General features: G+C 41.3%; 1 protein-coding gene across 2 annotated transcripts; it reads right to left on the reverse strand.

The window, feature by feature from the left end:
• Nucleotides 1-21436: 21436 nt before the first annotated feature.
• On the reverse strand, nt 21437-45457 carry LOC124169076 (zinc finger protein ush-like). Of its 2 annotated transcripts, XM_046547550.1 has the most exons (9): nt 45116-45457; nt 43677-43883; nt 42905-43066; nt 41717-41908; nt 39681-40588; nt 38451-39095; nt 36532-37065; nt 33927-34945; nt 21437-26075 (listed from the first exon to the last, which is right to left on the reverse strand). In XM_046547550.1, exons 1-8 carry the CDS (start codon nt 45408-45410, stop codon nt 33938-33940), a joined length of 3951 nt encoding a protein of 1316 aa, XP_046403506.1. In that variant the 5' UTR covers nt 45411-45457; the 3' UTR covers nt 21437-26075; nt 33927-33937. The 2 variants fall into 2 exon arrangements, with proteins under 2 accessions (XP_046403506.1, XP_046403507.1); XM_046547551.1 differs by lacking the exon at nt 41717-41908.
• Nucleotides 45458-72089: the final 26632 nt, after the last annotated feature.

The raw sequence follows: 72089 nt of genomic DNA on the forward strand, positions 1-72089 counted from the left end.
CACCAGCATTGCAAAGGACACCGAGGACATCGCAAGGCAACACAGCGGCCACTAGACATCATCTGTTCACCAGCCCTAATGAGAATTCAGCGGTCTATTTGAAGGGGAGGTCACAAGCCATCACGGGAGATTGAGAGTTCAGCATGATTTTGACTTTATTGTGTCTGCTACATGGCCACAAATAAATTTCTCAATTAATAAAATTTTATTGACAAGGTTCGAGGAGGAATATATCCCATAGCGAGGACCTTGATGTATGTATATGTGCATGTATATATGCCTGTATAACTTTTTAAATAAGATACGGCGTTCATGTTCAAGGCTCAATTTTTGAGTCTATACATTTCCTTACCGTATACAGAAATCGTATATTGTTTGCTGTTAAATTATTTAGGTTTAATTGATGTTGATGTTACAATTAGTACCATAAACATATTGAAACTAATCAACAGAGGCACTTACTCGTTTTATGCAGATTTAATTAATATTGTGATGATAACAATATAATAATAAATAAAGACAAAACAACAGCCACGATGAGGAGCAAGAGTCAAGAGGTAACGATAAATTGCACTATTGCGGTAGTGCTCATGGTAAATATACGGCCTGTCATTCAATCTGACGAATGGAGTTCTGTGCCCTCCCAAAAGTTATCTAAAAGGCATCGGACAAATCACCGACTCCACATGTATTTGAATGCGGACCCATAGGGTGAGAGTGATGGAAAGGAAACTGCAAAAAAAACTGCTCCTCTCTCTTCCCTTCTACATCTACATACTATAAACCGCTGGCCGCCTCAAAAGGCATGTGGCAGGGGGTATTAGGACACCAGTCGCGAGCAAATAAAAAGGAAATTCTTCAGCGTATTTCCACCTAGCATTCGATCAAGTCCTTCTTTGCTCAGGGGAAAATGAACGCCCATACCTATCCCGTAGGAATAATAGCTGCTTAAATTTATCGTATCTGTCGAACCTGGAAAATTAGGGACGTTCTGATATGATATTCTCCGCGTTGAAAGCTCTGATTTGTCATGAAAATTTCTCATGTATCTTTCCCAACAAAAGTTTGAAGTTATGGTATCTCCCACATGCATCACTTCATCTGTCGTTTATATACGTACGCCATCCTAAACATAGGGGTAGCTGGACGCACCACGGTAGATATAAACCATCGTGTGTTTGCATTCTAGTATACTTCGTTTCTTGGGAGAACCACCTTGCGACAGTTATAAATTCAAATACAATGCACGTATCAAGTGACTTCCTACGGATTCACGCAGGCTGCAAAATTTACAACTAAGAATAATGTCGCCATGAAAATGTTGTTTGTCTGATGCCATTCTGACAATTTCACAATCATGTAAATATAAAACGTTTGACTAAACTCGGCGATTTCACCAATAACAAAATTGCAGTTCCTCTACTTTACATATTAGCTTTGCTACACCAACAGTATGACCCATTTTCACAGCACCAAGGCTTGGTGGTACAACTAAAATCACTGCAGCCGCCTTTTTCCTGCACGACGAGATAAATAACAAAAACGAAATAAATAACAAGAAATGATAAAAAATATTAAATAACAGAAATAAATTATTCTTAACTTTTTAAATATCATGCATCTACTAGTTTAAAAAATGCTCCGATCCATGTTTTCAAAGTTTAATTTTTAAGCGCCTGCAAACGCAAACAACACTCACACATGCACACGATGGGCGAGTATGAGTCATGGACAGGGGGGGGGGGTGAAGCAAAGAGTCTCCCTCAACCCCTGAGAAGCTCACATTGTCCTCTTTGAAGCGACCACACCTCATTCTCGCAGAAGAAGGCGGGATCATAAATAATAAGAGCAACTCGAGAGCAGAATGAGATCAGATTGAGATTAGCGTGAGTGAGGGAAGGAGCTTAGGCGTAAAGAAGCGAGCGTCAGGAAAAATATGGAGAGATTACGAGATAGACATGCAAATATGGGAGCAGTGGTGGCGCCAGCAAAAGAGGAGCGGCCCTAAGAGGTCGCGGGTTCGAATCCCGGTTTGTCGGACGCCACCAGCGAGTACGTCACAAAGTGACGGATGTTAAAATGGGTCAACTTCTTTTATTTTTCATTAAAGTTATAATCGATATGATATTTGATCCAGAGGAACCAGTTAATTCATACAAAATCGTGTCAGGCTTGACTTTGGTCAAGTTCGCTATATCCATGATAAAAACACAAATGGTAATCGGTGGTTGTAATCCTTGAAAATGACACAATGTGTTGAAACCGTGGTCAGTCGTTGAGTGTTGAATTAAAAAGTGTGGAAATGAAAATTTTTGTTGTATTATGGATATAGTGAATTTATTATGAACCACTTCAAACGGAGAGCGAGAATAGACACAGTTTCACTTATTTTCTCTATAAAAAACAGTGAGGCAATGCAGCAGGCAGCAAGGTGTGAGGGGCACGGAGTTTCTATCAACTCCAGATACTATCATTTTGCCCATCTAAATTATGATTCGAACATTTTCCTCCTAATAAGGGCACCCGTCGTCGTCAGACTCACCTGACGCCAGAAATACTCACTGAGGAAACTGAATGTCATGTGAGCTGCTCCATGTACTGAAACATTCTAAACCAGAACTTCTTATAGTTTCTTAATCACCTTTTAGTTTTAATAATGTCATCTGTTGAATATTTTTGTTGAATTTTAATCATGAAAAAATAGTTAGAGTATAGAACGGAAATGTGATAAAATTTGTTACTTGCAACAAAAGAAACTAAATAAATAACTCAATATGCGTGTGACAGGTGGTATGAGAACATTGGCCACTAACAAATGAAAAGAATATGCGCGAACGAACTTCCGCTGAGCATAAGTCCAACATTGCTCGGAGGGAAAAAGGGTTCCCATAAATAGATTAAGTAATATCAAAATATTTCTCTTCATTTAAAGTATCTTTCCGTCCTGGAAATATAGTGGACTTCTAAAATTATTTTCTCCGCATGGCTCTGACAGATATATATTCCCAATCGCTCAAGCAATCTAAGCCTAATGCACAACATCCGAATCTCTAACGTCTTCGAGTCTAATTTTTTTAGCATCGCTGTAGCTCTTTCTGTAAGCCCGCTGTAGTTTTCTACTATTAAATGGAAGTATAGAGGGATAGGACTGATGTGTAGCTGGCCTCCTAATATGAATATCCTTCGGCTCCGCGCCAGGGAGTTTTGCTGGAGTGGGAGGGATCGTTACTTGAGCCTATACAATAGAAAAGAGAGGAACAGACAGAGATTAGATAAGGACCCGAGATAGGCGATGCGTGGGCACTGCTGTGCTGGAAGGAAGGGAGGGGGATTATAGCGTTGAGGACAGGTTTGAAGGGGAGAAAACTTTGCACTCATTTTTTTATTAAATCGCGACGGCCAAGCGTATGAATCCCCAAAGATATCAATAAAGTTTATCAGGCCAGCACTGTAAAGAAACAATACTACAACGGCTATACGAACTACAATACAATTAAAACACAATACTACAATACAATTAAAACACAATACTACAATACGAAAAAACATTAAGGAAATAAAGTGTAAAACTGAGAAAATTGAAATGCTCTTTTTTCTCATGCTATTAAGGATAGCAACGGTCTCTCGATTAATAAAATAATGATGCCACTCGTTGAGACGACTCATTGTATTGATGAATTCTTCTCGGTTTCTCAGCCAGGTTAATTCTGTCGTATAAGCCGACGTTTCGAAAGACGACTTGTCTCTCATCTTCAAGGCCGTGTTACTCTATGGAAGTCCAATTTCACACTGAACCGATACGACCGTTTACCGAGGACAACAATACGGCTCAGGTGTCGTCCGATTGGCTGTAGGTCTTTTGAAATTCTTCATGTCCTTCCCTTATGTTTTTTTCCTTGAAAGTGGGACACGGCCTTGAATGTGGGTTGCAAGTCGTCTCTCGAAACGTCGGCTTATACGAAAGAATTAACCTGGCTGAGAACCCGAGAGGAATTCATCAATAGTATTCACCATGAGAGATGAAAATCGTTGACTCATTGTATGATTTTATTTTTCTATCGTTGTAACCTTGCATGGGATTAATAAGTGCTGACTAGTTTTGCTTTTACATGGATGTGCACGTATATGAGTTTTACGTGTTATATATGCGCAATATTTATGCGACCGTGCAATGTGCATGAGGGGTCGTCTTGCATACTACATGCTAGGGGCTGAGTACCTCAAGTACACCCTTGCTCGCGGCTCGCAGTGTTATGAAGATGTTGATGTAGATGTTATAGTCCACTCGCTCACAATAACATTATGGTTTACTGGGAGGGCCCCAGGACTAATTCTTCGATGAGTGCTTAATTTAATATTTCGTTGACTTTACCTTTGAGATGCGGGCCATAGCAAGGAGACTGTGAGGCGAGTTTGAGTGAGGGGGGGCACGGAGGATCCCTCGACTCCAGAGCGGCCTACTTTTTCCTCGTTGAGGCGACCACACCTCATCCTCAAAGGAGACGGCGGGATTATAGATTGTAGAGGTGAAAGAGCAGTCAGTCACTTCAGAGCAAAATGAGATCAGATGGAGATTAGAGTTGCTAAGGGAGGTAGAGAGATGAGACGCAAGTGGACAAAGGAAGTTCACCGAGAAAAATACTGAGCCAACGATGCAAATGGCGCAAACGAACCCTGAGAGATACAAGTTCAAATTTCGGTATTCTGGGCGTCATATTTGTCCTAAAAACATTACAGGGTGCCAAACTGTAATGTGTTTCGAACGGTTTCTTTCTTCAAAGCAATGCATGAAACACGTTACTTCATGCGCAGTCGCGTGCATGGATGCAATGTTACCAAGGACGAAATTTGTCGTAAAAAATATTTTGCTAATCCGAGATACGACCCCGGATCTCCCGAACAAAGAGACGGAACCCAGCCCAGGCAAATGCCTTGGCAGATCGGCATTCAGGAGAATCGGGTTGGACTCCCGGCTCTACCATATATTTTTTCCTGGCTGTTGGCTTTTTATTATTATTGAAGTATTCTAGAGGTTAAGTGCGGTTTTACGAAAGACCTCAGCCTCCCCACATAGGACTTCTCTCTTCAATTCACAAAATGGCCCACCCCCTTCATTCTATCTCAAAATCTATTCTCTTCCTTCCCCTCCCTCGTTTACCCCCCCCCCCTCCAACACTGTTTTCAACATTCCCTCCCCGCTGAGTACTCACTCCATCCATACCTTCTGTCTCCTCCGAATCTCATCTGAAAGATGCCTCTCCTCACCCACCATGTCCAGCACTTCGTCGTTCCTTTTCCTCTCCGTCCACTTCACCTTCTCCATTCTTCGCCACACCCACATCTCAAACGCCTCCAGTCTTTTCTCGTCCTCCTTCCTAAGTTGCTAAAGGCTTCCGGGTGCAGCTGCGTGTTGCGCCCGAAAGCCATTAGCGACGATGCCCCTCGCTGCGAAAACCAACGTTCAAAGCTCTCCCTCCCAAGTGTCCACGTTTCTGCACCGTAAAGCGCTACACTCCAGATTAAACTCTTCACTAACCTTTTCTTTACACTCTTACGTAACGGTCGTCGTAGAAGCTCGTCCCTGTTCATGAACGCCTCCTTTTCTAATGCAAATCTCTTCCTGATGCCCTAACTGCTGTATCTGTTTTCCTCTAATGTGTTGTCTTAATAGTAAAACTTCTCTACTTGCTCAAGTTTTTGCCGACCTACCTACATCACCCATGAGTCTCAAATTCCTCGCTCGTGATGATTTACAAAACCGAATAACCTTGGTCCTCTTGCGATTATTCCTCATGCCATAATTCTCGCTGGTCTAGCGCATTCACTCTGTCTCAGTCTGCAACTCTCTCGCTGACTGACTAATCAACACCTGATCATCCTGTTCATGAGCTCACTAGTCTACTTGCTCAGAGCATGGTAACGGTGAATGAGTGGACAGTAACTCAAGAGCAGAATGAGATCAGATGGAGATTAGAACTAGGGAAGGAGGATGTGTGAGTGAAGGCACTGCCATGAGAGAAAGGGAAAGATGAGTCGAGATAGCGATGCAAATACCAACATGAGTGAATACGGCGCCAACGAGGTGAAAACTTTGGCTAAGATGTCGTGAGTTCGAATCCCAGAGCGTCGGATCCCAAATGCGAGTTCAAATTCAGGACAGATTTACGGGAAAGCAATGAAAGCGATCACTTCTCTGACCCGAGGAAGCCGAGTGGAACGTCGGCTACACTGTCGCCCGAGACAATGAATTAAGGAATCAAATATAAGTTTATCAATCATCTTTCAATTCTATTAAATTGTGAAGAGACCAACGTGACCCTATACTTATATGTGAAAGGTTATCATGTTTCAAACGAAACTCATTTAGGTATTACCTTTTAAAAAATCATGATGAAAAATTTAAATATGCGTTTATGCTGCTGTAATTGATTTTGAAATTGCCTCATCCCTCTACTTATTTAATTCAAAAGTTTAAAATCTGAACATTCATAGAGATTTCTAATTCTGGAAATATTATTTTGTTTTTCTTGTCCATTATATAGTTAAGTTTATATCAAGATATTGACGCAAAGTTAGGTATTTATACTAAGATAGCTAGCCAATAATAAGAAATAAATTTTTTCAATGTAGAATTTGTGTTTTCCGCGGATTATTGTTTGCGGGAGAGTCTCTCCTGTTTTCCACCGGATGTTGATTTCGATTTCTGGTCTCAACGCATCATCGGCCATCGCCTTCACGGCAGGAGGTAACGGTTACTTGACCGGTTCTCAAGGGTAAAAATAGCGGAAAAAACTTGACGCCATATTCCACCCCAGAAGACGATGACAGACGTTGAAACGTTGTGACCATGTACTCAAATCAACACCCTCGAAACTGTCATGCTAATATTATTACTAATATGGACACATGGAGTAAATCCCGAAAACAAAGAAACTTCGTTTAAATCTTCCCGCGTAAGTCTACGGAACGTATGTAGGAGGGAAGCCGCGAGAAATGCCTCAAGTCCAAGGATAAATGATGATTAACGAGAGAAATTTTTCTCTTCACACTCTTTACTCCGAGGAGGGCGGTGTTGTTCCGCGGAAATATTTCTGTATCCATGAATGGAGAGAGTAGTTGAAGGAGAAGAGCCGAATGTAAGAGAAAGAAAAAAAGAAAGTTGTGGATGAAGTAGGGGAAGAGAAATAAGAGTGCGAGGTTGTTAGAAGAGGTAAGACGCCCGGCTGAAGGAGGTTGGTCGGATGGCAAAAGACATGAATGGAGGAGAGACGAATGAAAGAGAGAGAGAGAGAGAGAGAGGGAGGGTTGGGAGAAATAAGGAGGATAGATTGTTGGGGTGAGATAAGGCGGAGGAGGTGGGGAGATGGCGGCGCCGATAAGGGCGCCCACACTGACAGCGGCTGAGAAATGGACAGCCCCACACACACATACACACACAGGAACATGACGCGATCCAGACTGCTAGGAAGGGTGGGTCCACAACCCCCCCTCGTTATACTCCCCGAAAAACCTCCGCGGTAGCCTAGTCACAACCTCCTCTTCCCCGTCAGCAGCCCTTTGACCTTTTCCCGTTTAAATGCTGAAGAAATAATGACCTTCTTAATCATATATTGGTAATGATGATAAGAGGAAAAGCTGATGGTATTCCGAGGTTGTATTGATCTATCCCTGGAAAAGAAAGTTCATCGGAATTATTCGGTAACCAGTGAAGATGGCGTGACTCGGTGAAGCGTCGCGTTAGCCAAAAATACCTAACCATATTATGATATATAATGCCTCTTTCTGAGCATAAATAAGCATAAAAATTAACATAACGTAATAATGTATTTGGAGGAAAGATTCGCGAATTTTATTGTTAATGGATACCATATGTATTCTTAACAATAGAAAAAACTTTTAAAACATAATTTTTCTCTCTTAGTTTCGTTGGAAAAACTTAGAACCACAGGTCCATAGGTTTGCAGCAGGGCGTCTAGAAATAGAGGTTGGCAGCGGGGAATACTGCAATACCTCATAAAACGTATCCTCGTTGCTTTTACCTTGCCGTTGCCTATGTCATCTCTCGTGTGATAATCCCAGAGCGCCGAGTACCTACGAAAGAACCTCCCCGATTTCTTCCTTATTTTTCTCGTCCTGCAAACGCGTAATCGCCATTCAACGCACTCCACGAAACAAATGAACGAAGACGGTCACATTCCACCGCCCGCAATCGGCCAAGGTAGCCAAGGAAAGGAGAAAGAAGGGGAGAAATTTTATAAGTGAACAAATCACACAGCGTTTGACGGAATAAATGTTTATTCCCCTCTCGCCCGTTTCCAAGGCGACAGACACCTGCAAGCGGAGGGTGACTGCGACATACGTCCAGGAAGGGTGTCCTAGCTTCCGGCATGTTCGCTGTGAAAATGATTCTCAGGACTAAAGTAATTTTGGATTTTTGATGGGAAGTAATTGTTGTATCTACATATATTCTCAGTGTGGTTTTCAAAATGTGCTATAAGCACTACGGCCGTCAAGGATAGTCTTTATACTCGCAATTTATACAGATAATAGCTCGTAAACTTGGAGTATTTTCCGGTCCACGTGGATGCCTCCCCTCCATGACCAATGTTTAGAGGGCGGTGACCGTTGCAGGGGAAGGCGCCGTGCTACAAACCACAGATCAGGAGAGTATCCTCGCGAGAAGCCTACAGGAGCCTGTTCCAAATGTCCCACTGTCTCCTACACACTTGTAAGATTACACAATTCGATCGCAAAAATGCAGTACTCATTAACTTTATATTTAAATGACTGTTTTTATTATAATTAATACCTAGCGCACTTCCCAGGCAGGGTGAAACATCCTATTTCAATCTAAAGAACATACACAGTTGTACTCAGCTTAATACGGTGGAATTCTAGCATATTAAAAGTTACTGGGAACTTCCTTCAAATACTATAATTTCACTTCACCACCGATATAAATTCATTACGTCTTATCAGCTGCACCTGAATTATCTTGAGAATGTATCGGATTGAAACCGGTATCAAAGTCAAAATAAAGTAATTATAGAAAATTGCCAGTCAGCTTTAAATCAACATCACAAAATAAAGTTCAAAATAGCTCTAGCTGAACGCAATTCAATTATCAACGGTGCCGACATCTTCCAAGGAAGAAGCAATAGCCAAGGATACCCAATTATCAATGCATTCTTATTCATTTTTAATTTATGGGGTTCTATATGTATGTATTTCCGATGCTTACATTCCGCCTTAAGTTATTTTATTTCTTTTGTTTCTAAAATAAACACGGACCATTGTTAGCCATTATTTTCTCCTTAATCCATAAATTGTGAATCCTTCGTATTGTTGAAGGACTCTTGAAAACTTCGACGATGATTTAATAAAAAATACATAAATCTTTTAAGTTGTAAGATTAATAAAATATTTAGAAATTCATTTCTAGCAACAAAAACATGTACCCAATATAATTATAGTATCATTTCCATAGTGTAAGCCCAAAACCACTCAGACCTCGCTATCCTTATTTCCCCTGTGTAGTAAACCCCATGCCTTGAGGTCGTACAAGGTGATTCAAAAATTCTAAGCGCCCGCGCCGTTTCAAACACGAGGAGTGCATGATGCTTACAACTATCTCTTCCAGGGTATCAATAGCCATAAAACTGTTTGTATATTCTGAAATCCATAAGGTACGAACACCTGAACTACATTAGCGGGTCTTGTAAACCTCAATTTCTCGCCACAGCAATTTATAACTTTGTAGCTAAACGAAGTAGTAGCATCAAAATATTTCAACTGTATTGGCAAAATATCCATTTCGTTAGCATTCGCAAAACGAATACCACTGAGTAGGGAATAAAACAAAATTTTGTATAATCCCTTAAACACGACAAGTGACACTTATTCCTCATAGGTAAGAATCGCCACCAAAGATGTCAAGACGGAGGCAAAGAAAAATAAATCTCCGGCCCGGTTTGATGAATTAAGGACAAAAATTCGAACTGAGGGATTTTAAACAAGTATGGCATTTGAAGTAGACCTAGATTTTGGGTTATTCACTCCACGAGGGGAGGGAATGGAAGGTTGGGTGGAGAGAAACCCGGCGTCGGTCTGCTCTTAAGTCTCGTTTCCTGAACTTGGATGTCCTCTCGTTTCCTCATCATAAATGTAGCACCATAAAAAGCCGTTTCCTTTAGGCATTTAATCGCGGAATTGGTATTCCCGAAATAGGAAAGTCATTAATATAAATTTTAAACGTATATCGATTGAACAGCTTTAGCCTGCTCTTGTCGACAGCCGTCAAATGGACAGTGGCTCAACATCTCATCCGACGGACGGAGTGCTCTACTTAAAGTGTCCCTTAAGTGCACTCAAGTGAAGATCGAGAAAGCAATGGAAAATCTCTGCCTCCGCTGGGATTTGAACCCGTCCCACTGGATGTGAATGCGAAGGGTCTAAAACCGGAAGGAATAAGCGCAAGGGTTTCGAGAGAAATAACTGAGAGAGATGAATAACATGATGAAGATACGGTGATCTATTTTCTTGTGTTAGGATTGAAAAAAATCTCAAGGCCATTGACCGACTAGACTTTAAAAAAAGCACGGGGGAGTAAGGGTCTGTTATGAATTTGGATCGCCAGTTTGACTCCCGGGGGAGTGTAAAAATGGGAAGAACTTGGCGGCGTATCAACTTGGTGAATGGCCAAGAGACTGCAATATGGCCAATGTGTGGATAGATAAATACTTATAGAGGAGGGGCGATGGAGAGCGAACGCCTTCGATACAAAGCAGCATCGCATCCATTGCCATTGATTAGTGGTGCCATTCCGACCTTTCAACCTCTCCTTAAACAGCCACACTTCCCTCCCTTCCCTGCTAATCAAAATCCGCATTCCGTTCGACTTAGTTGGAAGGGGCGACCAAGGGGTTGCAGGGGATCGGGTTGAAGTTTTGGCTAGAGTGCTGGAATCCTGCCCTGCGGATCTGAGTTCAAATCCTGGCGGTGATGGATACTTTCAGAGACTGTGCGATCGCTGTGTCAGTTCTTTGTGGAGGGCAGTTGAAGTGCGAAACTCCGTCCGTGGTGTGAGGCGTTAACTCAAAGTGCCCTAGGCCCCTTTCTTCAAGAGTCTTTCTTCGTCACCTCGGTTTCGAATGGGTTTACTCAAGCCTCCACTGGCGTCGCTGATGCCATAGCGATCTGAAGTACACCGAGAAATAAGCTACAATTTGGGTTTTTAACCTAAATTCATATTTGCGATGAAGTAAAGCCACGAATCCAAACTTTTATGTTCTATTTCTCGCGAAAACCTCAATTGCTGATAATGGTAATGAATGGATCGCCCCGCTGCGGAAATAATTGAAAGTTGTAAAGTGAAACAACCATCTACGGGAGAGACTGTAAACTTCTTCATCCGATCCCCATGATTTTGCGAATACGCCCAAAATTGAGAGGCAACCTGAATTGTATGATACGCGTAGGATGTACGAGTGATAAGATTTTATTTAACTCTAAATGAAAACATGTTCGCATGGACAAAGGTGGAGTGAGGGCTGTGGCATGTGTTTTGTTGGTCAGACAGGTAGAAGTCTTAAATAGAGAGAGAAGGAACAAGAAAGAATTTCTATACATAATGACGGAAAAATTGTTTTGCAAATCATTGATGCCTGAATAATTAATTCAAAAATTTCGACGTATATATTTTACATTGTAATGATAAAAGTGCTTAAATTATATTTTATGGGAAATTTTAAATTAAACTTGTTTGTTTCTGCTTGTTGTATCACCTTGAAAATAACAAAGAATGTCGAAAACGTGGTCGATTATTGAGGTGTAAATTAAAGCGTGGAATTTCCATTTGTAGTTTTTCTCATGGATACATCGAACTTCCACCACATCAAGTCTGAAACGATTTTATGCGTATGTTTTGGGACAGAGGTATGACTCCGTCTGTTTGCTGGTAAATGGGTTTTGGTGATAGGGTGTGCACAGGATGAGTATTCGGATAATGCGGGCTGTTCCTTAGCTAAAAGCGATTGCGATATTCTGCTCCCATTCCCACTATCTCTTTGTCGATTGCCTCTGCACACTTTCACATTTGACCCGCAGCTCTCCTTATCCGCATGCCACACACTCCTTCTCACAAGGGATGGCCAGGGGTTCGGCCTATCATCCTCCTCCCCATTTCCTTCACTCCACTCCAACGATTACATCACTCTATTGCCTCCACTCATATGTATGGCATGGTATTTGAAGTAGACAAGCGAGATTTGAGTTTACTGGCGCCAAAGGGGAGGAAGTTTGGAGAGGAGTCCAGCTTCGGCATCAGCCTATTCTTAGTGAAAGGCGCCTAGGGGACAACGGCTTAACGTCCCATTCGACGGACGGTGAGCTGTACATCTACATAATACCCTGCGAGCCACCTTTAGGGTGATGTGCCCTCCACAAAGCAGTAGATGTCGCGCAGCCTTTGAAAATCATCCACCGCCGCCGGAATTTGACCCCTGACCAAATATGAAGAAGCCAAGACTCAAGCTACTCCACCAACCCGATGCCCCAAGTAAACACCTTCCGCTTTTTAATGCTTGTCCTTCCGATTCCATTTCCTTCCCGATTTGTGAGTTTGGCCATCGCACAACTTGATGGCACCTAGAAGCCGTTCATTGACAAGTGTTCATCGGTCAAGCCTGAGGGATTACTGGGTCCACGGGTTATCCTACCTCCAGGGTGTTCAGTTACTATTAGTTTTCACCAAAAGGATCTTTCGGCACAATTGCGGCACCGAAGCCAATATTTGTTGGAACCTCAAACACGAAAACCATTACCTCAGTGTTTTATCAATTGCAATTTTTATGTGCATTTGAGAAACAGACAGATGCTGGCAATGGTCTTTTCTTTACACACTTTTAAATTTCATGCATATAGTTTACGTTCTATATAGATAGTACGTCGCAAAAAATAAACCCGTCCTCTTAACTGATGTTTCTCACAATGCTGTTTTTCGCCTAAATTTCCGAAAAGTTTCAAGGAAAAAGAATGGCCACAATTTATTAAAAAGGAACTTCAGGGTTATATATTCTGGTACCTTATGATGCTCCCTTAAGATTAAAACGTAATTAATGAGTGAAGGAATTTCACCCAGAGGGTTCTGACTCTTCTGGGGGTGAATGTGATGTGTTTCATGTGAAATATGCGGAATTGGAAGCGAGAGTCCAACTAACTGCCTCCATCACTCGAAATCCACTTTGCCTCTTTATTTCCGTTCGCAGTGGAAGATGAACACCTTCAACTATTGGTCATAATCCTCGACTTCAATTTCTCATTTGCTTTAACCCTATCTCATTCCATTTCACTGATAACACATTTATTTTGCCAAAACCCGACAAAGAATCATCCTAGGCACGGCACCCCCTCAATTCCAAAAGTATGCATGCACATTGTACGTTTCTTTAACAACGTAAGTTGCTTGCTTGAACGCTTATTCGTGTTACTCATTATTATTTTCATATGTAATCCCTGAGGTTAGGAAAGTTATAAATCTAACGGCTCCTAATATGCAATCGATATGGTTTCCAAGGAAGTGTCGTCGTCTCCAGCATCATTTTTGCCGTAAATTTTTCGCTTTAATGTTCAGTGGAATCATGAATAAAAATAACGTTTCACATTTGATAATGCAGGCAGTAATTTTTTTTATTCCGAGATTGGAGGAGAAACGAGTTTTATGAATTAAATTCCGGTCCAAATGATATTTCCCCGGTGAAATGTTTGTAACTTAATTCTGACTTAAGGGTTACTCGGTATAAGAACACCAGTGGCTTAAATAATTGAATGACTCGTATTTAGGCTTATTGTGAGAGAAAAATAATGATAAACTGTATTACTCCTCGGAAATGTTTTCATATTAAAATTTCGTCTTAGTTTTGTTCCACTTTTCATTCAAACGAAATAGTGACTGGCTTGGTGAAGAGTTCTCGGGATCGCCACCGGGTTAGGAACTGCATAACTGCCGACGTTTCGATGCCCAACTCGGTCATCGTCCTCAGGGCTGTGACTCACAGTCATGACCGAGTCGGACATCGAAACGTCGGCAGTTATGCAGTTCATCACCCGGTGGCGATCCCGAAAACTCTTCACTAATTGTAAGTCTACTCGCCGGGAAAGCACGAAATCTTTCTACGGTGACTGGCTGTTCGACACAACAATTCGTTTAGAACCAAGGCATACCACATGCCCGAGGAGGAAAGGAAAATTAAAACAAAAACTTCAAAGTCAATTCGTTCTCTGTGATGACGAGACCATTCGGTTAGATCATTCTGAATTATTGATGTGGCGTTGACGTTATCAGTGGTCGATATTCGGCGGTTAGGGAATGTAAAACATCAAGCTAAGTAATAAAAATACTGAGCATGAAAAATTAATGAAAAATATACTTTTATTTGCACTAGATAAGACAATATTACCAAAAAAATTCATACAATTATTTTTAAAACCCACAGTTTTATGCAAACTGAAAATAAAAATAGCCGCCCTACCTTGGCCCGAAGTCCCACATTTACATTTTACGGCGACATTATCAAAACGAATACGTCGTACTTGTCAATTTCAACTTCTTCAATCGTATTCACCTCAAAGCAACGCGACTACTAAAATATATGCTATCACTCTAGCGCCAAATGGGAATTGGATTCGCATCGCTTTTTTGTTTTAAAGGTATAGTCTTTCATTAATTTGAATTTTTTATTTATTTCGATACATACATTTTCGGTTGAACCTCCTCCCCCCCCTCCATCCACTGTTCTAGTCCTCCCCCACTCTGACCCCCCCCCCCTTTTAAGCAACTCCATTCACAACCTCCACTCCGTCCCTAAGTGTGAGTGCACACTATAGTTGGAATAGCGGTCCCTTCACTCGACTGCTCCCTAAAGGACGGTCGCCCTCTTTTAAGCCTTCCGCCGTTGCATACATCTGCATATCTTATTATTACCATGCAGTGCAGATATCGCTTCCCTTGGGAAACGCACGCGACTGCTTATCGCCATCCTGCCATCTGCCGGCCGGAAAAAAAAACACGGCCGCCTCGGCGTAATAAGATGATTAGAATGAAGATGGCGGCGGCAAAAATGTCACGGCATCGTGGACTGGTAAAACCACAGATATATACAATAGATTGGCAGTGCCTATGCTTTCCTCACGGTGGCGCTGAAGCCGGCCGGCAGAAGAATTTTGCGCAACTAGCCATCTTGCTTTCACCGACCGTTGCTCATGTGCCATTAACACACATGTATTTGAGAGGCTACTTTTCCTGCTTTTGGAGCTTTTTAAAAGAAGAATGGTGAACCACTGCGTTATGTGGGGATGCACATTTAAGTATACTACGAGGGAAAATTTTCCTGGGGGCGAAAATGTGTCTCTACACGCGTAAATAATAGATATAAGGAAAGCATGGTTTGCGTTCAGTAATGTCTCCGCTTCCATCTCACAGAGCATGAAAATATTTTCCAATGCCTTTTTTTGTACGTATCGCCACGAAATTTATATCACGTGGAGTGCAGGTTATGCTCTACCTTTTTAAATTTATTGTTGGCAAAATTCACATAGTTGTAGAAATAGCATCATGAAACTGTGACACGTTATTTTTGCTGAATTGCAAATTGTTCTCGAAAACAAATTCTAAAGGTGTGTGACGGAAGCGGATATTTACCGGAGTTTCTGAAAGCGATATCATTTCAAATGCAGTAGCTTCATATCTCTAGGATCGGTAATTAATAACATGTGCATTCTCTGTTTCGGTGTCTGTGTTTTGATGACGGAATCATCATGATGTTTTCAGTTGTGTTTTCTGTGTTTACCAAGAAAAGACTTTCTCCAGTTTCCATTATGTCATGTACTTTCCGCTGTTGCATCATTACATTGTATCGGAATTTTATTTCCGTTGTAGTATTATTATTTATTTAGATATGTAGAGCGTGTATTATGAACCTTTAACTCTATCTGGAAACTTAACGAATTTCTTTCAAAAGCATAAGTTTTGACTTTTTTAATATCTATTGAGTGAAATTCCGAGAAACTGAACGCCTAAATAATGGTTTGCATGTGCTCGCGGTGAAATGACGCGTTCACATTCATTATAATTCAACCTTTCCATGTAGCACTTATCAGGTATTTGATCATTTTGTGGCTTCTATATAGAACATGGTGTCTGTTATAATCACTTATCCCGGTAAGATAGAAATTCTAATTAAAAACGTACCCCCTCATGATGTAAGATTTATATTATAGTCTGCTTCCCCTTCGAATATTATAACAACATGAAACTGATTATTGATGATAATGGATCAAATCGTTGAGTTTTTTAAGCCAATAGCTTCTTTTCAAGTTCGCAATTGGGTGATCGTGAGGGGAAATCCAAAACACCGCCTATATAAAATAATGTAAATTATATTTCTGATGCTTAAGGATAGGAATTCATTCGCATTAACTATTTACGACCTCAGAAAAGCATTTTACAGCACCAAGCAGCATGCCTTGCTCAGAAAGTTAGATCATAATGGGTTTAAATAGGTTGAATCAAATTTAATTACGTAATATTTTTGGCCCGATTACTTATGGCAGTGAAAGGTTAGGTAGCATTGCTTCTACGTTTTTCGTCTAATTGACAACTCTAACTGAGCAACAACTCTTTGACAACAAAAATACAGTAAGTGGAAGCATCAAACCTTTGGAATTTTCGAATTATTTTGTTTGAATAGTATGACAATGTCGCTGGTAAATCTAAGGGTGAACAATACCATGTATTCACGATAGTAGGCTACCTTTCCTACACTAGCAGACGACGTAGTTAACCATTTTCCCCATCTGCTACGCCCCTTCTACATTTGGGACACAATATTTTTTTTCGAGATAACTCATGCATTTGGATTACAATTCCATAATATTGAGCAGGAACCGAATTAGTATTAATCTTAGCTCAGCTTATATTACCAATTTCATAACTTCGTCACGGTTATGTTCCGCTCAAAGATTGGTTAATTTACCACGTAAGTGTCACGATCGGTCCCTTTCTTTTTAATTGGATACGTCTTAAACGAAAATGACAACGTTTTCTATAGTTCATAGCCTTAATCAATGCGCCATTATCTTTCACAATGTAATTTTCCCCCAGTTCCCTACTTACGCAAACGCATAGGTCGGTGAAAGCAACATGGCCGCCAGCAGAAAGGCATGGCTTCACCCCCCCCCCACTCCCACTGCCAATCTATTGTATATATCTGTGGGTAAAACCGTGACGCTTTTAAACGCTAGTCATCTGTTTAATTTTCCAAACAAACTTTTTCAGCCAATCTCAAAGCATTGAGTCCTTTTAGCATTTCGCCAGAGAACTTCTTAGCATAAGATTATCTAAAATGGCATCATTAAATATGAAATCAATTATTTTTTCAATTGTATCGCGCTAACAAAAAATATTTTACCCGACTATTACCTTTCAAATAATGAAACTTCGGCAGCACAGCCACGTAACACTTAGGTGATCAACTTGTATCAGTATATTCAACCTACTTGAATGATACGAAAAGTTAAAACATCACTCCATGAATCTAATAATAGATTTCATATTTCAAAATACCCAATTTGGGAATTTTTAACTTTAATTGACATAAGAGTTGAAATTTAGTGCTTGCCGCACCACCTACGACCAACGGACGTACTACAGGGCTCTCAAAACACCTTGCCTGCTCCGCATTCAGTTTTTGGACGAAAAGTGGAATTTAAGTGAATTTACTCCTCATATTTAATCATGATTTATTTTTCAGATCATTGTTCTTGAATTTTAAGAGATTTAGAGGACCACCGAGACACATTTTTCGGTACCAGGGATTACAAATTGCTCTCGAGAATATCACTGAATAGAATTCGTTTCAATAAAATCAAGTGAGAAGTGTTTCATATTTTGTTTAAAAGCCCAAAAATCCACGCATCTTCTATTTTAATTTATCAAGTTGACTTGCGCCGAAACTGGTGATTAAGTGAGCATCTTACGTATGCCAATGTCATCTGCTGTGCTTGTAAAAATACGTTTCATCTGTCCACAGTAACACTATGCTCATAGTAAACATAAGTTGAGTTCCTGCCACCTTATCGTATAGTAACTGTCAGATGTGATAGGATGGCTTAAAGGCATCGTAGAAATCATAAATTCACCGTTAAAAAATGATTTATGGCAAAGACTACAGTAACTTAAATAAATTTTTAAAAAGTGGAGATCCCCATCACAACCGGCTGCCGTGACGTCAGACTTCAGACTTAAACAGTCCATTGATGGCGCTACAAGCAGGCATGACCAGGAGTTGTCCAGATGAGTTGCTCGTTCACCCTAACCAGCTAATTTACAATTGAATTAATTTTGGCGCATTTTCCTTTACTGTAAGTGCAGTGCTATGTTCGGAGTTGCAGGAAATTATGGCTACATGAGGATAATTTTATCAATAATATTTGTATAACTATTGTTTTCGCTTTCATGCCATTATGTTTTACTTTTTTCGTTTTTTTTTGCTTTAAAAGTTATTATTTCTCATCATTCCTTGAAATTGCGTTTTTTGGCTTTTTTTATTTCTTTAATTCTTTTTCCATACTTGATTAGCATTATTTAACATTATTAATGTAAGGCATTGCAATATTTCCACTGAGTTTCATTATTACCAAACACGTTCCGTCGTTACAAACAACATTATCAAGTGTTTGTAACGACGAAACGCGTTGTGTAATAATAAAACTCGGTGTAAATATTGCAATGTCTTACATTAATTATATTAATAACTTCCACCTCATCGTACCCAACATTATACAAGACATCATTTAACAGTTGTATTCACTGACAGTGAGAGTAGATGAAGTTCAAATTCATGGGAGAGACTCACAGAAGAGCGACTTGGCGCGGCAAAGGGAGAAGGAACAGTCAATGAGGAGAAGGAACGCTTGGCCAAAGATCAACAAGCGGACGCATTATTTTATTTATTTCAGTGAGTTTTTATGCGGTAAGGATATCGGATATGAGGATAAAATTTGGAAATATGTTAGATCATATGAAGGAATTTGTTTCGGTAAGTCCCTAACGTACAGCGCAATTTTTTTAAGAGGCAATAATCTCGCCGCCAATAAAGGAGTGACGCTCTGAATAAACTGGGGAATATTTTCTCGCTTGAGAACTGCTGAAAAAAGATGTGATGAGAAATGGTTCCCCACCCCAGATATCGGGCACTAACAGTTTTACTGTCGTAACTTACTGACATGTTTTTAAACGTATAAAAACGACATAAATTTGTAAAAAATTTAGGATTTTATGAGAATATAAAAATGTTAGTGCTCGATGTTTAAGGGCCATCGCTTAGCCAGTCCCCTGCATTTCAGCCGTGGTGTTGATTAGTTCAATGAATCTTGGGTGAGGGTATAGCAGTGGCATGCGATGATTATCTTTCATATACAATTCCGTTTGTAACATTTATATAAAAGTGTCATGGTTTTAATACAAGACAATGGAATGATAATGATGACCTATATGCGCTCCTGGAAAGATGTCACATTTATCGACTGTCACTGGATGCAATTACCAACTTGGTAGAATACCAACTATGCGTCAAGTGAAGGCCCTCGAGAAATTCAATGTGCCGATGCAGCTGTGATAGCACTCATTCAACTTCACGGATCGGTTTCAATTTTGCCGAGTCGAATTAAACAAGCCCTCACGATTTTCCGTTTCTACAAAATCACGAGTAATATGCTAAACACTTTCAGAGCCTCTCCGTCATACACTTTAACAAGAGGCGGGTGAAATCCTGAGTATGGCCGTGAACCAGAATGGACAGATACTTTCAATTCTTTTGGACATCAATGAAGTTGATAAAATACATTAAGCTATAGTGATAGATTGAGAATTTAATTATACTTACTCACGTTTGATAATCGGCTTGGAGTTACCCTGCTTGCGTCGAGACCTCCTGATCAGCCAATCACGGAACATCACCCCGCTCCAGCCATGAGGGAAAGGTCCGATTTTGCCATCGAAACGTCGCTAGTCCCTGACGCGGTGGATTATGGGAGCTTTTTACGTTGACCTCACGTTTCCGACTCAATCCTGGTATAGTCCAGTCATAACTTGAGAAGAATTATGGATGAATGTACTTACAGATATCGAGCGATTGAAGGGGGGAGTGGGCGAGATGGGGGATTTTGGGAGGGGAGGCTTTGGACTGAGTCAAGAAAAGAGATCACGAATGGAGTGCCGTGCAAAGCCAAAGTGGCAATTCTAACCTATACTTACCCATGTGCAAAGGTACTTCTTCAAAATAGACTCGCCCGTTTTCAAAACCGACGTCTGCACAAGGGCCACAAAGTTTCAAACGAAAATCACTCCCACAATGCAACATGACCCATGATGGTTACCACACAATGACTATCAGTGCTGGAAGCACAATAAGTCTGCCGCCGAAACTCACTCAACAAGACTGACTATAGCGCCGCCAAATATCATTGCATGGCCTCACTTCCCTTTGTAAAAAACCACCCACGGATACATATGCCAGTTAACAGGCGACACCACACAGAGTTCACCTTAGGAGTAAAACGAATAAATGGGAGGATAGCCGCTGGCGGAAACAGCCGCCTCGTCACCAGCACTTCTCCACCGACGGTGTTAGTCAGTCCACACAATCCCACCACCGGTGGATCCCTCACGACGGACTACGCGAAGTAGAATGGAGTGCAAAGCGGTGATTTCAACGACCGAGAGAGATCGGAGAAAACACCTAGAGAATGTAACCGCGTGGCTTGGTCCGGAGTTGAGAGACTAATTGAAGTCACTTACACATGATCGATCGGTTGAAACATCCCAAATGGAACGACCATCCAATTGAACTCTAATAAGCGCATCGATCATCACTTGCCAACAATATAATTAGAACACCCGTACGAATTCAGCATTCAAATTCAATGATTGCATTTAAAATAGTATGATCTATCCTAAGTTACTATATTACGCCGATATTGTTAGAGGCTTGGTTAAGCAAGGGCTTCAATTTGGTGGTGTGACACATATAGCGCAAACATTAGACTATCAACTGAATTTGGTCATGAAAATGTCATCTTTAGGAAGAAGTATTTTCAATGCATATATGAATAATTGATTTATTGTGCAGCATAATCTATGATACAGGCTTCCATCAAATGTGGATGTTGGTGGATGATGTTGCATGCTGGTGATTGATCACCCCCTGCCAAACACCCTAGAGGTTGCTCCCAGGGTATTATGTAGATGTAGATGTGATTGAATCGGTAGAACTAATTTAAATATTTGCGCTTCAAAGTTCAAAGTCGGAGCAGGCGGCAACGATGCCAAACATTTATTTGACTTTATAAGGATTTGGGAGAAATCTTTAATGAGATATACTTTACTGTAATTCGTATGTTTTAAAAAACATACCTATTGTTTATTTACATACTAAATAAGTACGTACATACATATTTACATGCACACCAATTTACAAACATACACATTATAATTTCACAATTGAAATTTGGCTAAGGAAGAAGGAGGGGCTGCAATGTCTCTGGGATTGGTTTCAGCCACTCATCCCCCTGGAAGAGTCTTTTCATGTCCACTTTAACCTAAAACACGTTTTCAGTTTATGGCTAACAAATACATTTTCACACTTAACCATTAAATATGTCAGTTGTTGGAGTAAAAACTTAAAACAATTTTATCAAGGGACATAAAATCACAGATAATAGTCATCAGATTGAATGAGATATGAAGGAGACACTGTGAGATTTCAACTCCACTTACAAAAACATCACCTGCTCTCAATTATTAAGTTTTTAGCTAGGTACAACTTGAGCAATAGCTTCTGTTTCCCTTAGCACAACTCTTCCTTGAATGCAATCAGTTACCTATTCACTCAGCCCTTCCCTTGCAGGGATAATTTCTCACTGAAATCTACAAACCACTCTCAGTCATGATTGTAGATCGTTAAGGTTGGATGCGTGCAAGCGTAACAATTCCAATCACACTCAAGTTCCTTGCAGTCAGTTTTGTCGATATGATTTGGTAACTCACAGCTGACATGATTCATAGAGGGACAATCCACTGAATGCGCTATAAAACGATTTTGGCAGATAATTAACATTCCATTGGGTAACACTTGAACATCCTTATTGTCCGAGGCATAATTACATTGTAAATAAGCGTAAAATTTCCAGATGGTATTATTTAACATCAACAACACATAGTATTTTAAAATGGCACAATTTATAAAAGAAAACTTTATAAAACAAATCATTTAAAATGACACGCATCACATTATTTGCACCCTTTCACTTCATGTCACCTCCACCCAAGTCTTGTTTCTTGTAATAAATACTAGCTTTAAGATCTGAATCACATCAACACGCAAAATTTAAAATGACCTTCAGACTGTTCCTCTGCATATTATGGATGAATCTTCCTAGGGATCTTTCAAAACGGATTGAAATAGGATCCGAATGCAATGAATGAGGAATTCATTGGAGAATGAAGGCAGAAATACAAAGGCAAAAACTGAATGCATAATGAAAAAGACTGAATGCATATAGCGAGGTAAACCGTCAAATTTCTAGTGAACGAAAAGTCAACCTAGTCCTACTCAGGGTCTCAAAAACATGAGTTTGCAAAAGTGTGTATAATGCCACAGCTGAAGATTAGGCTATTGAACCTGATGGATGGGTTAGATTCTCATAAACCATTACGTGGCGTAAAGGTGCTTATCGCTGACCTATTTCATGCGTGAGGAAGTCTTCGCTCGGCTCTGATCACCAGGATCCAAATTGAGGAAACGAGTGGAAGTCACCGCGCATTCCATTGAATTTGGCGCGCTCTCACTGGAGTGATCGTGAAGTTATATCCCACTGATCAGTGAGCAAAGTGCGGCTGAATTCCTCTGCTAATACTTGCTGCGATAAAAATTCAGTTCTCAGAAATCCTGTTACAACCATGAATTGCAGCTTAAACGTTCCACACGAAAAATCGCTGGAACAATTTAAAATGTATGCATATGTAAATTACAGGGGAAAGGACCAGAAAAAGCCTGCTTGAAGGATTAAGAGAGAAACGAACTTGATAACCCAGCGAACAACATTCAGCTGGATATTCATTTATCGCATGTCCACATGGGCATGAGCAAACGTCCGGCTATTCAGAACATCAGGGGCAATGCCGAGGGGATTGGGTTAGGGAAATCTGAATAGGTAAACCCATCAATCATGGCAAATTATTAAAGTTCGCGAAGGCTCGAATAAGGCTCGGGGGTCGCTCGTTACAAATTTTCAAATGTGGCCATATGTGAGATATTTAAGATGAAAACTATGCTTCAAGACGCACTCTAGACTCCTACGACTGAGCAGCGTTTATCGCCGAGCAAGGTCCGAAACAGAGCATCGCTAGTGGAGAAAATCGCATAGATTATACGAAAAGAGAATTGAGTGAAGCGGCCAAACGAGTATCTCAAGGGGAAGAGATAGTTGGTGTGCTGGGTTGGCTAACAAACGCATGTAAAACAATTGTGAGGAATAAAGGAGAACCCATATTGTCGCCTGTTGAAATAGAAGCCGCCCTTTAAGAGGAGACTGCCATTTCGTCATTGATAGAAAGAGGGACAGTGAAAGGATATTTAAAATCAGAACTTTGCGGAGAGCCTAGGCATTACCGCCAAAACGCTGTGTTGAAAGGAAAGCAAACATGAGAGAGAAGTGGCGAGAAGAAATTGGTGAGAATAATGCGCGGTTGTGTGACAAATCATGCGCACTGAGACGCGTGCTGTTCATAATGACAGTGAAACTCAGTTACTTCTAACAGCTTCATTACTTCCATTAAATTGTGACCAAAGAATGGTATTTTAGAATAATCATTGGACTCGTTTCGGAACGAGGGAGTGTTAACTATTCGTTCCTCTACCAGAAACGGTCAGTGTGCTTTGTGGGAATCATGCCCTTATGACTTTACCGTAAGTGGCAAATGAAAATTAACTTTTAATGACTATTGGTACAATCCTCCAGGGTGATATAAATCTTAAATACAATAGTGCCAAGGATGATCTTTTGATCAATTTTTATTGCTGCGTTTTGGAGGAGGATTTAGTATCTTTTGCGTGATTAAAATTACGTCATCCGTTTGCATCTTTCATTTAGAATTTGAATGACTTAAAATATGCGAGTGTAAACGTCTCGGCGGTTGAGCAGCTAATAGAAAAAGATATGTGTGACCAAGCCCAACTCTACAAACACAGCAACCTTTCTGTATTCACATATGTATCTTTGATTATAATATTGCTTACAATGTTTTATTGCCATTGTTTTAAGTGCTGTTTTAAAAGGTGATGACAGCTCACGGAGTAGAATCGACTGCAAGCGAGCAAATACTTGGAACTATTTAGGCACAACACGCAACGCAAAGGAAGCAATCTGGTGAATGCAAAATACTGTTTATTAGCGGAAAATTGGCGGACACTTGAGCAGCCAACGGTGCCGCTGGGCCTAATCCATATCAGAAAATGTGAGAATCAGCGCTTATTATGATGCGCGAAGGTTTCTTGCGATGGAAAGGAAGTCCGAACAAAGATCTTTTACAGCGCTTGACATACGGCGAGCAGATATCAACCCCTCCAACGGTCCCCACTTCTCCAATTATTTCGCCCCTCGCGAGATATCAATGGCCAACGTTTAATATTTAATTTAGCGTATGTTTTAATTAGCGTATGAACACAAGGTGTGAAGACCACGGGCTTGAATAGCGTTCCATTGGAATGCAATGGATGGTCGCGCGTTCGAAGCATAGTGGTTGGTGTTATGAACTGCACGACATTCCTTGACGGGCACACATTTCACCAATTAACGTATCCTCTACAGCTACAAGAAATTTTGATAACCAGGCCAGAGCTTCCCGTATTAAGAGTAAATAAGCATGAAGTCTCCTGGTATCAGATGGGAGGGGATATGACAAGCGTAGACGCTGGGTTCAAACCTCAACCTCACCCAGAAATTCGCCATAGACAAATAAGATAGCGGTCACCTAAAATTATTTAAATTTTGAGAATAAAACCAATTTGTGACACCTCTGATGTTGGCATTAGTGTTTCGTCCTGATTGTTAGCCTCGTGATTGAATGAAGGGTAAATATAGACCCAACATCGCCATTTGGGGGTAACTAAGGGAGGCAAGGGGACAACGGCGTCACGTCATAAGTGACGCAAAGAGCGCTGGACTTGAAGCGCCCTCCGTACAGCGAACGAATTTCCATACGGCTTTCTCAAAAAAATTGACACCACCACTAAGGTTTGAACATAACCACGGGGAAAGAGACGCCAAAAATTTCCTGCGCACCAAAAGGACTGCCACGCGTACGATAACGACCTGGAATATGGGTCAACCTCTTCGTATGAAGGTATTCTTCCTACCGAACACCCTTCATGCCTTTGAGAGTATTATGTAGAACCTAGATGTATGCACTATAAAAATCATTAATGTAAAAAACACAAAAGTATTTTACCTTAGTCAGATATCGATTAGCTGGTGGGTATCTAATATTTTTTCTCCGTTTCCATCTACAGGTAGATCACTGTAAGTTTGAAGGCTACTACTGAATCATAGGCACTCCACAGCAAAACATCTTTATCCAGATCTTCTAATTAGTAAATTCTCGCCGTCCCCATTCCTACGCCGCCCATTCTTTTCGTCGTACAACGCACATAAGAGTTTGACAAAGTCAAGAAGGTCAGAGATTACGACGTGAGATATTGGAAGACTTGCGTTAGATATTAGCAGACAGCGCCTTCACGGGGAGGATAGGAGGTACAATAGCCATACTTTGGCTTGCCTCCTCATCCTTGCATTGCGACCACAATCCTCATTACTTTGCCACTGCAAGGGAGGCAAACACACCAAGTGCGGCCGTTTTTCTTCTTCACAAAGAGAATCACCGGTCCTCCCTCCGTTCCCTCGAATGATCCTCGGGAGTTGGTCAAGGGACCGCGGACAGAATCATCGACACTCTTCCTACCCTGTGAAGAAAGTTAAAAAGTTAGTTATCGCACCGTTAAAAAAATACGCCACATACCTCATTATTCGCTCTAAGAATGAAAGGTGAAGAGTATTGATGGAACAAAAATACCACTCTTAACACAACAAAGGATAGATGGCAAAAATATCGACCATTTATTCCAAGGAATTAGTTAAGTCATTCCGATAACACCAAGAGCACTCAGCAATATATGGTGTCATAACATAGTGTGTTAAGTAAAACCATTTTTTTTTTACTGTCCACTCCTGTCTAGGAATTCAGAGAAAGTTTAAATTTAATTAGACTTATTTGTATGAATTTCCGTGGCTGTTTATGCAAATTAAAATCAATAAAATGTAAATCGATAACACAGTGATACTATAAGGAAAAATTGTGGTCTGCGAATAAAAATGCATTCGAAGCCAAAATCAATTTCATCGAAATTGTATCTCTCTAAAACTTATTACAATGCAAATAATCGCAAAATAAATTATTGCACCCGCTTTAAAGAAAGACAGTAGCTAAATGCGCTGTAAATCTCACCGCTAACTAAAGTTGAAATGGCTGCTTGCACTCTCTATATAGCGCATCTGTCCTTTGATCAAAGACAGTCAGCTCACACCAGAATAGGGTGGTTTACTATTATTTTTTATAGCCTAAATCGAAAGATTATTTCTCCTGGAGTACGTATTTCACGCTTTTAGATTTTTAAATTGTCTTTAACGATGTCTTTTTTACGCGATTAAATGAAAAGTGAAAATTTTCAAGTGCGCGATTACGCGACGGCTAAGTATGAATGCTGGGAAAACTCCGTGTGACGTCGTTCTGGTTCCCGCTGCCGCACAGTGGGCTGAAATCGAAAAAAGCTGGCAAAAAATCAAAATATCGACTTTTTCATTTCGAACCGAGAATACTATATTATCATTTTAGAAGTTCCAGGGAATGCAAAACTGAAGTTAATTTTCTGTCAAAATGTTTTAATTTTTATAGCTAGCCAAAAATCAACAAAAATCTATGAAACCGCGAGTGTGCGATTTATACGTAAAAGTTCAACGTTTGTTCCCCATGCAGTGGAATACACTTTATAATTCGGATTTTTTGAGAATATTTACTGATAGTGCCACGTTTTTAGTTAATTAAGAACGAACTTTTGTTTTAGTCAATTTTTATTTATTAACTTTATGAATTATTAAACATATCACTGCTTTTCGTTAATTTTTTACCTAATGCTAGGATAAAAGTAGTTACCGCCGCTTGCCGCTCCTAAGATATTTACACCAGGATTTAGACTAAAGTCTTTATTTTTGGACGGGAAAGAAAAATCTTACTCCAACTGTTCTCCTCCGATTTTTTCGTGGCTAAGCAAAATTATGTCGGGCGGTTGTCGCGCCCCATGACCCACAATACACGGCCGTAGGCACTCGGGAACTAAAGATGACATGCGTCGTAGTCCGTTTCAGAGACTGGATTTTCCCTTATATGTGAGTGCTTTGTACTCAACTACTTGTTATTTGCTGTTATTTATGGTTTGCACCCTCTTCTGAAGATTGCACCCCTGGGTCTTTCTGCGACAGCCGCGCGCGGATGGTAAAAAACCTAACGGTTCGCGCACTCTCCAAGCCTTTTGTCCTCAGAGGCTACCCCTTCATACACCCAGATTTGTTCTTTTACTATGAACACGTGCAGGTGCTTCCATTCTACAAATTGGGATTTCCCAAAATATGCCGTCTATGCGATTGGCACGCTCATTTCTATCCGAGTGCTCAGCATCAGTCTCCCTTCAGTACTCCTTGCTGAAGTGTGTGCCGAAGAACGTTCACAGTTTATTTCCCAGTTATGGATGACTCGCCAAGTCATAGTGACTCGCCAATGCCATGAGTGACACGCCATAGCCATGAGTGACTCGCCAAGAAATAGAGTGACATTGGCAAATAGATGGGGGACCATCAAATACAAGAAATCGTAAATAATGGAGTTTTTACACTAAAAATGTTTTTGGGAGGAGATGAGAAATTAAAAACTTTGCTTGCGGCCTTCATTCAAAACGTATTTTTTTATCAATACTTCCAAAGTGGGATAGGTGCAGCAGAGTGAATATTAGATTTCTGAAGTTGAATCACATTTGGTTAAAACAGCCAATAACACTTACTCACGCTGTGTTAAAATATCTCCCATGTAGGCTGCATTTTCCGGCCCATGTTCGTCTCCTTCAGGTGAATGCTAATGTTTACGGATAAATGATATATACTAAACGCATACACAACTGCGCAAGCATTTCATTCCTTGTTGCTTTAGTTCGTAAACTGAACTATTTCGTAATTTATCATTGTTTTAGGCTTAACTGAAAGCATCCTCGTGGAAGACCGTCACTGCATTTCGACAGTGCAAATGTCTAAGCGTAGTAAAGTGATAGAACTTAGAAGTTCTACTTCACTGGAGGAATCAATTGTAGCAACTTCCATGGAATTCGCAAGAAACGCACCAGGAAAATTTCTAGAATTGCCAAAAACTATGACCTTTTCCATAGGCTTACGTCAGATCCTTTCATTCATTGTTCTGCGGGGGTTCCCCGTAAAGTAAAAAAATTATCAGAGAAGGTGAAAAACTTTCTGGTGAATAGAGAAAATACTTCAGAACATGAGTAGTCTTTATCCTCTGACTCAGAATATAATGTGGCACACCTTTGTTTTGAGAAATTTGCAATAAAAATATTTGTCAATGGTATTAATTTTATTATTACTCTTTAATGACCAAACTTTCAGGTTCAAAGGATCCAATAACAATTTTCAATCATCACATACCTTATGAGAAGCTAGTAGATAGCTTAAACATAGTTGAAAATGGAAGAAATTCTGCTTTTCCCTTGATATTCCAATGGCAAAATTTCGACTTGATCCTGGTAACTATGGTTCCCACATAACTTTCCCTTTTTTAAAATTTTATTGCCCTCCTTAACAATGTTCGGGACTATATCATCCTCAATATGTTTCATTGTGTCCTTACAATACCCAATTCGCAAAAAGCTTCATTCATTTCGCAATACTTCAGACTAGAGCGATTTTGGCCAGCTTTTTTCAATTTCAGCCCACTGTGTGCTGCAAGTGAGGTGACCTTGGGGTGAGGCTCTGAGCGCTGATACGACGCAGGATGCTAGCAAGTAGCAGTGTACCCTGCTAGCTGGTAGCGCTTGGCTTAAATAAGGATAATTAACCCTAGAAGGGCACACTGGGGTCCGGTGGACCCCAGGAGTTTTTTTCTTTGCTGTAACTTTTGTAATACACAAAATATTGAAAGCTCATTCCAATGTAAATTTCCTTTTATATCTTAGTAAAAGTTTCTAGTGCGTGGTGATTTTTTCAACGCGCTTATTGCTTTATAATTTAATATTGAAAATGGTCTGGGGTCCATTGGACCCCAGTGTGCACTTCATGAAATTTTTTTGAAATTGCGAAAAAAAATTAACACATTTGTTTATTGCCTTTTTTGCTGCAAATACATTTTTATTATCGTATTTATACGTTTAAAGTAATTAAAATGCAATTTATCATTTTTTATCACTTTGAGATTTTTGAGGGCATCAACTTTTTTTGTGAAATATCTTGGTTTCCTCTTTTGCAAATAATTTAAGAATTTCGGAGTGAAAGATGCACGAACAAACTTCAATGGAATGGATTGTAGAGCAATATTTTTGAACATATATTACTCATAATAGTAAACTATTCATCAAACATTGACGTTTGAAATCATTTGGAGATCGAAAGAGAGAGCGAAATTTGGTTTCGGATCTGCCTGGACCAAAAGGAGCAGCGCGCGACGTCAAAACTCCCCGGCAAGCTTGGGAATTACTGTTGGATAGCGCTTTACGAAATAAAATAATGACGCACACAAATGAGGAAATACACCGGCAGCGTCAAAATGTCACAATTCCTCAATCGTACCACGGTGATGTAGATGTTGAGGAGATTGAGGTTTTTTTTGGACTTTATATTTTTCTGGGGTGCAGAAGACGTGCAACACAAATTTATATGAACTGTGGTCAACTGAGTTTGGATCTACGTTGTATCAATGCACCATGTCTCTATGCACCAATTCCTGTTTTTGCTGTCAACCTTGCGTTTTGATGATAAAAACACCAGAATGCAGCGTAGAACGATCGATACTTTTGCGTCAATTCGTGAAATTTGGGAAGGGTTTGTAGATAATTGCAAGAAATATTACACTCCTCATGAGCGTTGTACTGTAGATGAACAACTTCTCGGATTTCGAGGCCGTTGCCCCTTTCGGATATATATGAAAGGATAGCCAGATAAGTATGGCATAAAAATTGTAATGATGAATGATGCAAAAACGTTTTACATGGTAAATGCCTGTCCTTACATAGGAAAAGTAGTTACCAATCTAGATGAAACCGTTCCAACATATTATGTACGGACATTGTCAACACCAATTCATGGCACGAATAGAAATTTTACGTGCGACAATTGGTTCACTTCTGTTGAGCTTGTAAAGAAGATGCTAAAAGATTATTCAATAACGATGGTGAAAATTCGTAAAAACAAGCGTCAAATTCCAGTGGATTTTACAAGAAGTGCTGTTGTTCAATCTTCACGATTTGCCTTTGACCCTGACATGACCTAGGTGTCTTTCTTACCGAAAAGAAATAAAATAGTGCTTTTGTTGTCATCTTTTCATTTTGATGGAGCTATAAATGAAGACAATGGAAAGCCCGAGATTATTTGCATGAATAATGCCACTAAAGGAGGAACAGACACATTTGATCAACTGTGTCATGAATATACAACAGCCAGAAAAACCCTTCGATGGCCAATGCAGATTTTCTATGGCATGCTAGACCAAGCTGGTATAAACGCAATGGTTCTTTATTCTCATATTGATAGTAATGAAAAAATAAACCGGAGAACATTTTTGAAAAACTTGGCATTGTCACTCATCAAACCTAATTTGCATCAACGGATTTTGAAAAAAAACCTGCGTTCTTCAATTAGGAATACCATTGCGGAAATTTTAAAAATTGAATTATCAGCAATTGATAAACCTGAAATCCTTCAAAGCAAAATACGATGCAGCTTCTGCCCAATGAATAGAGACAGAAAAACAAGAATTATACGCTCATCGTGCCGCGCTCCGATGTGTGACGAGGACCGAAGTTATCTGTGTACTACCTGTACTGGAGTGAGAAATTAACAACAAAGCATTTTTTTCTAAAACTTTATATTTTACCTGTAAAATAAATAATAGTAATGTAAATTTTGGAGCAATAGGAAGTCCTAATGAAATTTGTGAAAAAAAAATTTAAAAAATACACAGGAAAATTTCGTTGTTTACAATTGTTAAAATTAATACGTTTTATGGAAAGAGAAAATATGAAACATTTTTTTACATGAACTACACAATGTAATACTTAAGCTGTTAAAACTATTTGTCTGTACATCTAAAACATTCGTAAGAATAAATATAAGTAGGATTGGTGACTTTCTTAAAGAATTTTTATGTCTTTAGAATGAAAAATATTGTTTTACTTTCATTTTAATATGTTTAAATAACTTATATTTACATATTTGTGTAAGAAACACTTCTATTATTGATATTTACTATATTAATAGTAAAAAAATATCAGGATGTTGAAATTAAAATTTTTTAAAGTTATGGGGTCCGCTGGACCCCAGTGTGCACTTTATGATTGAAAAAAGAAGTGTGCACTTCTAGGGTTAATACCTTATCAAACGAAGGAAACTTTCCAACCTTAGCCACTTTTAGTAGGTGATTATTAAGGCATGTTTCCCTGAGCTCTATGACTCACGCATGCACTGGTAATCTCAGACGATATAAAAGTCTACTCGTATAGAAACTAGATCCCTGTGACGTCACTTGGACTGGCATCGCATGGGCGCCAATCTGGCCTTTTTCAAATGAGGATAAAATTGATCATTGCCATTCGTCTAAACCGGTGTATCTAAAACCAAATAATTTGTTTATTATGAATACACTAATGGTGGGTAACGAATCCAAATCAATGCCTTTCGTTTTCTTTGATGTGGGAAACTACCCTATTTCCTAACTCTCACAGACGAAACGCAACGGTAATATATGGTTTAAAGACTCTTGTAAGTTTTTGTACTTACGAGGGACGACAACGAAGGGGTGCGCGCTCTCAACCCCTCTGCTGCATGAAACGTTCATGCATTAGTGCGGAAGAAAACGAGGGCAAAAAAACTTAACCCCTCTCCTTACCGATGGCCCTTCTTATGTTCACGGCGCAAACTCTTTCTTTCAAGAATGGGAAAACCTCCCGACTCACCCAAACTGCTATAGTCGCTCCCTCGCTAGTTAGCGTCTCTTGAGGTACTTACATTATGCTAGCCTGCATTTACATTATCCTCTCAATACGCTCTGGTGACTGGACGCGACTAGATTCGATCTTTAAAAGAGTTCTTACCAATATTGGTAAATATCTATTCATGTTGCTGCGAGATTCGACACTTTCTCGAACGTAACGATTAAAAAGTGACATAAGACCGCTTGAGAGGCAAAGATAAAATTCGCAGGAGACTATCGAGTGCCTCAAAATACAGATTCATGAGGTTTATTCGTGCATAGTGTATCATTAAAACTACGTCTGTACAACCGTGAGTGTATCAGTCCTTTAAAGTAATGTAAATGCTTGGAAGCTTTTATTCTTTGTGTTACTAATGTCTGAATTTCGTGTCTATTACATCGTTTGTATTAAAGCCGTTTTACACGAGTCAATGAGGTGTCACACCTTAGAACTGCATTGATTTCTTCTTGCGGCGTGGAATTGTGCGAATGCACGAACAAAATTAGTACGGTGGCTATTATGTCATCTCACGTCCACGCATTATCGCACGTGTTCTAGCAATTCAACGTTTTACACGACGCAATTTATACTGCGCCTTCGTACACACGTCAGATTTTACAAAAAAAATTTAAAAGATTTACCTTGTAAAACGGCCTTAAAATGCAGCTGGATGTTTTCGGTCTCATGAGTAACATTTATTCAAAATGTTCATGAATTTCAACAGCATTTCGATTGTCTGCTGCATCGATCAGATGAGTAAAGATAACGTTTTTAGTGTACTTCAAAGAATTTCTGAGGAGTGAGACCAAACCCGCGTTCAGTGAACGACACCTAGACGAGTTTGCCTTAAGTCTCATCTCGTCCAGCGGCCACGCCAATGCCAACAAATTCCAGAGAACAAGCAAATAATAAAACGTAGACAAGCATCCATTCCCTGGATAGGGACATCAAACCCAGAGGGGACTCGAACCCTGGACCTCAGCTTCGGCAGACAAGAACTTTACTTCGTCACCACCGAGGCCGGCTAAGTAGCAATTAAGAGGAAAATATCAAGAAAATTCCACGGAGTTTGTAATCAAATCGAACAGAAATTTAGGGACAAACTTCATATTATATTTGTTTCGGAGACTTTGGCGAAGAAATAATTCCACAAACCATCCAATATCCCACTGATCCATTCCTTAGTGGGTGAGGTCCTCCACAGAGGCTCTTTAGAAAAAGGGTGGGAGGGTTTGTTTACCTAATGTGCCCCTACCGCGAGAAAAAATGCCAGGCTTCATTGACATTAATACGCATAGAGTGGAACACTTGCAATCCAGCTATAGCAGCTGATGGTTTACTCGATAGGTCTCAACGTCTCATATACCACTAGCCTGTCACAACAATTAATTTCAATTTTAAATACAAGAGAGTTATTCAACTGAGCGTTATAAATGTTGATTCCATGCAAACCTAAAGCTAACTCATCTATAGCGTGTTATATTTCCGTATCACAATCCAAAGGCACACTCTTACCTTCTTCAACCTCACTGCACAGGGGCTGTTGCCTCGCCAGAGTGCCTCGCCCCGGGCAAAGGGCCGCCCCTCTGCGCCCCGGGCGGATTCCTCGTGCAGTAGAACTTCTTGTGGGCGATGAACGAGGGCAAGTAGTTGAAGGTGATGTCACACGAGCGACAGTGCTTGGGGTCCGCCTTTCCCTCTCCCTTCTTATTGTCATCGTCTTCTGAACGCTTATCCTCATCTGCACTCACTTCCCTCTTCACGCTGACACCCTGTTCAATGACCTCTGACCTGACGTCACTTTGGCATTCCTCCTCATCCACTTCCAACATCTCCACTTTCACCAGTGACTCTGCTCTCAGTCCCATGTCTTCATCATCGTCATCTTCGACATCCTCACGATGGCCGTTCACACCAGGGTCCCCCGTTTTGGGCCCTGGCGACCGCGAGTCCTCATTTTCTCTCTTGACGATGCCTGGGCCCATCACCCCCTCCTCCGTTGGGCCACCTGGATTCGAACACTTGTGCACCAGCTTCAAGTGCCGCACCACGTTGCCCTTGTAAGTAGACGAGTAGCCGCACACCTCACAGTAGTGCATCCTCTCCCCGCCTGCACCGCTCGCGTCGTCCGAGTCGGTTGCTGGCGTTGTCGATCGTGACGCCAGTACGTCGGCGGTGGCCACGGGAACCATTGGCGCCACCTCCGTCTCGTCCTCCAGGATGCACGCGATCAAGTGCTCCTCCGATGGGGAAGAGTGTTGCCCCTCACGGCCGTCGCGGCGCTGCTGTTCCGGGTGGGCCGATCGGACGTGGGTGCGGATTCCTCGGAGCGTGTTGCCGCGGTAGCCGCAGACGGCGCACCGGAAGGCCCTGACGGCGCCGTGCGACTCGAGGTGGCGCTGTGCCGCGCTTGCCGTTGGGCTGACAACGGAGCAGCAGGGACACTTCCAACACCCATCGCTGCTGCTAGCAATCATGTTGCTGCTGCTAACTGGGCACTGGTGACTAGAGGGGGCCTTCTCATCCACAGGAAGCTACAGTGAGAAAGGAGAGAGGGAATACCAATAATAGTAGTTGGTAATATGTCATGAACACAAATGGGTCATTTGATCTATTCTGGGCTAATCTAACATTAAATTGTCATAATTTAGTGAGCAGATTAGTCACACAAGCGACACCCGTTTAATCTTGGCATAATATATTATTGTTTGGCATAACTTTAAGGAGAAATTTTTGTCAAAAGAATGTCAAAAGAATCGTAAGCGAAGCGGAAAATAAACCGATTTTCTGACATCAACCTGAAGTAGAAGCAAGTTCGAACCAGAAAGGCGAATCACACCTATTATTTACACGGATCAATAAATCCAAAAACATTTTAAATGTACAGTTACGCGCAGCGAACACGCTTCATTTTAACAATGGCAAGACGAAAAGAGAACTACGGAAATCTCGACTACTTAACAAGGGTACGTTTGCTCCCAGAGAAGGGAGACTTCAACGCTCAAAAGATCGCACCAAAAATTATGGAGAGGACAATGCACTTGAATGAATGTTTCCCAGAAGTGGAGATTAGAAATGAAGTTAGAGAATTAAGACGGACCTCCGTAAGCACTACACTGCTCACAGGTATGTAGTATTTACCGAAGTAATTAAATGACCTCTTGCTTTCCATATCTCCCCTAATAACAGAAGTCTATTCACTCTCCATACTTCCTCGTAAGTTTCCTCTCCGTGCTTGTCATCTTTTCCAAACGCTTCCAGCCTTTTTTCCTTATCTTTCTTCAGCGTCCTAGGATCCAACAAGAAAAGAGTAACATCACACATCAATTTATTCGATAGAGATTTTTTTGCAATGTTACGCCAAGATTGCGATCAATTTCTAACATTATTGAATTTACTTCGATTTTTACACTGGCTACTATGGAATTAGGGTGTTTATCGGCTTGGTGGGGTTGCCTCTTGATTTTCGCGTGTGTCTCGAGGCATATATTTTATTTAATTAAGTTTAAATAATCAATTATTTTGTGTGGAGTTTAATTACTCATAGTTTCGTCCGAGTTGTCAAGTGAGGGGAATGAGCCTCGATTACTTTATGTATCAGGTGCTATTGTGTATTACCGACCTCCTCTCTGTTTATGCAAACTTGGGAATTTATTTAAATAAATACGGAAGTTGAGCCAGAATGGGGAAATAGTTTTTTTTTGCTGTTGTTCTGAATCACCTATCTTGAATCCTGGCATTCGTCACCACTACAGTTATCTGGGTGGATTACGGTCGCAGGCGGCTTTGGTCTTTATTTTCGAGTGGTGTGGTAGACCTGGCGCCCGATTTTGTTAAGTTTAGCAGGTAAGGCGTCGCAACTGTGACATCCTATCAAATTCCAATTGCAGCGAGCTGTAGCTGGACGTATTAATACGGCCTACCTGTGAGCATGCCCATTCTTCCCCGACAGCTAGCTTAAAAAACAAAAATAAACATGTCCATTACAACTTAATCTCTCGTTTAAGTCCGATATACATGTGTAATACGTTTTTTACCACTTTTACACCCCTGTTTTTGCTACTGAGATGGGGGTAATCACATTTTAAAAGAGGAGATAAAGCACATAAAATATGAATACCTTGCACTTGGGGCACTTGATAATCCTGTCGGCAGGGGTGGGAGGGGACAGCTGTTGTGGTGGCCCATTGTCCCTCTTGACTGGGCAGTAGTGCGTCTGGTGGGTCTGCAGGTTGTCCAAGGAAGTGAACTTGACGCCGCACGCCACGCAGATGAACTGAAGCAGGGGCGTGTTGGGGGACGAAGGAATGGCCCCGGGCGCCTGCCCCCCCTGTGGGGGCGGAGGGTGCTCATCTTCCTGCCCCACCCCTCCTACTGACGGCGATTGTGCTGCCACCTGTGGGGTGAGCCGCGCGGAGCAGTAGTGTCTCTTGTGTGCGAGGAAGTTCTCGTGGCGACAGAACACGATGTTGCACTCGACACACTTGGACACGCCCTGCTTCACGAGGATCTGGGGGGCTACAGGGGGCTGCGTAGGGGCCACGGAGGACAGTCGAGGGCCAACGGGGGGCTGAGCCTGTGGACTTGTGACTCGGGTAGGCGGCAAGAACATCCTAAGAGCCAACTCGGGATTCAGCAGGAACGGGAGAGCTCCCTGCAAATTCGAAAGAGAATTGTTATTAATTACTTCGAATTTCGAGGATGAAATAAGGACTGACCAACTTTAAATAATATCAGACACACAACATCACTCATTATGCGAGTCATTATTCACGACAATCACGATTGATCAAACGGGATATATTTATTATTCCGATAGCGGAACACTTGTGGTTTCCGTAAAGTTATCATCAAGACTGAAATATGAAACGAAGCCAATATGTTAAATATAAGCTTCAATTATATTAAAATAGGTTTCATTGCGTGCATTATCCACCAAAATTAACTCTTCAATGCCGATTTTACGATTCAATACATTCTTTCTAATACCACAATCATCCTAAATTACGAGAGGGAAAATTGAACACAAAAACACTTCTAACAAAGGCATATAGAACATCATACATGTAATAAATTACGATAGTTCATTGGTTTAATTAGGTACGTATTTCTTTTTTGCTGAATATACCTTGGCTTTCTGTTTATTTTTATTGTTTTACGGTTTTGTATTTGCGATATCAACGCCTAATTCCGTTGCGGTAAAAAACGAAACATAAAAATCAAAGCAATACAAAACCGAGTGGTTTCTCCTCATTCCTTCATAATCTTATAATGAGCGTTTGAATTTAGCCCAGAACATAATATTTTTCACTTTGGAAATCACTTCTATCTTGTAGTCAAATAAATTGAAATCGATATATATCGAAAGTAAACCTCATATTTATTTTGTCAAATGACAACAGAAAAGCCAAAGTGATAACCTAAAACTTATGTTATTGAAAATAGAGTTAACAGAAGGTTGGACATGACAGTTTAGAATTAGTTGAAAGATGTTTTTCAGCTATAATTAAACACAATGTGTGATTTGTTAGATTTACGTAAAATTTCTTCGTTCCCGCTAAATCAAAAATCGTATTTTGTCAGAAGATCAGAATGAATATGTCTGGAATACTGAAGCTTCCGCCTTTAAATGAGGCCTATTGTCTCGAAATTATGTCACGTAGCTATATCGAAGAAGTTGATTTTCATTCATCATATCGAAGAAACTTTAAACCCATGCAAAAAGAATGGATTACAATAAATGCAGAAAAACATTTAAGAAACATGGACTGGGGTAATACTCCAATCCAGTGCATCCAGTAACTGTAATATGAAACTCATTTGCACCGGCCAAGATTACTGCTTGGTTTTTTTTCCGGAAAGAAACAGCTTCTCAAGTCTCTCACTGGCACATACACTCAGACACACTCGTACAGATGAAACTTAATGCATAGCAAGCTCACAAAGAGGTAGTTTAACGCGGAAATTAAACAAGGTTATTGCATACACGCGTATTTCCGCCTCCAAGAACCCCTTTTCATGATAAAAATCCTATCTTACCTGCGCTGCAGTTGCGGCTGTGTTTCCCGCCCCTGAAATGGCCGCCGCCGCTGCTTTGGCCATGCCTTCAGGGCCGGCAGAGGCCGCCGCTGCAGCTGCGTACGCTGCCAGTAGGAAGTTGGCCATTCCGAGGCCCTCAAGGGCCCCTCCACCAAATTGTTGTAGAATTGGGTTCGATGGAAGGGCCGGAGGGGGAGTTGGTGCAGGGAGGGACACTTGCGTATGTGGGCCTCCTTTGGGAATGCCGTTGGGCCTTGAGGGCCTCGCTTTGGGGCCCGGAGACGAGGCCGTGGAAGAGGAAGAGGCCGGGGAGACGCAGTCTGCAGATTGTTGTGAGTGGGGTCCACAGGGGCCTTTTGGGTCCGACGAAAGGGGCCGCCGAGATATTTGCTGCCGCTGCTGGTGGGCCTCCATTTCCTCAAATGCTTGCTTCATGTACCTCCTGCTGTCTTGACTATTGCTATTAGAGGAATTGGACGAAGTTCTGTGCGGCACTCGTGCACTCTGAGATTCGCTGTTTGAGAGTTCTTCCCTTCGGAGGCTGAGATCGAGGGGTGCGGGGCTGCTTCCGGGATGCAGTGGCTGAGGAGAGGGTGCCGTGGGTGCAGGCTGAGATTCCACCTCCTTCGCCTTGGGTGTGGAGACCTAAGGGTGGGCGAAATGCGAAAAGGTCAAGTGAAATGTATGTTGTTGCGCCGCAACCGATCGTAGTAAGTAAATGCAGACCGTATATTAACGTTTTATATCGTAAATGTGAGGAAATATTCATTTCCTTCGCATGGTTACTGTCTTTTTTTTCATTTTTTTTCGCACAAACAATGTTCCCGGTGATTCACCCATTAAATCATGCAAATACGACACTTTGGAACAAAAATCCAAAGAACTACAAATATTAAAGCATAAGTCTGCTCGTGACTTGGAGCTATATTTCACATGGTTAATGATGTGGTTAACTTATGTCTAGTACAACCTCGCTCAGTAGCTTCAGAAAAAGAGAAGCCTGATTTTTCGGCAGCTAACTGGTACCACAAAAGGAAGAATACAGAGCTAGAAACTCATTAACAAAAGAGAAATTGCGTACGACAGTATTTCAGCCATTAGTCATCGTGTCAAATTGTTCTGAATCATGTGAATATGTTAGTCCCATATTGCATGCAACGTTTATTACTGTTCAATGATTGATTAATACGGATTAGACACAATACACGTAAAATGTAATAACCCACTCACCGGAGCGATTGCGGGTGCTGATGGTGGTGGAGCGGAGTCTAGCGGAGTGCTAGAAGGCAATGGCCCTGAAACAGACGGTGAGGGCCCTCGGATCAGCCCTGGAACCGGCGAAACTGGCCTCAGGGAGCCGTCCGGAAGCAGGATGCAGGCTCCGCTGGGTGCGGGGGTGCCGGCGACGACGAGACTAGCGCTCTGCAGGAAGGCGTACGGGACCAGAACCACTGGACTGGTGGGCAGCGCCACGAACGGCGGCTGAAGCAACTGCTGCTTCACCTGGAGGCCGGAAGGAGGCGCGGCAGGGGCTGTTGCAGCCGCCACCGGACTCCGGCTGAGATCCCCTGGCTCTCTTTTGCCGTCGGCCTGGGGCGTTTCTGGAAGCGCCTTGGCCCCAGAGTGTCGAGTGGAGCAGTAATGCTGCTTGTGGGCGCGGTAAGTCTTCACGGAGGAGAAGCGGATGTCACACTCTTTGCAGTAGCGGTCTATGTCGAGTGGCGGTGGGGGCAGGGCGGGGTCAGGGGTTGGAGAGGAGGCAGAGTCCACAGTGGAGCTCCCGGGTGAGACGCCCTGCTGCAATAGGCTGTGTACTTGGACTGTGGAGCCGAGGGGTGGCGTGGGGGTGACTATAGGGGGCGTGGTGTTGGCCAGAAGAGGTGGGGGTGGGGTGGAGGCGGCAGACACGGGGACAGTGGAGGTGGGGACGATGTGCATCCTCATGTGTCGGCTGAGGCTGGCTCTCTTGTCCGCAGAATAAGAGCAGTGGGGACAGGGGAAGAGCCTCATGACGCGAGGCACCTTTGCTGGGGGGCAGCCCTCCTCGGAGGCCGGGGATCGACGTTCTTCGTCCGCCATCACCTTTGCCTCTGCCGACAAGGGTCGACTGTCCTCCGCCTCGCTTCCCCCGGAGCGCACTGCAAAACATAACATGGGACGATCATTGTAAAGTGGAATCAAATCTTCCTCAGTCAGCAAAGCTGGAAATCAATAGTTTCACGTAAACTTCATTACATGCCGTAGCTTATTTCCTTATCTTTTGCTTGGAAAGAATGAACACGCACGGTAAATTACATGTATATCAATACATCTTCAACATTTGAAACATAAGTTTTCTTTCTCGATGCACATAATGGTCGTATTGAACCTGACGAAACTCGGCAAATTTGGCATCGTGTCTGAGGCAATTTGCAACGGCGCGATGAAGGTCGTTGGTCTCCATCTTTCCTGCCGTTGAATCAAGGTAAAGTCAAACCAAATGGACGAGTATTGTCTCCACATATGCATATAAGTGTTTTTGACTTGATAGGATTAGATAGGAAGGTCAGATATAAGGCCGAATAAACTACATACTTAAGACTTTGAGACAACTTAAATTCACAGGATTTCATCAACCATATGGCACTATTGGATCTAAGTAAGACGATCATAATTGATGAGAAAAGATTGCTCGAAATATACAGCCAAGTCTGGCCATATCATGACTGGCGCATACAATCAAAAATTACCTCCAAGAGATACTGTTAAACACTTCAGAATACCTTCGAATGTGGAGTAATTACAATCTAAAGAGGAACCTTCAGTACATAATTGCCTATAATTTTATTTGTGACGAATGAAAAACAGCTCTATTGAAAGTTATCCACGCAACAGTTATGAATAAGCACTTACCTTACATCTGGGGCACTGGGACCCACAGTGTGAATGCTATGTGAACCTGTGCTGAACGATCAAGATCGGTAGCTACCCAAGAGTTATCTTCGCTGGTACACAATTCATAACAAAAACTGATATCACCCAAGAAAATGAAACACTAAAGGCTAATATAAGTTATATCCGAGGAGAAAAAACCCCGCAGAATGCACTTACAGTCTGGTGCAAGGCTCTGATACCTCAAAGATATTAACAGAAGTAACCAACTGGAACTCTTTTGGACATAATGCATGTTGTTCACGACATCGGACAGTACGAAAATTTCGCAGATTCGTAGTATATTATATTTCATTATTTACTGAGTGAGCTAGCTGGAAGACGAGACGACTTACCCCCGATGGGTGTCTCCGGCGATTCCTTGCCGTCCTGAATTGTTGCCGATGGGGTGGGGGGCGGTTGGGGGCGTGAGGCGGGGGCAGGGGTGGGAGTGGTGGAGCGGTGCGAGCAGTAGTACGTCTGGTGAGCCTCCAGGGTGCTCGCGCTGCTGAATTTGATGCCGCACGGAGCACACACGAACACGGCCACTGCGAAGAAGAAGACAACCTCGGTGAGGAGCTGCTTGCTTCATATACCTTGTTATTGCTTGTACCATTTGTTATCCCAAATACACCCTATTTCTCACTCACTTTTATGTACAGACTTGGCTTCTACCGAAAAATCAAAGGTTAATCTCTTTTCTTAGTGGAATTAGTACCGATAATGATATTCATTTGCGTAATTACTAGGCTATATCCTCTTCTGATTTATTCAAGCTTTACGATTCATTCGGAATAGAGCGAGGATTTATTTCAAAGAATAAATTAATTTATAAGGAGCAGGAAAGGTTTCGCAATCTTCAATGGCCTCTTAATCCGAATAATGTCGATGATGCAACGGTCACCAGAGACTAGCATTAACACTAATGCTCAGGGTTATTACGCTCCCGTATTTAACAGGATGTACTCAGCAGCAAAAATAATATGGAGGCGCAGGAGACCCAAAATAAAATTAGTACACTAAGGTGACTCCTCCAGGGGACATATAAATTCAAGACGGTTTTTAGCCACCAACGTCCCGCCTTCACTCTTAAGTCTTACGTAATTACTATTTCTGCTCCATGTCTTCTTACACCCTTCTGTACTTCGCCTCGCCAACTGCGCTCATCTTCCTAGAGGTCCTCTAACATTGCGCCTACCTTTAATAACCTGCTTTCTCCTGCTGGTGATGTTCCTTTCTACTGTTCATCTCAGACATCTTAAAACTTAGCTACTTATTATTGCAAACTTTTCCCGGCTAAAAATATGTCCATAGTGCCATGTTATCTAGTTATATTGTAGCTAAACTTCCAGATACAATACATCCTAAAAATCAGACACATAAGTTATCGGTACTTGTGGATAAATAATGCACAGCCCATTGATAAGTATTTTGGCCAATTTCCTCGTGTGTGATAATCTCATGCATTCATTCATTCAAGACGGAGGAGATGGTTGGGGACTTCAACGATCGCATGTACATGATGAAATAACTTAGGTACGTACCTTTTCTCACTTGGTTAGCCTCCGCTGTCGGCTGGCCTCCGATCTGCCCGAGGGGCGGAGTAGGGTCAGGAGCTGGAGGCGCCCTGGCGTTGGCCGGGGGCGGGAGGGAGATGAGACGACTGGCGGCCGCGAACGCCGCCGCTGCAGCCGCAGAAAAGGCAGCTGCCATAATCACAGAGTAAAGAAATAGAGAGAGAGAAGTACTGATGAATAAATGTAGAAGATGCACTTGAGACAAAGCGGTAAAAAACATAATTTATCCCACTTGACAAAAAAACAGTGAATAATACGTTGACGGCATAAATTACTCTACACTGTGGGTATGCTCGATAGAGCATTGAACTAGTGAACCACTTGACAAGGATAAGACCAGATGATAGAGAGCGCGAACAAAGAATTAATGCCTAACTGTCATGTGCGTAAATTTTGCAACCGAATTAGCTTGATGGACATCATGAGGAAGCTTAAGATACGTTTATGCACAGTACATATAAATTGGGAATATACATTCGTGTGGGAGAAAGGAAAGCAGTATGATGATAACAAATATTTCAGCATCTTTACGCAGCAATAGGTAGAATGAGAGCATTGTCAGAGGAATGAGTGAATTGTGGCTCACCAAAAGATCCGATCCCTTAATGGCTTAATCTAATCTCGTCTTAATCGCTTCCAATTACTTGTACGGAGATTAGAGCGCAGCGGGGCATGGTAAAAATAATATTAACCTTCGTTGCACATCGGATGAGAGAGATAGGGAGGCATGCGTACTCACCGGTAGAGGGGTGTAGTGGGCCCGAGGGCAGCAAGTAGTGCGATAGGGGCCCAGGGAAAGAGGGCCCTGCGGGGTCAGTGGCGAGGCTGGAGACGAGGCGGAGGCCTCCAGGGGCCACTGGAGGCGATAACGGGCCCACTAGAGACGAAGAAGAGCCCAAAGGGGGCGATGGGGCATCTGGAGGAGATGATGGAGCCTCCGAAGACCCTTTTATGGAAAGAAGAAATCACTTGATAGAATAGCATGGAAATGCCTGCCTTGGCAAGAAACAATACGTGACAAACGCAAGACTTAGGGAGGATATAGAGAAAAGCATATGCATATAACAAACAGCAAGAGCTCGGCTGGCACCAGAATATGCGGTGGAAGTTGGTTATAGACTAAATAGTTTACAATAACCTAATTAAGGGAAAAAGTGTTGATAGATAAGCAATCATTACCTTGGCATTGTTCAGAGAATCGAATTACAAATGGGCCTCCAAATACACTGTAATAGATGAAATAAGGTGAAGAAATGAGGCCCTGCTATGTCCTCTTAATAAAAATTGGTATCGACAACATGAAACAATTGGTGCAAATGTTGTCAGAAATATCGACAACACAATAAATAAGAGCGCAGGATTTGGCTAAGATTTGTTGTGGGATAGTGGCGGTTTAGGCAGTTTACAATAAATCCTCAGGATTATCGCGAGACAAAAAACAGTCCACAATGGAAAAATAAGTCTAAATATTCCACAGAAATAACTTATAAATTGACTCGGGTGTCTTTAGTCAACCTTTAATCACATTTGGTCGAATTAAAAGTTGTTTTATTGAAATAAATACCCTATTACTCCATTGTGGTTTACAGTGACCTAATTAAGAAAGTTTGGCTAAACGGGTAATTTATCATTACATTAAAGCCAAGAGTCACATTGTCCTCCCGAGGAATCGTTCCAGAAGGCAATAAACAAGGGAGCTCACATCCAGCAACTTTATAAGATGCTGAGTTTGAGACAAAAGTAGGCGTCTCTCTGTGACAGGCTCGCAGAATTCTCTAGGATTTCGAATTGGTTCCGAAGTATTGAGAAGGATAATTTTGATTAGTCTTTGAGGTTGTGCCAGCTACCAGTAGCAAGCCACGGATGTACAGTTTCTCAAGAATGGGTAAGCCAAAAAGGTGTTTCAAATGTGTTTTAAAGCCGACTTGACTTTGCTATCATGATATCCAGGCGTGAAATGCCATTCCATTAAATTTCACAACAATTGTATAACGGTAGAAAGGGGGGATAAGTTAACTGACCAGCATGGCGTTTGCTTCTAGATAAAAGGATTTGATGACTGATGGCTTCACGGAATGAACTCTTTTTGAGCGTGAAGTGATTTCTCTGTACTCTGGAATTCTAACTATAAAACGTAGCTATAGTCAGCTCGAGTTCATCCGAATGCCAACTACTCACCAGAGGGTGCAACGATGACACCGGGGGTCGAACCCTTCTCCCGACAACTCGTCCTCTTCACTGATTGGCTGGTCGAATCTCCCTCATCCTCCCCCCTCCTGCCCCTTTCCTCCTCATCCTCTCCCTCCACTACTTCCACCTCCATTTCCTCATCTTCCACTTTAATCTTCTTATGACTGCTGCACACGCTGCTTTTCGCTGACTCTTCTTCCTCTTGGTCCACAGAGCCCTCAGTGGTCCCTTCCTTCTCCTTTGGACCCTCTGGCGGTGATTGCATCCCCTCCTCCTCCTCCATCTCCTCTTTTTCTTTATTGTCTCCCTTTACCTCCTCTCCTCCACCCTCCACCCACGCCTCCTCACCCTCCTCGCCTACAAGAAAAGAAAGAAGGAGAAAAACAGGCGTGAGTGAATAAGGAAAGAGTTATAATGAACATCAAAATAAGAAACAGAAACACTTGACCACGCCATTTTGTTTGGTACTTAATAACTTACAGCAGCTGTTCCCAAACTTTTTCTTTCCGCGACCCATTTTAGCTCATTCTTTTTAGCCGCGACCCCCTAAAAATGGTCGTCCAAGTTTAAGTACGTTGTTCACCATATTATTAGTATCTCGCGACCCCCACTTTGGGAACCGCTGACTTACAGGTACCAGAATATGAATTAAATTAGTTAGCTAGATCATTACTTAAGAATTTTTTGGTCAATGTCATCATGGTGGACGGGTTTCGGATGTTAGAAGCAGTCAGCAGCTTCTTGAGAGCCATTTGGATGGCTCGCGTCTTTATGCGCACCTCAGCGGTCCTCCGCGACAGGAGAAGAATCGCGTGCTGTTCATTTTTAAGGCTTATGAAATTTCCAATAATCAACGCTTTTCGCATTCCCATCAAATCAATCATGTAGATCAGTGGTCCACAAGCGGTGGACGAACCAGTCAAGGGTATGCCGTAAATAATCTGTAATGACGGACGCCAGGAACGATATGTATATCTCTCAACCAAGAAATATATGATATAGGGTATTTAAAACAACGTTTCTATTTATAAAGTTACTCATACCTAAAAGTGTCACCTATCCGTAGTAAAACTATGTAATAAAATGTGCAGGTTAGATTTCTGGGGGTACAATATTAGTTATATGCATTTGAAGGAGTACGGGAGGAAAAAAATGGAAACTGCTGATCAAGAGGCATGAACGCGCGCATTTTGATCGACCTTCTACGATGAAAATTGAGGTTTTTAAATGTTGCGTTAACTAATGCCTATTAGAAATGGCAGCACTGCTAAGTGTAAGGAAAAATGAAGTGTTCTTTGGCGGTAATTCAAAAGGCTTAATACCGTTTCAAATGACGTTTTGTACTCTTTTCTTGAACATGATGCATTGCACTAAAAGTGTCACCTATCCGTAGTAAAAGTGTAATAAAATGTGCAGATTACATTTCTGGAGGTACAATGTAAGTTATATGCATCATAAAAAAACATGATTTTTTTCATTTGTGTGAGTACTAATACTTTCTTATACATTAATCTGCTTCAAATTATTTCTATCTCAAAAGGTAGTTTTACCTTAATTACGTTAAAAGGTGGTTACTCAACTTTTAGGCGGTCTCTTGTGTATTAAATTGGTAGAGGAATAAACGACCCAAGGGCATTTTCTCCCTTTATTGGCCACAGCAGAACGCTTCCATCGTCGGAAATTTACAGTTTGCTTGTATTCCGCGAGTATAAAATCAATCTGCCTTTCGCGGCGATGAATAAAAATAGAGGATAGTTTCAGAGGTCTGCTTTAAGCATCTAAATATTCGCTTTATGTATAACAAAATCGCGCCGAGAAGCACTGAAAAAGTTGATCTCAGAAAGACCTCCGGAGGAACAATAAGATGAGGAATTTCATGATGTGAATGACGAGAAAGGCATTCAATAACCAAACGAAGGAACTATTACACGATTTACGAGCTGAAAAATCCGTCCTTTCTAACTTACGACCGGAATACTTTTGGATTTGTGCTGAGGTGATAGAGTTTCGCTCTTTCATTCCAGGATAGAATTATTTATCCAAAACTATGGAAATAGCGTCACTAGTATCACGCCTATGCTAGGCAAGTGATACACTTTTTATTGCTTTATTTCCTCGTACTTGGACATATTTACACGTAATCATCCAAAATTTATTCATTTTCACAGTACCATCTATGAGGAAAGCTTTTTCGACGATTTTTTTTCAGTATTCACTGTTTGGCTCAGCTATTTCATTCATCTACCATGAATAAAATAAAACGAGAATGAGCAATAAAATGATCCTCTAAGGCTGGATACAAAAATCTAGCTGAGGGAAAGATATCTACGATTAGTAACTCGGTGGGATATTGAGAATTGAAAGGCTTGAAAGATTTTATGGGATATTTGAAAGCAAACACACACTGCTTGAGTAGAAACATTTACCACGACGAGTGGATAACTTGATGTCGAGTTATTTGTACACAAACAATTATCACTTGACGAGAGTGAGAAGTGCTGATAAGGCGAGAAAAGGCGGATTTTGTGTTAAAGACAACAATTCTGGCGTAAAAAACCCTCTCGAGATGATACGCCACAATCGCAACTACACTTTCCTTAAGATTTTCGTTATTTACTCTGATTAACGCGTCAAGAAGAATAAAAAAGGCTGCAGCTAGAAGCTTTCGAAGCAAAATGACAGCCATGAAAATTTCAAATAAAACACGGTTAATGCAGTGGCGTATAAAATAACTGGTCCTTCTGCAACTATATTCGTCGAATTTTGAAACGAACTTCGACAGACTCCGGTAATGGAGCTTGTCTGCATGGAGCAAATATGACGAAAAGATAAAAATAATTAAAAAAAACAAATGCCACATAAACGAACAAAAAAGTGAGGTGCGTCATGTAGTAAGAACTATGGTGAATGTAAAACACGGACTCATCACCACTTGCTCCCTTTTTAACTTAAAACACTTCACTTTTGGTTTTATACGTTTCCATTCCATCGTAAAAATGTAATATAAAATAGAAAAATTGCATTATATTCGTATAATATTAAAAAATATTATGACTTATTTCTAACGTTTCCAGTATACACAACTCAAACAGGAGTACAAGCAGTGATAATTTGCCCCTCCGAAGTGGAGGGTTACGGAGCTGCACACAAGGCGTACGATGGCGGTACCGAGCACGCTCGCTTTCAGACCGGCCTTGGCCAATAGGGTAGTTTCCTTCATCAAAGAAAACAAAAGACATTGATTACGATTCGTTACCCACCATTAGTGCATTCATAATATACAAATGATTTGGTTTTAGAAATGCCGGTTTAGACGAATGGCAATGGTCCATCTTTATCCTCATTTTAAAAGGGCCAGATTGGCGCCCATGCGATGTCACTCCACGTGACGTCACAGGGACCTAGTTTCTATACGATTAGATAGAAGTTTTACACCGTCTGAGATTACCAATGTATGCATGACGCACAGAGCTCAGGGAAACATGTCTTAATAATCACTTATTAAAACTGGCTAAGGTCGGAAAGTTTTCCTCGTTTGATAAGGTATTAATAATCCTTATTTAAGCCAAGCGCTACCAGCCAGCAGGGTACACAGCTACCCGCTAGCAGACTGCGTCGTATCAGCGCTAAGCCGCGCCTCAAGGTCACCTCACAGGGCGGCAGCGGGAACCAGAAATACGGCACACGGAGAGATTTCCCGACATTATGCTTACGCGTCGCGTTTTCGCGCGCTTGAAAATTTTAACTTTTCCTTTAATCGCGAAAAATAGATATCGTCATTTAAAAATCTAAAAGCGTGAAATACGTACTCCAGGAGTAATAATATTTCGATTTAGGCAATAATAAAATAATAGGAAACCACCCTATTGGTGAACTCCCAGGCACCCGCCACTACCACTAATGAAAGTTGTGGGGCTTTTCTTAACACCCCTTTACTGCCCAAATCGTTCCCAACGATTGTAATTTTTGCTGAGTATGCTTTATTATGGGGTTCTCTGAATCTCTGAGTGACGGTCCAACGTCACGTGTGGCTACGATTCAATCTTTGTCCTCCTGAGTTGCGTTGTTCGTGTCTGTCCGTCTTCGATCTGTAAACGTGCACTGCCGTTAGCCCATCAATCCAACTAAGGCGCCTTCTCCCGCTGCTGCCGATAAAAGCGCCTTTAATTTTTATCAGAGGGTCTCCACACGAGAAAATCCAGAAAGGACTCAGAAATATCCATATATCGAGAGGGAGCATAAATTATTGCAGAGACCATAAAGGTGCCTTAAGATGCACGCTGGATTATGAAGGAGGGGATAGATACGTGTATAAGACGGGGTAAGGCACGGAGAATATAAGCATGGAAGGGAAGGGTGGTTCTTTATAAGGTTGGATGGGAAGGCGAGGCACGGACCGCAAACAACTGTTCCTCTTCTACACCTACACACTACCTCAATGCAAACAACCTCAACAGGCGTGTGGCAGGGGGTGTTAGGACACCAGCCGTTTACGCATAAAAAGGAAATGGTCAAACGAAATAACGATTAGCATTTATGTAGGCGCTTATGGTTTGGGAAAAACATTTTCCCACATCTATCAGTTGGATAAAATATCTTTCTTAATTTACCGTATCTTTCGGACATGGAAATGTAGTGGGGAGATCTAACGTGATGTTCTCCGTGCCGCTCTGAAAGATATCTATTCTCAATCACTCAAGCAATTAAGGCCCATGGCGTAGCCAGCGCCTCTAGTGGCTCCCAGACTAATTTGTTCAGCATTTTCATGACAATTTCCCTGCTCCCGAAGCACTTTGTAACGAATAACACATATATTTATTGAGTTATTCGAATGAAATCTGTTTTCGCTGGCTCCCCTTGTTTTGGACTCTTATTTTATCATAATATGCAGCCGGAATAAAGTTAGTATTTCAAAAATTCCAAAGTCAGTGCCATTGGAAACTTTCCGAAAAATCATTAGGAAATACTTAATATCATAATATCGCAAAGGCAACCACACCAAAAAATCTAGTTTATGCAAAGGGAATTCCAAATTCCTGAGACATTTCTAAATATCCATTAACTACGAACAAAGAGTAATCCCATTAAGCTCCCATGCTAATTCAAGTCCATATATCTCGAAAACTTATCGTGTAATATGTTTTTGGCTTTGGTTTTCTGGGTAATATCCGGTCTATTGCGACATATTACCTTGTCAGTGGCCATGACCATATCGAACAATTGTCAGTCGTCGCGGTAATGCGACCCAATCTCATATAATCCTATACTCATTGTCCTCCCTCCCAACTTCTCTCCATAGAAATAAATACGCTCGCCTATGGTTCGCTCCATCCATTTTGAGTTCCCCGCCACACTTGAAAACTCCCTCCCGCCACGCACCGCCACTTACACATATACACACTTAAATATATATATATACAACTATTATATAAACTCTCCCCCTCTCTCCTTTCCCGCCCCCCTCCACAGTTTTCCCATCCAAAATGCATGTCTATATCTCCTTCCTCTTTCTCGCAACGAACACAAACTGATGTTCCCATATTATCTCTCGCATTTCAGGCGACCCACCCTCTCGACGCATGCGAATGGAGACCAAAACAATCCCTACTCCCCAATTTATATTTCACCCCCAGGTTAGCTGACCTGCTTCCAAACCATCAGGCGGACTGCTGAACTGCTACGAGACATTGAAGAAGGAATCGGGATATCTCTGAAAACTCACTGCCACCGCCGAGACGTGAACCTGGTCCCACGTGGTGTAATCCCACGGTGCAACAATCAAGCAACCTCAGCAAACCAATCAAAAAATCAACGGAAATTGTCAAAGAGGAAGATGGGGCAAAAATAGCCCCAATGATATTGTCATTGTCATTAATGAGCGTGAAAGATTTCTGAAGCCGCGTCAATTGTTATGTCGGCCTTTGAGCAATAACGCGCGTTGGGCATCAGGAGATAAGGGAAGAGAATAGTGTATTCTAATATATGCTCTCTCGGCGCACGGCATCACTACAGGCTCTTCCCACCGCGTATGTTCCCTCGCAACTGCTGACATTTCATCCTTTCTCCTCAGGACTAATGACTAGATTTTCTTCATATTTTAAGCAACTCAATTAGCCTCGAGAATGCATCTCAACTTGAGGCCCGAAATTTTGGTGGTCAAGTGGGAACTAGCTTGTTGGGAAACCATCAGTATAGCTTTTAATGAAGGCAATATTAACACAGATTACAGAAATTGTGATGAGAAACAATGAATTAAGTTCATATTTTGATAAACTTGCGGATTGTCGCACGTTATTAAGAACTGATCTATCACAGGCAAAGGAAAATGAAATTCTTCATCTAGATGTCGCACGAGGTAATCGATGTCTTCCGGTGGCAGAAAAGTCGAAAGAGGAAAATATCGATTGTGCGCCGATAAGCGAGGACAGGAATCTAAACAGCGCGAGCGGTAGCGACGAAAGGAGAAAAAGAAAATTGACGGAGACGGATAGCAGCGCTAACTGGTGGTTATGGCGATAATTATACGACACTGGCGATAAAAGAGGAGCGAGTAAAGGATATCTAAAGAAAACAGGAATTTGGAATTCAGCGATTGCAAATTAGGGAAATTTATGAGCCAGGCGAAAACACGGGAATATGAGGAGGATTTATATTCAGGAGATATCGCGGAAATAATATACACGCACAATTTAAGTATACTTCTCCGATTGGATCAACAATATAATGAAGGCACGACGAGAAAGCTGCTATACTTCTACTCCTTGGCGTTTATTACGCCCAGTTAATTATAATTCGTAAGTTTCACAGCAGAGCCGATATTTTAAGATAACCATTCTTTCAAGACCAGCAGATAAATATGCCCCTTGTACGCGAACTCTTTCCGCAATTAAAGAAGTCAAAGACCGAAAAATTGTCGACAAGGAGACTAAATATCACGAACTTAAATTACCACGATATGAAAACCACCGCCAATCTTTCCAACCGAACGAATTAATTACATAAATATAGTCTTAGCATATAGATTGAAAAGTACAGAACCGAATGTTATGAATTAATCGAGATATTTGTATCCATTATGCCAATGGATATCTCTCTCTGAGTACTGATTACATCAATTATGGGGTCACCATCAAAGAACATCGTTGAAAATGAAACCATTATGGAGAGGAGAGTGTGAGCCATAATCATAGTAATTAAAGGACATAAAAACAGAAAGACATATACGCAATTATTCCGCACGTGAGCCACAGCGTCGTAAAGATGTCTTTCGGTAGTTCGAGACTTCTTAGCGCACACAAGGAGCAAGCGGAAGTTTCACCTTCGAGGTTGAAGGATAGGTGTCTGGGCGCGTGGGCGCAAGATGGCAGGGCGAGCGAGGCTCTTAGCAGGTCACCGTTGATGGGGGCGAAAGATAGATAGCAGTACCATCCATCAGCACACTTCCCTTCCAAAGTTAGTGTCGAAGTGAAGCCGAGGGCAGGACGAAAATGGCCTCGACAAAGCACTCCTTTCGCAAAGTAACACAACCCCGTGGCCAATCCCTCTTCCAACCCCAAAACGAACGCGAAATATAACAAGCGCAGCATCAGACGCTCCCATGATTCATTCGCTGAAATCCAAAACCCGTTAAAAGATATCGAAGGATGGAAGCCAAAGATAAAGCCTGAATTGGACGATCATTTCTTTTTCATCCCTTTCGAGGGATAGCCCCAATGAGTGCGGGAAAATGACTGTTTCACGCATCCTTTTTTCGCGATGGCTTCAGGGATGGAAATCCTATTCCCTTTTCACTCGTCGCGCTCCTTTTCCCGGTCCATCCCGATTCATGGACCATCGCTTTTACCGTATTTCAGCCAATCAGAACGCACAGCTTTCAATATTCTTCCTCGCCCTAATTCTTTTCATTGGTCGCAATGCGAAGAAAAGAGGAACATGTCCTAAGCATGGCAATATGAACCATCTTTATAGTTCATTGCCTTATATCTGATTCCATAGGAAAAATTCCTGTCAAATAATTCGCTTTATAAAAAATATTCCTCCCCCGATAAGGTTAATACTTCTTAAATACTCACTTTTAAGTTTTAATAATGCTTCATTGACTGAAATGTTTAGAGGGAGGACCTTAAAGGAATATTCTCAATCCATTTCCTTCGTTCTCATTACTTCGCCTTCATTCCCCTTGCCGTCCGCAGCCATGAACCAGAGTGGCATTGCCACTTTTTCAGAAGCCCTTCGAGTATTCCACACGGATTATCAAGCAAAAGAGAGAGGCATGACTCATATTTAATACTAAATATGAGTCAATTGAATACGCTATAAGTTCGTGGGCTAACTTTGCGAAACACATCAGATTTTTTATTAAGTACAACCAGAGTCTCAACAGACGTCGTCTGGTCAATTAATTACAGAAATAAAGTTATTTCACTATCGTGTCCATTAGTTACTCAATTATTTTTAAAAAAATCATCGTTTTTTCCAAAATGAAATATGAAAAATCATTTTTGGCAAGTTTTTTTAGATCACCGCCCACTATTGTATGTAAGGCTCTTCCAGCGAGGACTAATGTTATCGTGCATTATGTGCCAGACAAAAAAAGTTGTTTTTTTCCGGAATTTTCTCAATTCATTCAATCCGTAAGTGGAGCATTGATGCACATAGACTGTCGGAAACGATAGTACAAGGTTTTCAATAGTACGAGTCTTTAAAATTAAGATGCATCACATCTATTGATGAATCAAGAAAGACTAAGAACCATTCCGAAGTACATCAGTGAAAAATAATTGATTCCTCCATACAGGCAAAAACGCTTAGTTAAGTTGAGAAAACACATTTTTATTTGCTCAAGGGGAAATTTGAGCATATAATGAACATTGACCAAAACTTCTGCTAGATCGCTTTTAGATCGCAGTGTGAAGACGAAGCGAACCCGCACGCCGCCAAAGACTCACGAAGTCAGACACGAATGAAGAAAGCCGCAGTTGAATAACCATCGTCCGGAATTAGGGAAAATTGAATCACAGAAGTAGGAAACGAGCAATAAATACCAAATGAATGAATAAACCACGCAAAAATGAACTGTTTTGGCGATCAAATGAAGGAATGTTCACAAATGAAACTGCCACAACTCTTGAGAAAGCAGTCTTATTCTAGATGAAGCGGGAAACCAGAGAAAGCAAAAAGAATGATATAGGCGTCGAAAATATTTATTGCAAGGCTTACCTTAGACTCATTAAATATAAATCACGCGAGAATTACTCATTCAATTCCTTTTCGATTAATGCGAAAATCAATCCGGTCTTAACTACTGAGTCATTTCCACTACAGAGTGTTATTAAAGAGAGAATCTGATGAATGATTAATTTTCGGTTTTTGTGTTTGGATTGCGTGAATACATCCGTGGAAATAAAAAAGACAAACAAATTAACTCCAGGAAAGAAAATTGCTGGGAAATATCTTTCATTTTTATCACTTTGTCAACATTTTAGTTTTGGATTTCCCGGCGATGTATTTGCGGTCAGGCAACAACGCACTCTTTGGGAGTCTATTGGAACCCATATAACTTCAAATGGATCACATTGACCATTGAATTTGGTGTAATAACTGAGAATGGGATTTTTTCAATGGCATGATTATCCTTCGCCATCAGATGAAACTGTTTTTTTCACACATCAATAGCAGATCAGCGGGGCGAGAAATTTATCGATCGACGAATCACAGCAATATATCGCAAAAGAGATGCACAGATGGCACTGACGCTTTTAATTCCCTCGCCCCTCGTCAAATAAATGGCACCGTTTGGAAAAGACGATTAAAATAAAACAGCACTCAATCTAATATGGCATTTGATTCTAGCATTTACCGTTTGATCATTGGAACAGATATAATTTTAATGTTATCAAGTGAAGCTCTAAAGTTGAAGATATAGGAGTGGTATCGTAAATAACAATAAATAATACATATATACACTACATAACGTCTATTGCATCTCGTATAACGGATTATTTTACATTTTGAATGCAATTACTTACAGATATTTTCCTAGCTTACAACAGGTACATTTTCAGCTATGTTGCTGCATTTGTTTCATCTTCATTTCTCCAAAGCGGATCCATGAATATTTAAAGATATTTCTAGCCATAAAATACTGCTCGATATAAAAAATACAGGTAAGAGAAACAATCACTCAGAAGATTATTTTAATCAAAGAGTAATATGTTACTTTTATCATGCATAAAAAGTATGAGGGACGAAAATAGATCAGAATAAGTTTTAATAGCATTCAAAGGTTCACCTGTGGAAGCTGATCAACCAAAATTAAAATTGGATACTACATGCTTTATTCTCTTATATAGTATCATTCAAATACGGCGATCTGTTTTCGAAGACACAAAAGAGCGATTCTTCCTGAGATTTCCAAAATCTCGATTAAAAGTGATCAAATCTATTATCATTCTAGCTTTTGTTGCTGGATTATAATTTCGCTTTCATTATAAAACCAAGACAAAGCCCTTTGATGCTGTTAAGAGCAGCCAGATAAATCTAAATGGCTAAGGAGACGGAAGCCAATGGGACGGGTAGGATGAAGGGCGTAGGTGCATGCAGCGAGGGGGATGAAAAGTCCTTAATGGAGGGAGGGAGGGTGACAGGAGGGAGGAAACAGAATTCCGTGAAGATGATGGTGGGTATTAATGAAAGGCGCTTGGTGAATCTTTTCTGAAGGGTGGTGGGTAGTATTATTGGCAGAGGGGGCCACCGTGCATCGTGTTGACCTTTAGAGAGGTCAGCAAGTGCGATAGGGATCTTAATGAATCTTCCACCTCCCACAGAAAGGGGTCTCCGTGGATTCAATAAGAGGACTCGACCCACGCCCACGAAACGCACCAAAAAAATCCATCCTTCCTCTGATTACAATCTCTTGATAGGCCCACCCACTGTGCTCTAACAATGGAATGCTGACGCGTCCCCCTACCGAGAAAAAGCGAAACTGGCGTTCTTGAGATGGACCTGCACTTGCAATTAGAATTGATTTTCATTCAGAAACAACATGCGCTACGTTGTACTTTATTATTAGTCCATATGATTCTATTCATTAAGTTATCTTCACCAACATGAAAACATTTAAGAATGAGGAAAATATAAAATATAACAACGTACGACAATAAGATAGCCCTGAATAGGGACAACACACACAAGCGGCACTGCGACGCACGACCTTTGGTTTAGCAGGCGATTCCTGGGTTCACATCCCGAGTGAAGGGTTCGGACGCAGGGGGAAATATTGATCATCTTCAGAGAGCGGAGCAGAGGACAAATCGGCAGACACACATTAGAAAAGATTACAGCTGAGATGGATATGAAAGATGAGACAGTGTGCACAGGTAGTCACGCGTGTCCTTGGCATGCGTGAGAGGAGGTGACGAGGCAATGGAAGCGTCACGGCACTTGCAACAGAGAGAGACACGCGTGCAGGCAGCTCCCGCTCCATATCATGCATTTCGTGACATCGCACGGGAAGAAAAATTAAGCAAAAGGAGATGCCGCTATACATTGCAGATACATTCGTGATGTCGAGGATAAACACAAACAGTGCCTGAAATGGAAATGGGAGAACCACAGCGTTCTGCATTGCGTTTGACGGATGATCGATTGGGACGGATATTATTACGATATAAAAAAAATACCGAAAAAAAAGAAAAAACGATACTGTTAGCCCGGTCATTCCAACACAAAAATGAGAATCGCTTTTGGGATATGAGATGACTTTGAGCGAGTTTTCAAGATATGTAACCACATGCATGGCTGCCTCAGCATTCATAGAGGAGATTGCCCGGTATAACACCCGAGAAACCGTCACTGCCAGCAGACGACGGGAAAGCATCGGATCTTATTTCATATATAATCACAATTGTATCGTGTAGGTACAATGAAAACACACATGCAGTCAATAAACTCGGGGAAATAATCATCTATTCATTGACGGTAAGATTAAAGCAGTAGGCATGGAAATGAAAGCGGTACATGGAAGAAGAAAATTAAAGAATATCATTGCTTAAAGTAGCTGAAAAATAAGAAATCAGTGAAGCTTTGAGATGTATTGATGCGCTGAGGACCCTTTCACATGCAAAAAACACACTGATTGCAAGATAAGCAGAGAGAGTGCTCAATGCCGCTCAGTTATACGCGAGGAGGCAGTTGGTTGGAGGTTAGTATATTGAAGAGAATGCGGAATGCAGCCAGAATAATAAAAGAACAACATGAGTCAGTCTCAGATAAGAGTCTTGATATAGGAGCGTCCTGAGGCTCCCTAATTGCGGCGTGCCATACTGCAAACCCTTTCCAGGAGCTATTACCTATATGGATATCAACATTTTGGATCGGGGGACAGCGAGCGACACACCCTTAACTCTTTCACCACCTCCCTCTCGACTTTTCTTTCCAAACGGGTCTCTCATTGTCGCCTCCATATCCATGGCAACGCAAACAGGCCAGCAAGCAGACGACAGCAAAAGTGTGGTAAATCGAAATGGGAGGGCACATTAAAAAAAGGACATTTATGCAAAAGGGTGAAATACCAAGGCAACCCACCATGTCCCGCTCTGACAACTAGTCGCGCGAAATTGCAACAAAATCACAAATCGCCTCTTTTAAAAACAAAACACTGTATTTATTTCATGTTTTGGACAAGTAGGAACGGAGACTCGTCAACACACAAACTAGCCACTAGCGCCCAGAGCACGAAACAGCAAGATGCATGAGCGTGAGAGTGAAAAAGAAACAATGGACCAACTGTACGATAGCAGATAGCCCTGACGACGAATTCCGCGTCCGTGACTAAAAACGTTTTCTAAATGCTTCGCGATCACCACGGCAACCACACTAAGGGCGCACTCCGGAATCGCATTCTCTGCTCGCCAGATGTCACCACTTGCGCTCACCACGGCGGACCTCAACGGTGCGTAAATAGAGAGATGACGAGTTCACATTCGGACGAGTCCACGAACAAATGCACCATATTTTCCAGAAGTCACGTTCTGGTTCAACGGATGGCCACCAGGAGGCGAGGGTGATAAATGGCAACTGATAGCAGGTGACAGTTTTAATTGCGCTCCGAGTGCCCAGGTGCTACACACACTGCATGCGTCTGCCTTCCTTTGAGAGAGATAGCACAATAACTCGGATTTGCACCCTACACATGACTGCTCTTTGGTATATCAACTCTGCCACAACTCCAAGCAAACCTCTGCAAATACAACTGAGCACTGAGCCACAGATTAACTCACTCATGCTCACCCCGCCTTCTTCGTATCTCTCCTGCAATACGCACCTCTACGTCATGACGAGCAAACAGCAGCGGTGTTTGCTCGACCAAATTTCGGACGCAATCAGCAGATACAACTAATTGTTTGAAAACACCCGACGCTCGCCAGATTGCCAATTATTCTTTCTCTTCAGGAAATCTGATTGCTCTCGCATACGAAAACAAAATAAAGCACTTTTCCCCTCCCTTAATTTCAATAATCATTCCACTCAGAGTTTTGATTCCGACGCGAACATGGCAATTGTAAAAGAGGTGTTTTTCGCCGTTAATTTAAAACAATAAGCTTCTGAACGCGATAAGCGAGGGATAGATATTGGTGTGTTTCGTGGGTTGACTTAATCCCTTCAGCCAATGAATCGTCCGAAATCTAATTGGGAGGGGAATGCGCGACCAATAAATGAAGGAAATCAATTTTTTGTAATAGAACTTTGCGAATTATATATTAGCGTAAACGTTCTAGCTGAGGGATGAATTCATTGAGATAAGCAAACAAAAACGGATTGCGTAGTTAACAAAGGTTTGTAGAATCGTCGAAATAATTGAACAAATTAATTTCATACAAGCCGAAGAACGCCACATTGGAATCGGTCTTCAATATTGTGCAGAAACAGAGCTAGTTTAAAATATGTTGGTTCTCTGAAGTTACTCTCCTGTATTAAATTTTTCTCCTATCTTCAGAATGTTCAATGAACTTTCACGAATTTATGATTTTGAACTTTCAAATATACATATCTATATAGTTGCTATAGTTATCTGGATAACTGTTAACAAATATCGGGTGTTACAAAAAGGAATACACGTATTTCGAAGGAATATATTTATTTAACTTTAAGTCATACGTATATGAAATATTACACGCACATATTTAAGAACCTCTCAAGTTAAGATAACAGATCTTTGTTATGTCCTCTATCAGCGACACGAGCATATTATCACATCGAAATAAAAATTCCTCCACGAAAAAAACACCGCAGAAAGATGTCACGGGGTATCAAATCCTGTAACTGTGGAGCCCAGCTGAGACATGCTAATTTGCCATCTACTTGACGACAAATACAACGTTTCGATAGAGTTTCATTCAGATATTCACGCGACTCCAATGAGTGGGTGATACCACCTTGTTGAAAAATGAAGTTGTCTTCGTGCAGACTCGGAAAGTAACGAGGCGCAACGATCGATAGTTTGGACACAATAATACTTTGAAATATTCTTTTTGAAACACCGAATGAATTAATGGCTGTTTCAATGAAAAAATAAATATCAACGAATTAAAACTGCCTGAAACAACGGAATGCAGCCATCAACTATCCGTCGCAGTGTGTTAAGTCCGCTATACACGGCGAATAATTTCATTCGCATGATCATTCACCGTGTACGACGGAAGCATTCGCGAATGAACCTTCATGCGCATGATCATTCAGTGAAAATTAGATCCTGTTCTGTTTTGCTCGCAAGGTCCTGTGAATGATCACGTGATCATTCAGCATGATCATTCGCATTATCATTCAACGCGTATAGCGGCCTTTAAAGAGCAGGCGATGTCCCTTAGAAGGTCGGCCACCCACTCCAATACTACACGACGCGTCGCGACGACTCTGTTCGTTCAATTCGGTTTGGAAATTTAATATCAATGCGATATAATGGCCATTCCGTAGGCATACTGCCCACTCTTCCACTCCCTTCATTTCACTTATACTTTCTCCACATTGCGCATCTAGAGGACGTCAGGCACGAAGCCAGAATTTTGTTAGGAGGGTTCTTGGGTGGTTTCTTATTCTGACAATGTGCACGCATCAGAACACCATAATTTACATTAAGCCAGCAATATACTTCGCTAACATGATTTTGAAAGTAACATTCATAGCAAGTTATAGGCATGCATAATGAAATGCCTATACGGAGAGTTGGAGGATAGATAGACCCCTGGGCTAGGGGTCTCCGCAGCAGATTTATGGTGGGTAGTCGACGCGGGGGGAAAACTTTCGGGGGGGGGGGGTGGAGGGCTTTTAGGGGAGAGGAGTTTGAATGCTGAAGACGCCTCCAATGAGGGCGTAAGATGAGGCGAGGATTGTTGCCGGTGCCAATCCACACGGCTATCCCTCAAGACAATGTAAGCCACAGCCATTCGTTCTACCTCATTAATATCTCACGGCTGTGATTGGACGTTGGCTGTTTGCATGCATCGCCGAAGCTCATCTCGGGAGGCGCCACTGTCCTCGTGACGTACGATCGACGACACCAATCACCTTTCATCATTGCGGAGATTACCCATAAATCACCTCGGCCGATCACCAGACGGAGCGCTGCTTCCGAGAAGGAGGCGTGACTCAATTCGTGACCACCTTCACAAGGCCCCCCCTGGCCGATTCCCACTCTTTCCTCACCACTAAGGAGACACGCTGCCAACGATGATCAACCACATGTCTCCAAGGAAGTCTACTATGATTGACGAAATTGCGTCACATTGCGAGATTGACTTCAAAATAGTTAAATAGGGTGGTTTCCTATTATTTTTTTTGCCTAAATCGAAAGATTATTACTCCTGAAGTACGCATGTCACGCTTTTAGATTTTTAAAGGACGATATCTATTTTCACGATTAAATGAAAAGTGAAAATTTTCAAGCGCGCAAAAGGGCGACGGCTAAGTATAAATGCTAGGAAAAGCCCGTGTGACGTCATTCTGGTTCCCGCTGCCGTAAAGTGAGGTGTGGAGGCCTTGGGACGAGGATATGTGCGCCACTGCGATGCAGGCTGCTAGCAGGTAGCAGAGTACCCTGATAGCAGGTGGCGCCTGGCTTAAATAAGGATTATTAATACCTTATCAAACGAGGAAAATTTTCCGACCTTAGCCAGTTTTAATAGGTGATTATTAAGACATGTTTCCCTGAGCTCTGTGCCTCATGCATACATTGGTAATCTCAGACGGTGTAAAACTCCTATCTAATCGTATAGAAACTAGGTCCCTGTGACGTCACGTGGAGTGACATCGCATGGGCGCCAAACTGGCCTTTTTCAAATAAGGTTAAAATTGACCATTGCCATTCAACTAAACTGGGATTTCTATAACCAAGTAATTTGTGTATTATGAATACACTAATGGTGGGTAACGGATCGCAATCGTTTTTACGACTCGTTTTCGGTTTCATTGATGAAGGAAACTACCCTATTCAAATATCGGCACAACCAAAATAAAATACCTGTGGGCGGCGAGACGAAGTGGAAGAACATCCTGGGTTAACGAAAAATAGATGGCACTTTACCATAAGTTTATTTCGTATCGTACAACGCGCTTCGAACGTAAATCATTCCATTAAATTAACATTATCTAAACCTATACTCGAAATAAACAAATTCTGGCTTTGATCCAAATGCTATCCGCTTAACAGGTCAATCATTGGTCATCTCTGTCACCGAAATTATAGGTCATATGTTTTGGGATTTCCGATCTTCACGGAGTATATACTATTTTCCCTCTTTATAGAATTGCTTAAACAAATGAGGCACATATGACAACGCTGATTGCTACATTACAAAATCCATCACGCGACGAAATTATCATCTATGTATATATATTTACCACATTGTCTTGTTTTATCTCAGAGTAATGAGTCGACATTCCCCACCAAGCGTAATGTATTCAAATAGAATAAATGATGCAGAGATTTTATCGAAGCTTTTCTCCATTAATCATAGCGCATGATTGAGGGTACAAAACACCGTTGATGGATTATTAATGGTAATATTATTAATGATGATAATGTACGTTTCAGGGCGACAACTACGAAGATATTAGACAAAGAAAGAAGAGAAACGATATAAAATAATAAACCTGGGGTGTAAAATGCCAGAGAAAGGAGATTGAAAAACAATGGAACTGCGAAACGGAAAATTATTTGGAGATAATTGATTGAAAATCTTAAAAATTTCTCCTGTTTTGATATAAGACTTGCAATCAAAAGTTATGTGTCAAGTTACAATGTCATAAGAAAAAAGTTAAAAGAAGAACGGTAATGACAAAAATAATTGCACTGCCGTGCTTTGAAATAGCGATAAAATAGCGTATATTCCTCCGACAGTGGCTTAGTAAGCGCGACCCCCGCCCCATGGGCCACACCGTCGGCTTGTGACGCCAACACTTTGATGACGTCAACACTTCATTCGTTTGCTGAATTTCGCTCTAAGAAGATGGCTAGGCGGTTCAATTGGCTGGTACGCCTCACCGGCAATGGGAGATCCGGGCTCAATAAGGTAGTTTCCTTCATCACGGAAAACGAAAGCATTGATTGCGATTCGTCACCCACCATTACTGTATTCATAATATACAAATTATTTCGTTTTAGAAATACCGGTTTAGACGAATGGCTATGGTCCATTTTTATCCTCATTTGAAAAGGGTCAGATTGGCGCCCATGCGATGCCACTCCACGTGACGCCACAGGGACCTAGTTTCTATACGAGAAGATAGGAGTTTTACATCGTCTGAGGTTACCAATGCATGCATGACGCACAGAGCTCAGGGAAACATGTCTTAATAATCACTTATTAAAACTGGCTAAGGTCGGAAAGTTTTCTTCATTTGATAAGGTATTAATAATCCTTATTTAAGCCAAGCGCTACCAGCCAGCAGGGTACTCAGCTACCCGCTAGCAGCCTGCGTCGTATCAGCGCTCAACTCGCCTCAAGGTCACCTCACAGGGCGGCAGCGGGAACCAGAAATACGGCACACGGAGAGATTTCCCGACATTCATACTTACACGTCGCGTTTACGCGCGCTTGAAAATTTTCACTTTTCATTTAATCGCGAAAAATAGATATCGTCATTTAAAAACCTAAAAGCGTGAAATACGTACTCCAGGAGTAATAATCTTTCGATTTAGGCAATAAAAAAATAATAGGAAACCACCCTATTCCGGATAATTCAAGTATTTTTTTCACGTAGAACTTCATCCTTCGAGTACAAAAAATAATTTCGTTTAGATAATGCAACTCTACTATGATTATCACGCTTTCAGACTGCAATTGGTGAACTCGGCAAACTTGGAAAGGCAAACTTGAAACTGAAATGGTGGTAAATCAAAGAATTACCTCATACACGCCAGATCGTAGGTGAAAGTATTGCACCAGCAAACGGACTTACCTGGAAAAGAAAGAAAAGTACATTAGAGAATGCAAGTAGGTATCATAACATATTATAACATCGCATAAGTAAAAATTATTGCAATTCCAAAATTGCCTGCACTTTATTAAAGTTCCAGTGGACATCTGAGGCTAAGGTAGAAATGTGCATGTGGCTCCGTAAGCCGTAACATTGGGAATGGGGGACGGGGATGCTACAACACCAGCCGTATATCTGAAAAAAGCGATTCGTGCATTTCGATGTGCGTGTATAGAATTGATTGTATTGCAGTTTGCTTTTCACTACGGTTGTGATCGGCTAAGTGAAAATCTAGCTCCTGAATACATCCTTGACATACCTGCCTAACATCATCGCTTCCAGAGGATTTGAATGATTTCCCTAATGATATCCTCTGTTTCAATATAAAAACAGTCACTCTCAATTTCTGTGACAATCAGGGCCGATAGCCGTGGACAGAAAGAGCACAAAGCCATTTCACTGCGAGCCCATACATTCCATAGTGAGCCAAGTGAACCAACAGTCATGGATCGGCGGAGTGAAGCACATTTGCAGAGTAGATAGCATCGTTTCAAATGCTGTTCTCACGGCCTCATCGGATGAAAGGAAGACGCTTGCGACCGCGGTTCCTACTTTCTCTGCAGAGCGACTCAACAGTCGAGAGCGAACAGTCGATACGAAACAACACAATCTACTAATTAGCGCAAAATATCAATATAATTTTCCAAAAGATATAAAAGTTTTTTGGACAAACCAATGGGTTCCGTATGCCATATCCTTTTCGGAAGAAGAAACCCTGAGAAGGTAAACAACTAGACAAAAAGGGGGGTGTGAAAAAGATGCGAAAATCTACTGAATGATGCGAGATAATGTGTTCATGGATGATCATACATTGGTCATTAGCAACAGAAAATTAAAACGAGAGATGATGTAAGGTGTGACCTCACTTTTTTCCTTTAATGTCTTGGGACCGGTTAGTGGGATGACGTCATGGCATGAGGAGAAGGAGCAACAATCGAACAGAGAGATGGACGGACAATCTGTTAAAGAGACAGCTGGGAGAGGAAAGAGAGAAATGATCATAGGACCCCACTAACTTCCTTCCACCCCTCCATTAGAGTTGAATACGTCCCCCTCTTCAACCTTCAACCACTGATAGTTCTATGCTAAGGATTATCATGTCAAGAATCCGAAGATTGACTTGACGCAGCAAACACAATGTATGAGACAAATTGGGAAATTTTATTCTGTGGCGCTATTGAAGAATTTAAAAGACTGAAAACGTTAGAATAATGAATGAGTCTCCAAAGATACAAAACAACTAAATCCCAAACAAAACCTCATAATCAGATTTTGAAATAGTATGCCATTCAAACTTATTGACTAAGAAATATTATCTGATGCATGAAAAAACAGAGATGATGTCTTCGTGGTGATGATTTCCATTATTCTTCCGTTTTCTAAAGGAAGATATCAATTGTATGTTAAATATAGCTACTTTTTGACAACAAAGAGATCGTTGACAAGGAAGGAAAGAAAATCACATTTTTCAACACATTTTTTACAAATTTATAGTTCAGTATCATTAATTGAATTTGAAATTGCGCCTCACAAAACACCACACAGAAAAACAACGAACGGTGCAAAACAAGGCCTGAGTGTTCTTACTAAAGAAAAGGTATTATAATTTCTACTTTTTTAAATAAATAACTAGTTTTAAGAAATTTAAGGGAAAATAAAAACCAAAAAAATAATACTGTAATTCAAACAAGTAGCTTTTTTGCAGTACTTGTATTGTTTCATTGCGTCTAAATTTAATATTGAAAAAAGCCAACTGAAACCTGTGTGTCTGTACTCACAGATAAGCAATCCGAGTTGTTGATATCACACTGAATAGTTCACCACACAGAAAAACAACGAACGGTGCAAAACAAGGCCTGAGTGTTCTTACTAAAGAAAAGGTATTATAATTTCTACTTTTTTAAATAAATAACTAGTTTTAAGAAATTTAAGGGAAAATAAAAACCAAAAAAATAATACTGTAATTCAAACAAGTAGCTTTTTTGCAGTACTTGTATTGTTTCATTGTTAGCGTTCCGAGGGGATGGAGGGTTGCATAACCCTATCACCCCCACAGTGGCCCATGAAGTAAATCACTCCCAAATTTTTACTTTGATTTTACTTCACTTACTTCAATTACTTTACTCCATTTGTCGTCAGAGGGGCACTGCTCAAAATCCTCTCGTGGACCTCACCTCTGTGGGTGGGAATACGGGGCCTTGACTATATGGAGACGGTGTTTACCTACCCGTTCGCTTAACAAGACTATACAGAAGACGTCAGAAGACTATATAGAATACGTGTAGGCGTCGTTGAATGGAATTAATTATCGAATGGAAGATATCCTGGAGAATATAAACATGAAAGAGCTCAAAGGGACAATCGCCACTAAGTTTAGTTGCCCTCAATACTAATAAACATGCCTCATGGGATGTGCCACTGCAACACTTCAAACCAATCAAAGGACTTCACCACGGCCACGAGAATTCGTCAGCCTCCTCTATGGACCAATGAGAAGACGCATAACTACGACGGATATGTGTGTGTAAAAGGTGGTCGAAAAAACCTCTCCGCACTTCATCGACTTGAAGTAGTCAGCTGCGATTCCGGCGAAACCATTTTTAATACACGCGGTCCATATCCCGTAAAAACTCCCCGTTGAATCCGCCCAATCAAATCTATCATTCATGTCTCTCCCTCAGGGCGTTGGGAAGGAGACTTTCCGCGCGTCCAAGTCTCCATGGCGCTGGCACCGACAGAGGGCGGATGCGAATCTTATTCCCGACAGTCACTCTCTTCATCCTTCCTCCCCTGAGGAACTGGAATGACGAGAGGCAGAGTGTGAGAACAATTTCTTTATCCTCATGAAATCTATTCCCGACCGGTTTAGACTTTTTCGTCATCATCAGCTGATTCTCAAGATGACTACCCTTCGTAAATGGTAATTCCAAATCACTACATTTCCCTCTATGAGAGCATTCTTTTCGCCGGTGTTGTACACTTACCAAAGAAAGGTGTTAGATTTCTTCAATTTTTGTCACTGAGTTAAAAAGTAACACAATATTTTACTGATAAAAGTTCACATGATGAAGGTATTGCGTACACACGTGATCTATAAAGAAATAATTATTAAATAATCATTTTTAGCATAATATAATGATAAATTACTTGTTTAATATATGAGGCAGAAGTAGGGCCAATTTGAACACGGTCCTAACAAATTGAAACTCATTCCAATTTCTGTCACTAGCGGCCGCTGACCCATCCACTAATCGTGAATGGCTGATTGTGAGTGAGAAAGTGTAGTCATCATCTTCTGGTCGTAAATTTATTATTTTTTTGGTTATTTTTGCATTTTTTCGTCGTTCATATACTGCTGAAGTGCAACGGCCAAATCTCGTCGATACATTGCGCCTGAATGCAATTCCGGTTGCGACTTTAAATTGACTGAACAGAAGCAGTCGGGGAAACGAAACCATCAAACTTTTCAAAGAGAATGTAATGTGATGATGTTGAGATTTGATTAATATGTGTTAATTTAATGTGCTTCATTTTTATTTGGATATCAAAGGTTTTTGTGTTTTAATGCCAGTGTTCTTACTATGAAGTGAAAGCGGCATGTTTCACATGGCGAACCACCAAGCATTACTTATGCTTTAAGCACAAAAAAATGCATCTCTGCTCGGGATGGGAGTAGAATGGATGCTGAGGGGGTCGGGAGGGAGGGGGCGGTTGGTGGGCGGAGCGTAGGGAAGCCACGCCCACAACTGCCCCCCCCCCCTTCCCTCCCCAGTTGGTGCAAAGCCATGCGCCCACCCCCCCGTGATTGTCGGTGGGAGCCCATCCCACAGGCCCCAGATGTCACGCTCCCATCCCCCAAGGTGGACAAACAGATATTTTTATAGGGAGGCCTATTTCCTAACCTTGCCCACAAGCCAAAGAGAAAGAAATGACAACTGTTAATGAGTAGAGGAGGAAGTGTAAGAGAGGTACCTACATCTGCACATAAGACAGCAAGTCGACTCAGTAGGGGTATGGCATGTGTGATGGAACACCAGCTGTTGACTTACCGACTTAAAAGGACCTGTATTGACAAGCATAGAAGGGTTTTCAGAAAGATTTTCAATACCTACCATCAAAACAGAGAATAAATGTTGAGATTTGATTAATGTGTGTAGAATAATATCATTAATATGTATACAGCTGACTACTGCTCTCATCAAAAGTTTCCCGTCAATGAGAATTTATATTTCTATCGCAGGAAATGTGCCAGATATTCGCAAATAATCAACAAATTTTGTTTAAGAACACATTCATAAAGGATGTTTTACATGGTGGTTGAAGAGAGACGGCTTTTAGATGACATATGGAGGAGACAGAAGGTATGGATGGAGCGAGTACTTAGCGGTGAAGGGATGTTGAAAACAATGTTAGAGGGTAGAATGTTAGGGAAACGAGGGAGGGGAAGGAAGAGAATAGGATTTTTAGATAGAATGAAAGAAGTAGGCCATATTGTGAATTGAAGGAAGGGGAGGCTGACAGAATACTTTTTTAGTACTCCATCGAGACCTACCTCAATCAGAAGAATAGGTACTTCGATAATAAATTCTTCGTCATTAGATTATAGTATAATTTCTGACATATTTTACTAATATAAATCATCATAGAGTCTCATTTCTATCTCCACGTGTGGACGATCATAGTAAAAAAAAACGCATCCACAAACTTGCTCCGAACTTTCTGTCGCAGGTGGATATAATAATATTCAGCCGCTCTGAATTTAAAAATGGTCGAAACTAATGATTATAAATTATTCCATGCACAACCTTATTGAGGATGATAATGTGAAGTTTCAACTTCCTGCCTTTGGAAGCTGTTCCGCAGATCCGGACCGCTTTTCCGATCACAGGCAGAGTACAGATGGTGGATTTGTCCATTGGAAACAATCCGAAAATCTGAAACCCTCCGAAAATCGGAGGAGTCTTCACCGAAAACAAAACGCCGAGAAAACGCATGGATTACAAGGCATATCGTTAATTACAGTTTTAAAATATAGCTATTCTTAGTGTTACAATCATTGCCTCCATTACACTGACAGAGGTGCCATCTAGCGATAATATTTTCAAAATGCCTCCACGAGAATCTTCCCACGCTACTCTTCGTTATAGATTCCCACGCAGTTCTTCTTTTTCCCGCAGCCGCCGCCACCGTCGCCGATAATAGCACATTGTAGAGGGTGGGAATCGCTTCGTCATTGGCTGAGATATGGAGGCGCCTCTTTTCATGAATTTCTGATTCCCGGAGATATCGCGGCCCGCTCCTCCTTTATTTCTCCCTCCATTCAATATCCATCCACTGAAGCAGGAAATTTGGCAGACTTCTACGCCTCTGCGCTCCTATCGGCGGAACTCCGTACTTTTCATCCCGAAAGAAAAGAAGATCGCCTTCACTTCCTTCAACCCTCGCTATCGCATATCGAATACGCGCCTCCATCGATCGCTTTTATTTGGTGGCTGCATCGGGATCAAGGGCAACTCCTCACATAACAATATCATTCCAACCCCCTTACCCTCATCAATGCGATATTGTCGCGAAATTTAGACCATGCGATACTGCCAAAATGCTGTTAGTGGCGAACAAAAGGTGGGAAGATAAATTGCAACAAGGAAAAGGGCAGTTCATTAATACATAACAGGGACGATGGCCAGATAAGCAACAAATAACGGACATGGAAAAACAACTCAAAAACATTTCGAGAGGCATTCGCTTTGAATTTACCCTCCTTCTCCTCTTCAGATTGGCATGAAAGACTCCGATATAAGGGCCATCAAAAAAGTCGAATAATCACAAATAAAAAATAAAATCACAAATAGTACTTTCGACCAGTGCTTTTCCCTTTCCCTAATTGAAATACTCATATGGGTGGAAAAAGCGTTCAAAGCGCCCGGGGAGAGACTGATACATCGCTCACATTAGCCACACTAATCAACCCTTCCCCTTTTCCCCTTACCTCCGCACCCTCCTCCCACTTCGACTTCTCCCCCCCCCCCCCCCCCTACTTAGCGAAAGAAGCGACAAGGGAAGGCAGTAGACGTTCATTCTGTCTCACTGAGAATAATTGGCTATCCTACTGAAAGGTCTGAGAAGATTTTGCGAGTGTCCTTTTTTTTCTGTGTTATCAGTCTAAAACATGAAATAAGTGGCTTTATAGGAAGTCACGCGAACGGTTGCAAATTACTTACACAATGGGTGAAATTTGTTATGGGAAAAATCATTTATCGTGGCTTGGATTCGTACTCGGATAGCCGAATGGCAAGCGGTAGTTCTGGTTTCGAATTCCGGCTAAGCTGCCTGATATTTTCATGGCGAATTTCAACTTTGGTGTACTTATTTTACTGGATATCATAATGCAATACAGTAGGTATAACTCAATGTGTAATTTTGAAAGTATATATACAATGTTGAAGGTCAGCAACCTTGAATGGCCATGAATATTTCTGCTGCATGGTGTACCGGTGAGCCTAGAGATTCTCCCAAATCGATCAGTTTACAGCAAATTTACTTTTTTCCGCATTTTATTTGTTTTCATTGTCGGTGTCTAAAGTTGTTTGTGTAAAAAGGAAACATTTGAAATCAGTCCAACAATTTAACTATGCATAATTACCTAACACAAGTGTACCAAAAGACATATTTTTAAATTGTTATTCAGTGTTAACTTTGCCTTTTCAATGCTAATATTGTCTCTTTCATTGTACCAAACTGGTACCAATTTTTCTCTTTTTTTCTCCCGAATAATTTGAAACAGAGAAGTGCGCATCTCCTAAAACCGTTAACGACCAACACACACTCTTGCGCGACAGCGTCCTCGACATTGGGCGGAGACAGAACCCTCTTCTTTTGAGCCGCGGGAACTCTTTTATTTGGAGAGACTGACAATGAGATAAGGGTGAGAGAGCAAACAATTCCTTGGTCGTATCATTCCGCGAATCGCGAAAAGACAACAAAACGTCCGAGAGTTGAATGATGCACTCGACTATGCGAGTAGCGGGAATGCGACCGACAAAAAGAGTTTGCGAATCAGAAGGGTAGAAAAAGGATTAGCAGGCGAAGAGAAAGGTGTGTGAAGTAAGTAGGTACTCCTTCTGACGAAGGGAAAGAATTTACCACTCGGAGAGACATCATCTACATAAACATACCCCCTACTATCCGCCTCACAAGGCGTGTGGCAGGGGGCGCTAAGGCACCAGCCATTTACACATTGAAAGGAATTGTTCAAACACAATTACGACTAGCATTTATTGAAGGCGTTGAAGTCCTTTAGAGTTCGGGGGAAGAACGAATTCGCATATCAATCCATTCCGCAAAATAACTCTCTTAATTTATCGTCTCTGTTGGACCTGGACATATAATGCGGCCCTAAGATGGGGCTAAGGCTCTCCGTGTCACTCTGAAAGATATCTTTTCTCAACTGCTTAAGTAATCTGAAGCTGTCGCGCAGCCTCCGAGTCTAAGGTGCAAGAAGTCCCCAAATTATCATGGAAAGCATTAATGCCATCGATTTGTCACCGCAAATACGCTAAATATTTGGTAATTTTCAAAGTCTCCATTCTTCCGGTGCTACCGTGTCGGTTGTTGATTAATGACAAAACTGCTGCCAGCGAAAGCTGTTGTTTTCAACCAACAATCGACGCGGTAGCATCGGAAGAATGGAGAAATTGGAGCCTCGACACCACGGAAATCTACACAGTCACATTCGGTAATTTTTTAACTCCGAATTAACAATGGCTGTAACTTCACTCGTCCCACGCTTTGGCGACATAAATATTTCGGTGCTAAAGAGACATAACTAATATCTTTATTTAGAATAAAAATAAGGTATTGACACCTGAAGAGTACAACTAACGGAGAAAATGCATTTTTAATCCAAATTTAGGTAATTTGCTTGAGAGTAAATTGAATAACTCCATTTTAAATTTACAACGAAAGGAAAGAATAACTATTAACATAGGTGGATACATTAACAGAGCACAAAATCACAACTAAGTGCGCAATAATTGCTGTATTGAGCCAAAGTATATTACTCTTTGATAGGACTGATAAAATATCCACATATGCGCTCACTAACTCGTAGGTATAAAAAAAAACAATATAAAATTTCCTCTAAATGCAATAAAAAAAGATAACTTCAGGGGGGTAAATCTACATAAAAATATATGATCCAATTTATGAATATTACGACTAACCAAAAAGTTTGGTTCGACTTCGATACACAGAAAATTCGTGAAGTTGCAAATTATTTATCTTTAAAGAAAGTAGTGATCTCTATCAAACAAATCAAAACATGAAATCTGGGGCTACCACGGGGTAGGTATTTCAGAAGTTTTAGTGGTGCACACGAAATCTATTAAAAGTCCAAGGAGGCCTCGTTCCCGGAAATAGCCACTAATTA

The sequence above is a fragment of the Ischnura elegans genome, chromosome 12 (assembly GCF_921293095.1).
Source record: "Ischnura elegans chromosome 12, ioIscEleg1.1, whole genome shotgun sequence".
Taxonomy (NCBI): domain Eukaryota; kingdom Metazoa; phylum Arthropoda; class Insecta; order Odonata; family Coenagrionidae; genus Ischnura; species Ischnura elegans.

Coding starts and splice junctions, on each gene's coding strand:
- LOC124169076 (XM_046547550.1), bottom strand. CDS start 45,410: ATGGAGGAGGAGGAGGGGATGCAATCACCGCCAGAGGGTCCAAAGGAG. Junction 37,066..38,450: donor CAGCCGCAACTGCAGCGCAG/GTAAGATAGGAT, acceptor TCGAATTTGCAG/GGAGCTCTCCCGTTCCTGCT. Junction 34,946..36,531: donor TCAAGTGCCCCAAGTGCAAG/GTATTCATATTT, acceptor TTCTCACTGTAG/CTTCCTGTGGATGAGAAGGC.